Here is a 72,089-nt window from a genome sequence, read left to right as displayed (position 1 = left end):
CTGAGTGAAGCCTTATGCGCTCAAAAATGCGGCATCGCGTGCGTTCATTACCTTGTCGGTGTCTAAGCAGCGTCAGGGCGGCAGCGGCCGGCGCAGCAGCCATCCAGCCCGCCGTCTCGGAACTAACTCTTCTCTAACTTCTCCTTACTACAATTTACCGAAGTTAGTTTAAAAAACTATCTGGCTATGTTTTCATCTGACCAATCAGGGTCTCAATGTTAACCTTAAGCTCCGCCTACAAAAATTCTGTCTATCCAATAAGAAACGTTATACTTTTCGTGGTGGGGCAATGTTTTTAAAGTTTGCAACGTAACAGAGACTCTAAAAAGTCTCCCGCTAAAACCTGCAGCTAGTGTGATCCTTTTAGCGTTATCGTAAGATCTATACTGCTCTTCTGGAGGGCTCTATCTTTTAACATGGGTTGGGGAGTGATCCTAATGTAACAGACACGCGAAAAAGTCTCACGCTAAAACTTGCGGGTGGTAGTGGCCCTTTTTATGTTATCGTAAGATCTGTACTGCTTTTCTGGAGGGCTCTAGCTTTTAACATGGGCTGGGGGTTGTCCTTGACATACCTGAGACACGAAAAAGCCTGACGCTAAAACGTGCGGGTTGTATAGTTGTACAGGTAGGCTCGCGGCATGGGTGCCCAGCCCCTCCCCTCGGTTCTGCTCTCGGCTTCTGTCCTCGTTTCTCCCCTCGGAACTGCGTCTGCCTCACGGTGGGAAGGTACGACATGCATTTAGGCATTCTTGTGTTAGTCTGTGGGATTCCATTTGCTCACTCGTTACTCGTATTACTTTGGTTAATTTAATGTCACGATTTATTCGGAGCTATGTGAGATACTAGTAGATTTGCTTATTATGTCAGGGTTTTCATGTAAGGTGTTGGATTTGCCTGACACCTTACAATGCGGCTTGTATATATTGCAAGGAATTACATTCCACTTCAGCAGAGGTTTTGATCGCATGTCAGAAGTGCACTCAGTAGGCTCCTAACACTTGTGCTGGGATCGACAGTGACGATGAAATCTAGCATATTTGCAAGATGTGCAATCGATAAAAGAAAGGTGTCCTAGTGGAACAGATCTATGGAGACTTACTCAATCTATTGTTATAACAGATGAAGTATTTTATGTTATTTTCAATTACAAATTGTATTAAAAAGATGTTTGAATAAATTGTGTCTCATTTTTCCAAGAATTTTTTTCATCACTGAGACCTCAAAATTTTGCTCAAACGTTAAGTGGGTCATTCCATCCAAGTGTCTCCTACAAGCAAAACAAATAACATCACCTTATTCTTCAGCATTTCTCATTTTCCTATCGGCAAATTTCGTATTCGATAGGTAAAATTATATTTCATTTAATACCTCCTGCTGTTGTTAAAGCGTAGTATTGTATCCTATTAGTGCACAGTGACCAGCAAAGAAACAACGACACAAAAGAAACGCAGAGACCGCAAATCTATAACGATTTATACAGCAAAAGTCTGCCAACAAGAAGTCTATTGTCAGAAGTACTGAAAGAAAAGTAAATACACGGCACAACAAATGGACGACTATAATGGTTGACTTCCTAAAATAAATTGATCGGGCAATTTCGACGAGCTCGGACAATACTAGGAATTCCCTTTTTTGCGGTATTATCGACTTCCGACACTGTATGGTGTGGCCAGCGCTCCCTTTTAGAAATGAAGTAAAACTGTAACCATTCTTTGTCAATTTGGACACAACCCTCTTTCCTTTGGAAGGTACACGGAGACAATTATTCAACTATATCAAATAAAACCGTCGTAACTTCTGAACGGTTTCCGTTAGGACGCCCAAACTGCACGGTCGATTGTGGGGCGTGATGGGATCAGTGCGCTCATACACACGCGCCTTGTTTCCCCATCCTATTGAAAGCTCTCTGTTGGATTCCTTTCATGTTAATTTCTTAAATGTGTTGTCATTTACGGCATACATTCCTCTTCTAAATTTACTGTGGCGTTTCTGACTATCTGCGAGGAGACTGAGTAGTGGAACGTGTTACTTTTACTCATAAACAAGAAAGATCTGTCAGACTACTACACTTTAAAACACAGTTTATATGCAATTCATGTCACACAGTCTCATACGGAACCTACATCCACTTTCTTTTTTGTACTGTATATGATACGATACTGTCATCCCCTTCCCTTCTGTGTGATAGGATGATTGAGCAAATGTATTTCTAGTTGCATGCTTGAGGGTAGCAGCAAGCCTGTCTGCTAGAGAACAGTAGGACCAACGTCGGAACAGGTAGCTACGCTTTCTAAAAGCAAAGAGGTCTCTATCCTTAGTATGGTTCTGTCCGTCCCTTGTCATGTTGGTATAGGAAGCTGCCTCTCTGGTCACTTCCGTTTTGAATACGGAAGCACCCTTGGTAGGAGCGCAGGTCAGTCTGTCCGCGGCGAGCGTCTGAATTGGTAAGATCTCCGGCTAAGCGCGTGTTTGCTAAGTCCACAGGACAATGGATTTCTTAAGTTCAGCCTAACTGAAAATCTAATCAACTTTATTTCAGGTTCAGCTCTAAAATATCTAATGTTATCTTAAATTGCAACGCAGTGTATTTCGAGTCTGAACTTCAGAATATTTTACAGTAGTTGCTTTGTCACTACTTTGTGAGTAAAGTGGAACCACGTGTTGATCAGTAATTCTAACTAAGATCATCAATCTTAAATTCGAATGTGCGTGAGATTATAACATCTCGCCTTAACAATATTTTTCAATATAGCAACTTTTCTTTATGTTCAACCCACGTGGTGTGTACTTCGTGAGACCAGTACCACGTGCTTATACAATTGTTTGACCCATCAGGTTAATAGTAAGACGATAGTAACCAATTCGAGGTTTTTCTTTTGTAAGTTGCTTTTCGATCTAATTTATTTTAATTATCAAAATTATTGTGGAGTTACACTCTTTGTGTAAACCAAGTTAACCACGCGAAGAATGTGGTGTAATCATCAAAGTAGCTCTCAGCTATTCTTTTCGGGAAGATTTCACAGAGAGTTAGTATGAATTTAGTATACCAGTGTGTGGTAATTACACGACGGACAGGATTGCGCTACGAACGTTACTTCTTTGGGTGAAAATTGAATCGGTTGGTTGTGGTTAATTTCCTCTTACATATGTTTCAATGTTTTTCGTGTGTTATTTTATGAATGTAGTGTTGTATGCAGTCTCCCAATCTTGGCTCCCTATTTGATGTGTTCTGTAAGATTACAAACTCACATTTTCACAATCCAAAATAAGGCACGAGCTTAGTTATGACTCAAGTATAATATGCTGAAATTTCAATGATCAATGTTAAAATAAATTTCCAAACATAAACTGATTTATTTATTTTTATTTAAATTCTCTTTTTTATATATGTATCACCGGTTTTCGTATGACTATTAAAAGATTATAATTAATGTTAGTCTGGTTGGAAATTTGGTAAGCTAGACTGGATACCTGGTGAAACAGTTGCTCAGTAATGCAACGTTAATTTCCTCAGATAGCTCACAGCTTTTAACCCTCTTTTACTGTCTATCAGCACCGCTTTCACATAACAAATTAAAGCAACAACATTACACATGGCGACCCTGTTCTGTGTTTCCGGTAGACTCTGGAATATCTGAAACGTTAGATTGCGAGCGTTGTATAATCTTTTTTTTTTTTTTTTTTTTTTTCGGCAGCGCTCAAACAACTTTTGCGTTGCTTTTGAGCATACTTTCAATAGATTCACGGCGTTGTTGAGCGGCGTTGTGTTGTTTGTCTTGTTTTGTTTTCTATATTTGTGTGTTTTACATATGTGTGTGTGTTTTTTTTCTGTCTTGTAAATTGTTCTGTTTCGATCAAAGATATAAATTTGTTTCGCGTGTGAAAAAGTACGTACTAGGTTGGGTACCTTTCGTGCGACTGTCGTGATTTTTGGGGGATACATTTATTCTGATTAGTGTGTTACCTACCGGGTATAATAAGTTGAACTAATGCTGACACCTAGCCAAGCTAAAAGTAGGCAGTCCAACAACTTAAGCAACATGGACCAAGGGGATAATCTGATTTCGAATATTAACGCATCGGACGCTTCCGAAAATGCAATCGGAAATATTTCAGAGGAAATGCAAAACAGAACGAACGGGCTCACATCAGAGCCAGAAATTAATTTGCCTCCAACTAACCAAATTAATTTGGCAGAACTCATGAAAGCCTTATTGCAACAAAATAAAGAAAGCGCAGAGAAATCTGAAAAATCGTTTCGAGAACAGAAAGAATCATCTGAAAAATCGATTCGTGAGATAGGCGAACAAATGACAGAGAAATCTGAAAAATCGATCCGTGAGCTAGCCGAACAATTGACGCAGAAATCTGAAAAATCGATCCGCGAGCTAGGCGAACAAATAGACGAAAAACTAATCCAGCAGACAAATAAAGTCGACAAGTCGATGCAGAGAGTGTCCGATGATATCTCACAAAGAATAAACAATCTGGGAAGTGAAATAAAAAGTGATATTATGAAAGAATTAGGCCGTACATTTGAACAAATCGATGACCGTCTGCAAGCCTTAGAACAGGGCAAGCGGAGTCGCGATGCGGAATCGAAAGAGAGCGAAGAACAGCTACTTAGGAATTTCCAAGCGCTGAGAGAACAATGCCAAAGAGAACACCAGCAGGTACTCTCGAGGGTCGAGGAGGCGGAAACGCATTGTCCCGCGTCGATTAGCAACACAGTAGCGGACAACAGTCAATCGATTCACGCAATCGAACAGCAAGTAGAACAATTGAAGCAGACAGGGGCGGAGGAGAACAGACAAATACATGATAAGATAGCGGCATTAGCGGACATCATAGGCATGATGAAGGTGACGGAGAGCGAAAACAATACTACACCGGTAGCGGTCGCAGAGACTGAAGAAGTGCGTTCGCTTCTTAGATTTCAGAAGGGACAGTTCGAAGTGAACAGGCGGCACAAAGCTGTAACAGGTGAATTACAAGAACGCGTGGTGCATCTGGAAACCCACATTGGGTGTGATTCCGAACACTCCAATAGCACCAAAAATAGCCGCACGAACAGTGCAGAGAGGGACTCCGGCCACGAGGGAGATTTTGACGACAGGGAAGAATGTACTTTGAGGGACAGACATGAGAAAAATAGAAACATTCAATGGTCTCCCCGGGAGGAAATGCGGGGATTTGATTTCAAACATTTCCTTACGGTGAGAAAGTTTGAGATATTTCGAAATTCTCAAAAAGGAATACATCCACGAGCTTGGCTCGAGCAATTTGAATTCTGTCTTCCCCCCAACTGGGCAAGTTCACATAAGATAGAATATATGTGTCTCTATTTGGAAGGCGAACCGGCGATTAGCATGAGGTCGGCAGCGCGTCACTGCAACTCCACTCGGGAGTTTCGACAAGCCTTTCTGTCCGCCTATTGGTCGGAAGCGGCACAAGATAATGTCAAGCATGGCATAATTATGCTGCCAAATTTGAACCAGTCTGGTTTCGGCAGCCCAACACGCCTATTCGCACTTGCTGAAATTTGGTGTTAATCATTTTCAACTGTGTGCGTCAGCTATCCGCATCATCACAACTTGAATCTCTAAAAGAACATTACTTATCTCTAAACAGCAAGGTAACTTCATCAACATCTATTGCAGGCAAATCAATTTCTATACGACCCATACGGGCCTGCGGAACTAATTAGGATATGCATCACTAAATTGCCGATGCACTTGCGCCACGTCATTCTTGCGGGACGATGCAAAGAGGACGTGGAAACGTTTAAGACCCTTCTCCAAGATTTGGAATATAATACAGGAGAATTTCCGCCTAATCAGACACAAAGTTATTACGGGGCACAGCAGCGCGACCGCAGTCTTGGCCGTAGTAATAATCAACGGCGTGACTGGTCGTCGCAACGCGAACGGAACAGTAATCGGGACAGGCCGTATAGAAACTGGGGTGACAGTCGCGAACACAGGTGGAACAACGGAAATGATCGAGGACGCGGACAAGATCGTGAACGCTAGAGGTACGGCAACCAGAATCGGTACTACGATGAACACGGTGGGAGTAGGATTGTAGGAGGAGCACCGCATGATGTTGAAATTCGGCCGGCTAACCCTAGACATAATCCAGCAAATGGAAATGAACAAAACCGGCAATGACAAATGATAAGCGAAGAAGGCGCCCAATCGAACAAATGAGCGACAATGCAAATGAGAACATAGGATATATAGAGAGGGAAGATATTAGAGAGGACGGTGAAGAGAAACAATTGATTAGTTTACATTTGTGATAAATGCATTTTTAATAATATGTTGGTAAAAATAATGCTAAAGATGTTTCTATGTTATTGATTGAAGTGATGTTTTTAGTTTTTTATTCTTGTGCAATTAGGATTTAGGTTGGTCCAAATGTGAAGATAAAAGGTTTCTTTGTGAACGAGTGAAATGCTGTTTGTGTTTTTTTTGGTGTAAATTGAAAAGAGTCGCTCCTGAGAGAAGCAAGATCTGTGTTGAATTAATGCAAAACTCAGGGGAATATCCGATCTGTGCGTATTATGGGTTTGGCAAACCCAGGTCCCTAGCTGTTAGTAGCCTTGTTTCCGATTTTCTGCTTTCAGTGCTACTATCTATCTATTACTATTCTATATCTGTCAGTATAAATGAGGATCTCTTACTATAGTATGAGTGCTGTATGAATATTTTAAGATTGGAGAACTCTGAGAAAGGAATGAGTAAGTTTGGAATCTTGAAAACTGGATGCGATAATACGATTGTTTAACCATTGGCTTCCCAATATGCAATGATATGTTAATATTGATGATATATGTCTTTTTTGTTCTTTATAGCTGAGTACATAAAGTGCTGACTGTGGATTTCGTAAGTAGATTCATTCCTTTCAAGGTGAAAGAAGAATTTAGGTTTGTGTAATTTAGGAAGCCGTGAAATATTATTGTGGTAGTCAAATACGAGCAGTATTTCAGCAAATGTAGAATGGAAGAAAAATATGGATCCTTTTTGTAGTGTTGATTGATGTAGAGCCAGAGCCTGAAAAATTATTCTGCGTTAATACTAGTCCTAGAAAAGCGACGTTTATGTGTTTTGCTGATGCTGTGAGCATTACAGCTTACTGTTTTCGCTGGTGCGGGATACACTGCAGCCTATATGATTTGTACTGAGGAAATTTCCCTCTTGACGGTAGAGAAAGATTAAATAATTTTGACTAAGGGGCTGAAGGAAAGCTTGGTTTAATGTAAAAAGGATGAAGCAAAACATTTGTCATTTAAACTACAGGAGGATCCGGATTTTTTGTGTCAGTTGTAAGTTCAATGTGTTAAGATGAAACTCTTTTACAGAGTAGAGGAGACCACAATTTTGCCATTCATGAGAAACGAATCCAGAATAACCACCACAGTCGAAATAACTGATTTGTAAGCGAAAGGTAACTTAAAGAAGGAACGAAATTGGAGCAAAATGGGTAAGAAAATGTAATATAACCTGTAGGATAAAAAAATTACCCTTCTGTCATCTGTGTGATTAATTCTTGTGATAACGTAATTTTAGATGAAATTGTCTTACTGTTTTATGTATGAACATATGAGTGTGATAAATGTATATCTGCGAGTCTCTTATCAGGTGTGTCAACTGGTATAAATGTTTTGGCGTGTAAATAACCATTTTTTTTACTGTGTATGTTTAAAGAAAGTTTCTCCATATTTATCATGTGACAAGACATATGCCGCGAGCGTCAGGAAGAGGACGAATTAGAACAATGTTGTAGTGGTATAAACACTGTGTTGAAGTATCATTGAAGTAGCTTGTTGGATTAACTAGTAGTGGATTGAAGTAAAATTTTGAGTAATGCATGTTTATGGGTAGTTAGTTTGTAGAATAGACAACAGGTGTGCATGTGTGTGTGTGTGTAAATAACATGTGAACCCTATGCTGCCCTGACCTATACTTGCACAAGGCATAATCCTATTCATTTTAGTGAATTAATAAGTAGCATTTGATTTATTAAAATGTAAGTGAACCACATTAGTGATGTGGATTTAGATTTTATATTGTCAGTTCATTTAATTTTTATTTTTATACTGTAAGTCATTTCACTTTTATTTTTTTATATTGTCAAGTCACTTAACTTTTATTTTTATATTGTCGATTCATCACATTTTTTTATTTAAAAAAATTAAGTCTCACTTTTGTTTAAAAAAAATTGTGAAAGACAATACTAAGTGGTATTATGTATGACATTTTGTAGTCACATAACTATGATGAACAATTTCTATGAATGCAGTTGAGAACCTGAAAGCGAAGCTGCTAAACTCTTATGAGACAGCGGGAGCAGCGAGAAGGAGGACTAGTTGTAAACCGGTGGGTTTCCCAGCAGGACACACTGTCAACCGGGCCACTTCGGGAGCGAGGTCGACAACAAAAGAAGGGTGCGCGGCAAACACTTTCCCTTGCACCTGGAGCTAATGGGCGGCCGCACCAGTGCGACCCTTCGTGGAGGCGATGACCTGAGACGGGCGAGCGGTCCACCGCCTGGAAATCCATCCGTTGGCAACGCACCACACGCACGCGACCGTGGCGACACGGGCGCGGAGAAACGACAGAAGACAGGGGATAAAGGGACGTGGAGCCTTTTGACATGTACTGTCCAGAGAAACTTGCAGACGTCAGCGACGCCTATCGACATTTCCTGACGGATGTCCACTGTCGAGCGACAGTAAATCATAGTTCGATGTTCTCTGGTAGCTAAGGGTGGCACAAAGAAGAACCATTAAGTGTCATCCTTGCCCAGGAATATCAACCTGGCGTGTCAAACGAGGATACCGCACGAATTTGACAACACAAACATGGAACCAAATCGAGATGTAGGTGACGCGGGCCACCAAGAGAAACTTCATGAGAGAGCAGAGAAGGCGGGATTGCACGAAACAGATGGACAAAAAATCCCTACTGACATCTGCGGCGACGAACCCTCCCTCCCCTTATATTGTGCCTCGGAAAAGTGGAACTACTGAGTGTGTCAGTGAACAGTGATTATACGGTTCTTAGTCCAATGCATATACGTGTGTTCTGTCAGAGAAACTTTGACTCGTGTGTTTTGCAGGGGTTCGATTTATTGGTGTTTATTAGACTGACTCTTGTATTTTGCAGGTGTTCTATTTTTTTTTTTTAGACTTTGACTCTTGTATTTTGCAGGTGTTTTATTTATTGGTGTTTTTTTAGACGTTGATTACTGTACTTTCAGAGCTGATTTATTGATCAATGTTTGTTCTTGTGTGATGTATTATATTTGTGATATCTTGTTTCGTAAATTCATTCCTGTGGCATTGCTTCGTTTATCAGTCAGATAGCTATTCATTCTCATTGGACTGTGATCGATTTGTCTTTGCATTGGGCATATTTATAGTGAGGAATCCCATAAGGGTAACAATCACATAATTAATTGTAGTTTCAGTATAATGACACAGTGATCATTGCTTGCTAACTAACTGAAATATAGTAGATTGATTAAATTAGTGCCACAAAGTTATTTTAATTGTACAAATTATTAGTTTTGTAAGATAGAGAATTTTTTTGCTATAACCACTTTGTAAAACATTTTTTTTCTCTTATCTTTTTTTTGCCTTTGCGGATTGTGCATTGCAATGTTATGCTTTATAATACTGATATTATTTTCATATTTTTTTAATTGCTGTGGCACCTTTGCTATTTTCATAAATTTTACATGTTAATAAACAGTCATAAATTTTCCTGTGATCAGTTGGCTCTTGCAATGAGCAAATACTGGTGAACTCCATAAGGGTAACAACCAGAAATTGTTTTCATATTAATGACACAGGCACCATTCATTTTACTTGCTGACCGAATTAGGTCTACACTATCTTTTAAATAGGTGTCACAGATTGTTTATTTTTCTCTTTGAAATTAGTAGATTCTAATGATGTGTTGAAATTGTTGTGTTTTAGCAAGTAGATGGTGAACTTTTGCCTTTTCTTTACATTTTTGGTTTAAATTGGGTGTGAGAAGCCTGCTTGGGAATGTCCTAGCATGGCCAGAAAATTCCCTGCACAGTCTTTTCCTGGAGCGTTGGGGTTATGAAAGGTCTCTGTTGGATTCCTTTCATGTTAATTTCTTAAATCTGTTGTCATTTACGGCATAAATTCCTCTTCTAAATTTACTGTGTTGTTTCTGACTATCTGGGAGGAGACTGAACAGTGAAACGTGTTACTTTTACACATAAACAAGAACGATCTGTCAGACTACTACACTTTAAAACACTTTTTATATGTAATTCATTTCACACAGTCTCATACGGAACCTACATCCACTTTCTTTTATATACTGTATATGATAAGATACTGTCATCCCTCTTCCCTTCTGTGTGAGAGGATGAATGATCAAATGTATTTCTAGTTGCATGCTTGAGGGTAGCAGCAAGCCTGTCTGCTAGAGAACAGTAGGACCAACATCGGAACAGGTAGCTACGCTTTCTAAAAGCAAAGAGGTCTCTATCCTTAGTATGGTTCTGTCCGTCCCTTATCATGTTGGTATAGGAAGCTGCCTCTCTGGTCACTTCCGTTTTGTATACGGAACCACCCTTGGCAGGAGCGCAGGTCAGTCTGTCCGCGGCGAGCGTCTGAAGTGGTAAGATCTCCGGCTAAGCGCGTGTTTGCTAAGTCCACAGGACAATGGATTTCTTAAGATCAGCCTAACTGAAAATTTAATCAACTTTATTTCAGGTTCAGCTCGAAAATATGTAATGTTATCTTAAATTGCAACGCAGTGTATTTCGAGTCTGAACTTCAGAATATTTTACAGTAGTTGCTTTGTCACTACTTTGTGAGTAAAGTGGAACCACGTGTTGATCAGTAACTCTGACTAAGATCATCAATCTTAAATGCGAATGTGCGTGAGATTATAACGTCTCGCCTTAACAATATTTTTCTATATAGAAACTTTTCTTTATGTTCAACCCACGTGGTGTGTACTTCGTGAGACCAGTACCACGTGCTTATACAATTGTTTGACCCATCAGGTTAATAGTAAGACGATAGTAACCAATTCGAGGTTTTTCTTTTGTAAGTTGCTTTTCGATCTAATTTATTTTAATTATCAAAATTATTGTGGAGTTACACTCTTTGTGTAAACCAAGTTAACCACGCGAAGAATGTGGTGTAATCATCAAAGTAGCTCTCAGCTATTCTTTTCGGGAAGATTTCACAGAGAGTTAGTATGAATTTAGTATACCAGTGTGTGGTAATTACATGACGGACAGGATTGCGCTACGAACGTTACTTCTTTGGGTGAAAATTGAATCGGTTGGTTGTGGTTAATTTCCTCTTACATATGTTTCAATGTTCTTCGTGTGTTATTTTATGAATGTAGTGTTGTATGCAGTTTCCCAATCTTGGCTCCCTATTTGATGTGTTCCGTAAGATTACAAACTCACATTTTCACAATCCAAAATAAGGCACGAGCTTAGTTATGACTCAAGTTTAATATGCTGAAATTTCAATGATCAATGTTAAAATAAATTTCCAAACATAAACTGATTTATTTATTTTTATTTAAATTCTCTTTTTTACATATGTATCACTGGTTTTCGTATGACTATTAAAAGATTATAATTAATGTTAGTCTGGTTGGAAATTTGGTAAGCTAGACTGGATACCTGGTGAAACAGTTGCTCAGTAATGTAACGTTAATTTCCTCAGATAGCTCATAGCTTTTAACCCTCTTTTTATTGTCTATCAGCACCGCTTTCACATAACAAATTAAAGCATCAATATTACAAGGTGGATTCGTCAACAAGCAAAACTGGCGCATCTGGGGAACTGAGAGTCCGCATTTCGCGATCGAGACCTCTCTTTACCCTCAACGGCGCCCGCAGCTACTGGTTAGCGGCTAGCGTTGCTGTCTCTGTATCACTGGGTCCAGGGTTCGATTCCCGGCCAGGTTGTGGTTTTCTCTGCCCGGGGGCTGGATGTTTGTGTTGGCCTCATCATTTCATCATCATCATCATCATTCGTAACAGTGGCTAGATTGGTCTATGTAAAACAAATTGGACTGTGTAAAAATTGGGACTTTGTACAGGCGCTAATGACCACGCAGTTGAGCGCCCCACATACCAAACATCATCATCATCACTCTCAACGGCTGACTGTGTGGTGTGTCATGTGAAGTCATGGAATAATCGCCGAGCGGAGTGCCCGCGCGTGTCTTGGGAGCCATGCTACGGATTGCGCGGCCCCTCCCGTCGGAGGTTTGAATCCTCCCTCAGGCATGGGTGTGTGAGTTTTCCTTAGCGTAAGTTAGTTTAACTAGTGTGTAAGCCTAGGGTCCGATGACCTCAGCAGTTTGGTCCCTTAGGGATTCACACATATTTGAACATATTTCGGAATAATCGGCGAGATATTCTTTGATGTGACAGTGATTACCGATCGGTACGTGAAAGTTTTGGAAGATGATTTCATCCTTGTTATCCAAAGTGACCCTGATTTCGACAAGATGTTGTTCATGCAAGACGGAGTTCGACCCCATCGCAGCAGGAGAGTGTTTGATGTTCTGGAGGAGCACTTCGAGGAACGCATTCTGGCTCCAGGGTACCCAGAGGCCGCTGGCATGGGCCTCGATTCGCCACCATATTCTCCGGATCTGAACACATGCGACTCCACTTTGTGGAGCTGTCTTAAAGACAACATGAACAGCAATAATCCCAAAGCCGTTTCTAGGAGGAAATCAGCCAATCAGGAGGTCTTCGACAGCATCGCATCGATGTTCCGAAACCTCAGCGGGTCATGCAAAATTTCTTTATTCGTGTGCGCTACATCATTGCCGTTGATGGCAGGCATACCGAACATGTCATGAGCTAAATCGGAATACTTATAATCCCATTTTCACGTTGAATATAGTGTGTGCACGCCGTAGTTTGAAATTAAGTTAAGTTATTTTTTTCATATAGTCCAATAGTTGCCGCCATGTAGGTAGAATACTATTGTTATCTAACTTTACGTACATTTATTTACGTCCACGCACAGGGCCCGTAGCATGTGTTAACTTTCGGTACATGGCTAATCTGACAATGAGAGAGAGATGCTGAGATAGTGAGACACTCCCCCACCCCCACCCCACCGCAATAACTGACCGGAACCAAAAAGAAGAAAGACTTTTTATTAAGAATTAATCGCCAGAGGTACACTAGCTCTCGTATCCGTCGTGTTAGCATCTTCTGCCTACGAGAAGAAGCCTTTCCGACGGCACGCTACAGTTAACACACGCTGTCGTCAGAGACATTTCTGCAGTGCCATTCCTTCCATGTAGCGTCGTAGAGAAATGACTGCTACAGAACCGAAGTTTGCAGTAATTTGAACATAATTTAAGTGGCAACAGTGTGCTTGATTCATACAGCTACCGTGTACAGAGTTAACTCAGCCTCTTGCTGCTACATACTCCGCTGCGTTATTGTGTGATCTCAAGAGTCCTCTTTGTGGGTGCCGAAGCAATTATCATATTTCACCGAATACTTCCGATCTTTGCCGACTTCTGCCGAATGAGGACAAGGTACACGAGATGGCAGCACCTTCCATTCTGCTATTAAGCTATGATCTGTAACTGAAACGAACCCCTGAATAAGTCTCCTGTACTTGATTAATATTACGGAAGTTGTCAGTCACCTGTACTACACAGTGTTGATTAAGTTGAACCTTCGTGTAAACAAACATATACTCTGCCACTGATCAAGGGCATTTAGTGTCGTAATACCATTCGAAGTGGTCATTACTTAATCATTCGGTGTTACGTTGTTATTCGAGTGTGAATTACAGTAGTGGGGCAACAGGGCCATCACCCTGTTCTGCACTATTGCCAGATTTATTCGAATGACTGATACAAGGTGGCGGCCATAGATGTGGTAATGTCGCAATGGCGTCATGGTGGGAGACTAATCTGACTCCACCCCCCTTCCCCTTCTCGTTCACCCTCACCTCCCCTATACAGAAACTGGCGGCAAATGACTCAGTCTGTGCTGAGCTGCTGGATAGGATGGACGTAAGTCTTTATTTTGTATGCAGTGTGGTATATTGTTTCTTTAAATAATTTGAGTTGCCATTGGTAGAGCACTTGACAGTAGCTCCATCCAGTGTGTTCACCTTGCAATCTGGGGGCCAACTGACCTAATTCACAATACCACCACTAGAAGGTGCTGTTGACCCTCCGCCCTCTCCCTCCTGTGACGTAATCCAAGATGGCGCCCTGAGGGGAAATTGGTCAAGCTGCTAGACTGGGAGGACCTCATGACAGGGGCAAATATAGTGCACTTTAGGCATTGCTTAAACTATTTGTTTGAGAATGTTGGTTATTTACTTCTGGAATCGCATTACACTTCGAAATTTGTACTTGTGTTTAAACAAGTTAGACGATGTTTAACAACTGCGGTACTTTTTTATTCTGGTAGTGAAGGAACCACATAATTACATTGTGACAGATCACATTGAGCCTATATGAAAAACTTTCTCATTTGCGCTCCGAGCACCAGAGTCACGGCTGCTGGAAGAATCCATACTCCAGACTGTTACACACTGGCCACCAGAAACAATAGGGCGACCGAACTGGAAATACCTCAGCCTTCTTTGTGGCACATGAATACCCCCTGTTGTTGAACACAAACTGCTTCAGGATTTAGCAAATCTGGTGTTTAAGTACTGTGCAGTATATTGTCACATACATACCTTGAAGATGTTACAGAAACTAAATGTACCACTGCACAAAGAAAGAGAGAGTGAGAGAAGTTTGCAGATGACGCAAGAATATTTAAACAATTTGCTACATAATTACACGTTTTATTCCAAGGAACACAATTACTACACTTGAAACTTGACTCTAAAATGATCGCGGCGGTTTCAGGTACAGTTGTGAAATCTCTCAGTCTTCATCCTTGTTCCTGACGTATAATTCGTCCATAATACTCTGCTGGATTGGTTATACTGAGTGAGGACGCCATTGTGAGGTGTCAAGCCAACCGACTTAAGAAACTCGTAGTTCACACGTGTTATCACTTTGCGGTTCTGCAGCTATGTGACGTTCCGTGAATTGCGTGCACTGGTATTATGTTGAACGCTAACCCTTCCTTAGACGAAATCGTACAATGATCCCCTCACCTCGAAAGTCAACAGATTGATTAGTCTGGTACACAATATGCAATTCCAAATAGTCCAATGTTTGAATAGTCACTGGAAGGTATATTGCATTGCTGGGAGTCTCAGCAATATTGTAACCCGTTGCAACTGAGGGGAAGAATCCTTAAATGGTATGAATCAGTATGAGACAGAATTATTAGATAGGAGTTCGTTGCAATGTTACACTCCACTCTGATTGTGTTGACAGGCAATGTGTCGACAGTCTAATCCGGCTTGTAAAAGTTACTAGCATCCTTCTTCAAAACATGTCTTTTTGTGAAAGCCATTAGGTACCCTACTGAACTTTTCTGGTTAAAGTCGATCGTTGCTTTCACAGTCCTTATTTCAGATTTAAGTGTATTGATGTTTGCACGTAGCTCAATATCTTTTCCAAACTGTTTGAAGACTTCGTTTGAATCGTCGATATCGGATGCACCAGGTTCTATTTCTATAATGTCTTTTTCACAATTAATACTCAAATAGCCCCGTTGATATCTGGGATGCCGTGGTACGTCTGCAGCCCAATCAATGCAATACTCGACTCAACAATGTTCATATCAATTGGTGGGAAGTAATTTCCACGTAGTACAGATGATCTTTCCTTTAAAGTTAAAATGTACGACATTGCATCTGCATCTCAACAGATCTAGGAATGTTTAAAGCTCTTCTATATATATTCTTCTTCTTCTTTGTAAATTTCGAGAGAAAGATGATGCATAGATATCCGCAGAAGTGTGAATTAAAGTCCTGATAGCGCAGAAAATTATTGAACACAGGTTTTCTGCGAATAAAGTATCTTTGTAATTCTTCTGGCAGCTGCAGGTAACTAATTGAGTCGAAATAGTAGACGGAATCTGCATTTTTCATAACGTATGACACACAGTGGGTGTCGGGACCTCAAGCAACATCTAAATTCACAGTACCACATTCACCAGCTTTCCACATAGTATTCGGTGATGTATCCCGTATAAACACACTACGGAATCTTGGAATGTTTCAACTACAGTCCTTTTCCGACGGCTCCGTCTTCCATAATGCGGTTATGTCTTCTTCCTCTGTATAACTGTGCTTGGGAGTTTTGCGCGTACTTGACTGTTCGGACAATAGTTGCAGCAGGGACCCTACCGCCGAGAGAATGTAGAGGGCTGGGGTGAGGAACTGAAGAAAACCACCAGACATCTGGGGAACTGGCGGAACTCGAGGTGCTTTAACCGATCCACCTCTTGTTCCCGCTCCCTGCTGCTTCACAAAGTTTTTTGCTGCATACATCGCTGTCAGGATACAGTTCTTCAAACACCTTTGCTTCCTACTCTTCTTCTTTAGTGCACAACGAGGAGCATTCATAACTCTCTTGAAATACATCACTCCTAAATCCTAAGCACGGTTTTATCAACTGCAAATGCTATGTTTCGTTGACCTATACCAGTAACCTTTCTTCTGTGTATCCCCTTAGCCATATCAGCTAAAATTTTATCTGCAATGTGACGAATTGGGATATCTTTATTTGCAGCGTATGCAATATCATGTTCCATACACGCTTCATCAAGCAGATTAATCCCCTTATCTCCTCGTGCCAAGAGTTACTGAAGCTGTGTTACGGGTCCGCAGTTGTTATTTTCCGGCATGTGTAATTCAACAGCTACTTTGTCTAGAATACCACCACCTCCTCGAATGTGTCTCCTAGCACCCATGTTATGCTACTGATGTGGTTGTGGACTGCGCACCCCATTATATAGCACATCGTTAGCAGCAACCCAATTGTTTTGTACTGCAGGAAAACCAAGCCCTTTAATTATTGCTCTGTTTTGCCGACATCTTATGACTCTCTCCACGAGAAACACATCCGGTTCTGAGCTTTTCTGCAACTCTTCGACATAGAAGCAACCTGCAATTTCTTAACCTTTACTATCTATCGAGATATAAGTTCTAGGATTCGTTCTTCGCACCTTTCAAACGGTAAATATCCCTTTTGACCAGTTTGGCAGGTATGATTTCTCAAATGCCGTCTTGTGTTATGAGATACGTACCTACATTAAATTTCTGTTTGCGTGAATCCAGCATTTTAAAGCGACAGTACACCATATCCATGAATCCATTATCATGATCATCGATTGGTCTTGATTTTATTGTGCTATGTTTGGCTCCATAACACTGAGCATTTATGTCTGGGAGGATATCTCTCCATTCGTATGAGCCGCGAAGAGCAAAACGCAATCACATTATTCATTTTATTGTTCTGTTCAGACGCCCCACGACACTTACCTTCAGGTGAGTGAATGGTGAGTAGTGATGGATTCCATACCGCTGCATCACGGTCTGGAAATACCTATTTTAAAATTCGCCACAGTGATCGGTTTGGAGGTTGTCTGGAAATTGATTCGTCCGTATTTGCAACGAACGCTGAAACACATCCGCAGCACTTCTCTCCGCTTCTGTTCTAACAGGTAATGCCCAGGAAAATTTGGAGTATTGTACGTTAGCATTAAATATATTTGAATCCATTATTCTCATGCGACTATTCCCTCATACCTGCAAGATCGACCTGCCATAAGTCCTCTAAACCTTTAGTCATAACGTGGCTACGAGGGTATGTTCTGCGTGCTGTTTTGTGCAGCTGTGTCTCCCTATTTATCGGATGATACCTCCCTTTCTAAGTTCGGAGATTACTAAAACAACCTCATTCGAATGAGCTGTATTACCTGCAGCGGCTGATGCAATGAGCAGCCGTAGTCGATCTATTAGCTCTTTGGGGTCGTCAGAATATATATGTTATGGGATTCGATTGTTCACTGCTTTACACTCAGTGTCAATACCATCAAGTATTGGTTTTTTAATGGTTTTATATAGCTTGTTGCTCTTGTTTTTTTGCGATCTTATGAAGTCAAATGCAATATTTCACGGTACATTTCTCTATAATTGACTCAATAATTAATGTTTTTTTTCATGGGTCTTAGGAAAATAAGATTCATTGAGCCAGGTGTTCTCTAAAACTGCCTATCACCGATCTGTATTGCGTCATCAGTTACATTTATAGGCTGCGTACCCAGCTGACGCCGAATGTTCTACCTATCTGCCCAGCGGCGTGATAGATAATAAATTCGTCAATGGCAACACCATCGTTATCGTGTGGATTTGTTTTTGCTGAGAGCTGCCTGAGAGATTTAATAATCGGATTGAAGGTCACTCTTAGGATTTGCTGTCGATCCACATGCCCTAACCGTAGCTACCTGAATTTCTCTCGATCGGTTTTCCGCGCGAGAATGACTTTCTGCTTCGTTGACATCTCGGTGTACACTAATCAAACTTCTCTGCGCCCTGGGACTTTATATATACGCTCTTCTTCCTCTTATTATGTGGCTGGTCCCCATTCCCAGTAACAGGGCGTCTATATTTATTTTTCCCTAAATAGCCTCAACCTTTTCAGTTAAGTCGGTAACTTTCTTACCGATTTAATTAACTAAGTCATTTATTTAATGCGTTGATCATTCTTAGAAGAGTCTGGTAATACGTCTCTAGCTCCCTGCCCATACTTTAACTTCATGCACGATAGTCTGAATTTTCGCATCCATGTACAAACAAATGTTTTGTCTACGGACCTATACTGTTGTAGTTACCTCTCCTACTGCGCGATATCTACAGAAACTCTTGGAAGTTTCGGCTGTGCCTACCATCATTCAGTTTTCATTTTTTATCAATAACGAGAAACTCATACTGTGAATAATTCCAGCAATCAGCACAAATCTTTAGAAAATTATTGAACAACATGTCAGTTCCTACATGTGCTTAGTAAATGTGTTTTAAATTCAGATTGTATTGATTGAAAGCTATAATGAGGTTTGCATTATCCATAGCCAACTGTTTTGGTTTCTTGGAATTAGCTTAGACAAAATACATCGAAACCCATACGACTAACGTAACAGGAATATTTTCGAGTTTGGTCCTGGTTTCCCACAGCAACATCGTCAAATATGAACACAGCGTTTTGCTTAGGTTTTTCAGGTGAGGGGATATCACCACTTTCACTGAATGTCGTGTATGTTATGCCTTTTACACCGGCAACACATCCTGTAATAGCTGATATTTGAGTTCAAACAGTGTTTTTTAAAATACCAAACATGTTCATCGGACTCCTTCTAAGCGTGTTAGCAGTGTCCAGAGGACATTAGTCTTACGACAACTGGATGGACCTACAATAATTGCTCGTACACTATCAGGAGGGTTCAAATGGTTCTGAGCACTATGGGACTTAACATCTATGGTCATCAGTCCCCTAGAACTTAGAACTACTCAAAAACCTAACTAACCTAAGGACATCACACAACACTCAGCCATCACGAGGCAGAGAAAATCCCTCACCCCGCCGGGAATCGAACCCGGGAACCCGGGCGTGGGAAGCGAAAACGCTACCGCACGACCACGAGATGCGGGCTATCAGGAGGGAGTATTCCATTCTTTTTCTTCTGTAGCCACTATAGCTATGTCTATTAACCAACTGAGTTATATTGGCTACACAGAAAGTTCAGCTATATATACGTATTTACGTATGAAAAACAGCTCCATCTTTCAGTTTGACAATGACTGGTGAGGGTTGTTTGAGGCAACTGTCTGCTGCTGCATGATTATAGGGACAGCGTTGAAAGTAATGATATTAATAAGTGTAATACTTTGACTATAACAAGAGAGGTTTGATATAAAACACAAACATAGTTTGAGATTGTATATACGCATTATCTGTTTAAATATCGTTCATCCGATGTAGTATTTCAGAAAAGTGGTCAGACTCCTTCTTTACCTTCTTTGCACCTCTACAATATTTACCAAATAAAGCTTTTTGATAAGCAATAAATTCTACGCATATCTCCTTCAAACTGATGGGAACCTAACAGTATTCTGTTTTTTTTTTCTTTCACAAAGACATTTTAACCCGTTTCTGTTTGGGCTCTGCGTCCATATGCAAACAAATGTACGGCTCCAAATCATCAACATGTACACTATGCACACGTATAAACTGTACAACATCGTTGTTTGCGGAGCCTATGTTTGGCAACCACCTACTCAGTCTCTCCACGGCAAGGCACAGTACAGTATTCATGATGTATAAGTTCATAACTGAGGAGTGGCATAGATGAAAAAGCTTGTCACCCGATTTCACACATAGTGCAGAGTCATCATACACTATGGTAATACTTAGTATCACATCAGTAAGGCGAATGTCCAGGGAGGGGGGTGTATTAGTTGGATAATACTCTTTGGTGATGTGCTGATTGATTTAGTGCCCTGCACGACATATTTTGTTCCAGTCGAACATAGAAATAGGTACTTTAATACCCTTTGATGCATTTTCGATTTCTATCCTGAGATGCAAGCTCCAGTCATGATGTGCTTCAATACCCACATTTACACATTTCTTTCCACTAGGAGTTTAATTATATGTAGAATTGAAAAGTGTGGGCACACTTGTTACCTTCTTATCCACAGCATCTGCACTCTGTGCCTGCACCAGCACAGTGATGTTCTGCTGGAACGGGTAGAATATGACAGTGACCAATGCTCACCTCCGTCTTGCTCTTGCTTAGGACCACCAGCAGCATTGGAGACGTTGGGAAAAGCCTCAACGTGCTCATCACCCAAATAGATGAGTGGGAGAGACAATGATAGCTTCTTGTCCTGCTCCAGCATGTGGGCACCGTGCACTGCAGGAGCCTATGTGGTCCCTGCAGGGCGGACATGCTGGAGGTTATTGCTGTTGCAGGTCCAAAGATCGGTGCAGGCCTTCACAAGGTGGCAGCTAAGTTTGCTGCGTGTCTGGATGCGGCAGAGGTCGAGATGTTGGTCCTCGTCCCTGCAGGTTTCAACATTTCGAAAGCTGCTGCTGAAGAAGGAGGAGGAAGCATTACATACAGACCAAGACAAGAATCAACCAATAGTAATGGTAAGTACACAGATGTGATATGTAATGCTTACTTCTCTGCTTCTTCATTTTCTGCAGGGCTGTGCAGGAACTCGACTGCTGCTGATGACGCTTCATGGTTCTTCTTCTGCCACTGCTAGCTGACTGATTGAGACTGAGGTTGTGTAGCTGCTATCCCTCCCTACATCTCGTCTGACTATGTCACCAATACTACCATCCTATTGGGCAAAGCCTATCATGTGACCAGATTCAGCGTTTCTTTTTTCCTCGATTGCAATCTTGGATTACATCATGGGAGGAGAGCGTGGCACAGCCAACAGCGCTTTCTGGTGGTGGTATTGTGAGCTAGGCCAGTTGGTCTCAGAACCTCAAGGTAAACACCATGGTTCCTTTATGGGGTGTAAGACAATTTCAAAAAAGGTAGGCAGTTCCGGCACAAGCATCTAACTGTGTGAGTTCTTAAATGTGTCTTCACCCCACCCTACTGCATTGCCATTATTTATTAAAAAGTAATCACCCAATGGTCATCCATTATATTTTCTTTCCACTCATTGTGTAGGTGGCTATGGATACAGTCCTCAGCTGCTTGTTAGCATGTAGTACACTTATTTAACTCATCCCTGCTCATCAACAGCACTTCCTCAACTGTACACATGGATGATTGTGCCGGAGTTGGCGAATGTCTTACCTCTTGTGCATTACAAGACTGACTGGACTTTTATCAACAGATCTGCGGTTCCAGCACACACATTTGTCAGGATGAGCTGCGAAGTGTAAATTAGCCCCTCCTGCCGCATCTTCATTGTTTGGTGAGGTGTATTTGTCTTCTTCATTTATTCACCAAATATCATCGCTTTCCAAGCATCTTGCAAGTGGCTATGCACATCAACCTCGCTGAATGATTACAGCTAATTTACCCATTAAACTCCTCCTACTCCAGCACAGACATCCATCCATTGAACACACAGTAGATAACTGTGCCCATCCTCTCAGAAAGCTCAGCCCAGATTGAGCGAATTTCCTGCCATTTTCCCCTCGGACGCCATCTTGGATTATGTCCTAGGAGGGGGAGGCAGAAGGGTGAACATTGTTCTTTGGTTAAAATGGTTCAAATGGCTCTGACAACTATGGGACTTAACATCTATGGTCATCAGTCTCCTAGAACTTAGAACTACTTAAACATAACTAACCTAAGGACATCACACAATACCCAGTCATCTGTTCTTTGGTGGGGATGGTGTTGTGAACTAGATCTGTTGGCCTCTTGATCTCAAGGTGACCACACTGGACTAAGCTTCTGTCTAATGCCCCATAAGTGACAGCTCAAATTGCTGAAATAAACAATATACCACACTGCATATAAAATAAAGATTCACATTTGTCTTGTATGGCAGCCCAGCACAGACTGAGTCCTTTTCCCGCCAATATCCAGACAGGGGAGAGGAGGGGAAGGGGAGACAGGGAGAATAGGGTGGGTAGAGTCGCGTTACTGGAGGTAGCCCAATTGAGCTGTCTTGCCGCAAAATTTGAATTTTACGCCATGATGTCAGTGCGAAGTTGCCACATCTGTAGCCGCTGTCCTGGATCCGCTATCCTGAATACATTCAGCAACCATGCAGAGTGGGGTTATGCCCCTGTTGCACCACTGCTAGTGCAACTCTTGACACGTGTTAAAGCATCGAAACTAATTTTCTTTGTTGGTCACTGAGCACATCAATGAACAGTGTGTACTGGCGCTGCATAACGGGCTGCTCCTCGTCATACTCTCTCGAACCATAATTACGGAATGTTAATGGTCTGAAGATGATCACACCAGCAGCGAAACCTGATAAATACTTTACATGCGAATTTAGACTGCATTTATTTAAAAAACTTTTATTTTAACTTTGATCGCTCTTTTCCTGGGAACAATGTTCCAAAGTATACTAAATAAAAGGCTGTTTCTTTGGTTCCCAGACGTGTTTCACTTCTTGTTCTTTCGAAGCTACTTCTGTTATCTTCAAAAGTTACTGTAAATATTGTAACGCTGTTTAGTTCCACTTACGATTTCGTATGATCCTTCTTGCATAGATGACGCGAAGGAGCTACTTTTGGTTTTTCTGTACTGTTCAGCTTTTGAATTTGTAGCATACTCTAAAAGAAAAGTAATAATCAATTTCACAGCTAAGGAGAGACAAAACATTATAAAAATGAGTATAGATACACACAGCATATCTGAGTGCTAAATTCAAGAAGGTAGCATCTATCAACAAGTTCCTTTCTACTGGTAGTCAGATACACTTACTGGCAACAGTTAATTTATCACGTAATCTGTTTCGTAACGTTTCAGTTACGTCCTGAGACACCATCTACTTTGCCAGCGCACGTGTACGTCGACTGCAATAAAGAACTATTGCCTCTGCGAAATAAGAAAGAAGTGCCGTATGCATTTCAACCGTCACATTTTTTTCTCCTGTTTCCTGAGTACTCGGCATCTGGTTTCGTTGATTCGAACGAGGCTTTTCTTCGGAGCACGTTGAGCGTAACATGTGACTGCAGTATTGCGAAATCAATCACACCGTATAAAGTGTTCGGTGTGATTTAAATGACAAATTTTATTTAAAAATAATATTTCGTGCAAATCTGTTAGAATCATATGATAGTGGCAGCACATTTGTAATTTCCAGTCACACACTTTTTTGTCGCATTTCATACACTCCATATTGATGAATGTTTTCGTACTTCCAAATCCTTTTTGTGCACAATGTAGGCCATAGAATAAAGAAAACAAGTCACCGTACGCTAACAACTGGAACTTTACAGTGATTAGTAGTTACATCAGAGATACCTGGCGGTTGTAATGTTGTCTGTGGCGTGTTTCAGAACGTCAGATTCGTGGCAGAGCGCGCAGGGTGACCTCAATGTCTGCCGTCACTGCGCCGTCAGCAATGAATGGGCTCCAGTCCTTCACAACACCTTTCGCCGCCTACGAGACGGGAGGATGTAATCAAACGAGACTGGCGGTCCCCGTCAGCAAGGTCTCTTACAGTGTTGTGAGCAGCTGGTCCAAACACAGATGGCGGAAGGATTGCTGATCACCAGGATATGCGTCAAGGTCCTGAGTTATTATACAAATCACAACTAGGGCCTCACAAGAGAGGTCATATAACAATTATGATATGCCCTATTAACTGCAAACATACACTGATAAGCCAAAACATTATGACCACTGCCCACCACGACTTTGGATGCCACCTGGTGCCGTTATAGGCATGTGAGGCGGTAACGAAATTATGTAAGCGGAGCAGACATGGACGGGGGTAACTCTAGCGAAGATCTGGGCCGCTAATGGGGAAATCGACTGAGATAAGCGACTCTGACAAAGGGCAGATTATTATTACACAAAGCCTGTGAACGAGTATCTAGAAAACGGCGAAGTTGGTCGAATGTTCACGCTTTACTGTCGTATCTACGGAAAGAGGTAGGACTGTGAAACTACCGCAAGTAGCTAAATGGTTGGACGTCCACGACTCTTCACAGAACGTGGGTCCGGATGTTTGTCTCCTCTGTAAAGCAGAATACATGATCCAAAAAGAGATTTTCACTCTGTAGCGAAGTGTGCGCTGATATGAAACTTCCAGGCAGATTAAAACTGTGTGTCAGACCGCGACTCGAAATCGGGACCTTCGCCTTCCGAGGGCAAGTGCTCTACCAGCTGAGCTACCCAAGGTGCTGTACGTGCCGTGGGGTTTCCGACGAAGCAGTTTTGTTTGCACCGTGGGTTTTTGGACCATGGTTGACTCACGCTAGCCGTTCACCAGAGGCGGATGTGTTATCACCGTCAGCCAGGCAGTGTCCTCGCTGACAGCCTTCCTTTCCATATCGTTTCGTAAGCTTAGCTATTTGAGTTCTGTACACTGTAGTGAATCGAAATAATTGCAGCTACGAAAGGGAAAACGTGTCTTCTCAAGAACGATCACCGTACTGGGTGTACAGAATGTACGATGCGTATACGAACTGGTTGTGCCTGAATTCCGAAAGGATAAAGTGCCGAGGCCGTTTAAAAATTACATATAGCAGAATCATAGATGAAAAGCAATGTTCTTGCCCACCTGACGAAGCAGACGTTCAGATTAAGAAACGAATGAATAACTGCATTGAAAGATTCCACGAAGAAAAAGTGCATGTTTTCCAAATTTTTAGAGAAGAATTTCATGATCTGAAAGTTAAAGCTTTAGATTTCGTAGTAATTGTACGAAATTATGAGACCCGACTGTGAGTATGTTCCTAAAAATAGTATCCTGCCATTCGGCAGTGAAGAAGTGGAGAAAATCCTGCGTGAAAACTGATCTGTTTTCAAGGACGGTGCTTTTGACAGCTGTTATAAATAATTCAAACTCTGCACCATACACGTTGATTTAGGAAACACAGAAGAAGGAGGAAGATACTTCCTGTTTTATTTGTTTGACGAAAGTCAAAACACATATGTAACGATTTTTCGGATGTAAAAATGCCTGTGTGAGCATAGAAACCTGCAGTGCTAGAATTTGGAATGCCTAGAGTTAAATCTATGAAAACAGTGTTCCGTGTAACATCCCTTCTGGTAGCAATTTTCACTTCAATCAATGGAAGTGGAAGAAAATACGAGAACTGAGAGTAATGGAGGAATACAGTGACGAAGAAGAAGTCCGACTGTTTTGCCGCATTTGTGTGGCACATCCTCCAACAAACAGTGTTGAAACGTGGAAGGTAATCATGGAGGAAATGTCCACTGGAGTAAAGGTCAGAAGTTCGCAGACTATATGATCAGTCACTGGATGTAAAATCTTCATATACCAATTGAAGTGTGGAATATTTGTAATTAGCGGCAAAGGACTACAAATGTTGTCGAAGGTCGACTTACGAAATTAAATTCTGATTGCATGCTTTCTTATAAATAATTGGAAGGTGGAAACAAAAACGCTACATTTTAAATTAAAAAAGGTTACGATGTCATCCTTGTCCAAAAATGAAGGAAAAGATACACAAATCTCGACAAATGTTACAGGACGTTATGAGAATGTATAGCGACTCGACAGATTTAAGTAGATGTTCAAAGTCTTTGACTTTTTATAAAAAAGAAATGGGTGAGAAAATGAAATTAATAGAGTGAGACAGGAAGTCACGACGGTGCCCAGCGGTTCTCTGCTGAGTAGTTGCTCTTCGAAACAGCATCCCATATGAACAAACCAGTTGTGCCTTTACCTGTGGTTACTCTTACATTAGGTACTTGGGCTATGCACAGCTCTTTTTAAAAAGAGTAGCTCCATGTAGTGATAGGGTCGAGGCACGCCCATCCCCTTTCATGCCCCACAGCTAATTCACCGCCAATAATAACCTGTAGCTCTGAACCTGCAGACAAATAGTCTACCCGCTAGCTAAAACTGTGAGTTAATAAAATACACAGAAATAAAAAATTAAAGTGTAGCGATTAATTTGATGACAAAGATTCTATTTTAACATCTGTAGATGACGTAGACAACAGAGAATTTTGTTGAACAATGTTTATTCAAGAAAGGACATCTCAAATAGATGGAAATGGTGCTATGATTTTTCAGTTAAAGCACAAACAAAAAATACCCTCATGAAATTCAGTAAAGTTTTGTTGTGAGCGTTACTATAATAGCAGCAAAAACTCCCAAACTAAATAGTCATCAAAGAAACGCAAAGGCTACATCAATTTAGTAATCACAATACACGAAATATTCCCCGGCTCAAAACAATATGGAGTTTAAGATAATGTTTTACAAATGAAGACGCTGGAGATGATGACTAGAACTCATAATGTGTCTGTTCTCAGTTCTGTAGTGCAAGTTCTGCTCTGGAGCGCCTTCCCTCGAAATATGGACTCCCTTCAAAAGTTAAGAGTATTGTAGCGGCCGTTCACCGCGCAGAATCTGTCACCCACTCGATCAAACATCACCCGATACCACAGGTATCCTTCTTCTAGTACAAACATCCAAGTATCTAGAACCGCTCCCTCGAACTGTTCATTTGAGAAGTCCCCATTTCCTTTGCCTTCCTTAGTGTTCCGCTACTGTCTGCTTTTCCATTGGCTGAAGGCCACCCCCCCCCCCCCCCCCCCCCCACACACACACACAAATACATCGTCCTTCGTTTCTACAGACATGATTTTACTGAGCTTGACCTCTTCCCAGATCAAACTAATATCTTACAACAATATTTAAATAAAGAAATGTTATAAATATTTCACCACACTCAGGTCATTCACAGAAACTACAAATAAAGGTTTTTTCATAAGTAACTAAGCTAGTACTCTCGTGCAGGTGCGCTCACATTAAATGACAAGTTGTCGTTAAACATTGTTCAAAGAATTATTTATGCCTTCTTAATAGGATTGTTGTGTCCGCTAACACACTCGATTGATCACTTTTCGAGCGGTCTAAGGCGCTGCAGTCATGGACTGGGCGGCTGGTCCCGGCGGAGGTTTGAGTCCTCCCTCGGGCATGGGTGTATGTGTTTGTCCTTAGGATAATATAGGTTAAGTAGTGTGTGACCTTAGCAGTTAAGTCCCATAAGTTTTCACACACATTTGAACTTTTTTTTGATCATTTTTAAATTAACACAGTTTCTTAACAGCACTATCAATCAACATTCAATTAAAATTACTCGCAAAATAGTAAACTATACATTAAATAACAACACAAGTGTGTCGAAATAAGAGGTATTCATGCTGCTATTATAAGCTTTGTAACTGTAGCGAATACGATATTCTGACTAATATAAAAACACAACCTACGACCAGTTTAGAGACAGAAGTGATGACACTTTCTGCAGGACCTGACCATCATTCTGCAGGATTACGATCAAGCACGTACAGTGCATGCTCTTACTGATTTGTTTGACTGATGGAGCTGATAAATGCTATACCACCTACTGCACTCCCCTCACTTAAGTCATCGTAAGTTCAACTCCATTTCTAAACTGAAGGAAACATTTCACGACATTCGCTTCAGAACTGCTTCAAATTCGTCGGGAAACAGACCGCGCTGCTCGAACTGTCAACACTACTGGCACTGCTAAGGGCAGCTCTTCCCAACCTTTTCAGCTGGCGGACCCCTTCTTCAGTCGAAAATCCATGGCGGACCCCTAGTCAGTCAAGAGCAAAGTAACTTTAAATTTCAGAGCGAAACCCATGGGAACTGAAAGCTTCTTAATGCAAGTACCATGTTTCCAAACCACCCCCCCCCCCCCCCCCCGAAATGTCAATAGTCTTTGGTTTAGAGATGAATGAAAACAACTTGAAATTAACGATCCAATTTGAATTCTCACTGTATCCTGACATTTACTAGTGGATTTACTCCCTTTGTTCAACACACTATAGCCTGATTAAAATTACTTGGTAATTGACACTTCACACGTTGGAGCTGCCTTCCTCCAAGAGCAATCAACGTCACGTCCAAACTGTTCGCAGTTGACAAGCTGCCACTTGTGGTCTGTTCACTTCCACTGTTTGGCTACTGTTGTGTAAGGAGCATGCATATTTCGTAACAGTCGTGTGTGTGTGTGTGTGTGTGTGTGTGTGTGTGTGTGTGTGTGTGTGTGTGTGTGTGGTTTTTCGTGAAATCCGAAGAAAAATGTTCAAATGTATTTAAAGTTGATGGGATTTAACTGCTGAGGTCATCAGTCCCCAGTCTTACACACTATTAACCTAAGTTTTACTTCCGCTATGGACAACACACACACACACACTACACACACACACACACACACAGACACACACACACACACACACGAGGGAGGACTTGAACCTCCGACGGGAGCGGCCGCACAATCCACGACGACGTGGCGCCTTAGACTGCGCGGCCATTCCACGCGGCTGTGAAGAAAAGAGGCAGACCCATGATTCGGGATACAAACACATCACGAAAGAGAAGAGGTCAATGAATTGCCTTTAAAGCACTATTGTGACGTCTGTTGTGCAATGTGTGGGAATACATTCAGCCAGTTTACATGCGTTTCCAAAACCGGATTTCGTAAGCCGATGTCCCAGTTCCGCTTTTGGTTGGTCAGGTAAACACTTCAAAATCGATTCTGGAAGTCTGCTTTTATAAAGCCGTTTTCCAGTTCCACAATCGATTTTCGTGCCCATGTAAACAGCTCGCAAAGTCTAGTTATTTTTACGTCTTTGCGTATCTACTGAACGGCAGCTGTCAGTCCATAGCTGGCAGCTAGCACGCAGCGTTGCAACAGTTTACTGTCAGTTGGTAGCTGGCAACTGGCAGGTGGCGTGGCAACAGTTTAGCCACAGCTGAAAACTTCAGCTACTACTGCTTGGACACTATGTCGTGGCAATCAGCCTCGACTGCAAACAAATTGGGAAAACAAACAGACTCTCTTATTTCTATATAAGAAGACAAAAAGCATTTCACAGAATGTAAGACTTTTTTTTCTCAAAGGAAACAATTCTGGCAGAGGAGGTTTACCTTTTATGAAGTGGCACATGAAAAGTCCTCATTTGTTTACGCTCGCAGCTAGTTGCCACAATATAGGGTCAGAGTATAGCAAGTAATTGTAATTGAAGTATAGGTAGGCCATATTTTTAACTGAGAGGACGGAATATATTATAAAGAAAATAAATTAGCTTTAGAGATCATTTTAATTTTTGTAACAAAAATATCAATGCCAACAGAATTCAATTAATAATTATTTTGTAAATGATAGAAGACAGAAGCCAAATTCCTACACAGTTATAGTTCAGGTTCGTCCACTGAGCATCTATGAAGAAAAATGCATTCTTCTTTACTATAGATGAATGTTGGAATACTATTGGAATCCTAATATGATGGTTGAGGGTGCTTCTCCTGACACAATTTTGAAAAGTTGGGTTCAGTTCTTGACAACTGGAGACGGATGTCTGGTTCCGCATCTAGACAGCTTCGGTACTTGGTTTCGTGGGCAGCATAGATCGAAAATACAGATTCACACACGTATGTTGTGGCAACGGAAGAAGTACACGTTTTGCCTTTTCAACAAGGGGGTAGTATTTCTTGTTATCCAAACGATCCAAAAGTGTGTTTAACCGTCAATGTAGGGTCTGTGGCAATTTCTATCAACAACTCATATTCATTTGATGATAGAATGTTTGGCTTTTTGGATACAGTGAATGGGTTAACCGCCCATTCGTATTTCTGCAGCTTCTCATCCTCAGCTGTTGGGAAATAATGCTCCAACAATGACGTCAAGCTTCGGAGCTGTTCCAGGATTTGATGAAACAAATTCTTCCCAAGCGCCAATGTTTTGTTTTTCAAAAACTCTTTGAGAAGAGGAAAACACTCGACCTCCCTCTCCTCGACAAAACTGATTTTCGTCTTGAATTCTGGAACTCTGTCGATAGCAGTGACCTATGTTTCACTTTGCCCTTGGGGTGAAATATTCATTTCGTTCATTTTGGAGAAAATATCTGACGAAAAGGCAAGTATACACTGCCAATTTTCGTCATTAATGAGGTCTGCTAATTTGGTGTTATGCTCCAGAAGGAAAGCTAAGACTTCCAATCTTAATTCATACAACCGAGAGAGTGCATTCCCACGTGAGAGCCACCTCACTTCTGTGTGGAGAAGCAGAGAACGATGAAGGCTTCCCATATCTTCACACAGTATTGTGAAAAGTCTTGACTCCAACGGCCTTGATTTTATGTAGCTAATGATTTCAATGGATTCGTCTAAAACTTTCTTGAACGAAACAGGCATTTGTTCCGTAGCTAAAGCGTATCTGTGGAGCGCACAATGACTACAGCTGCAATTCTTGGAGTTTTCTTTTATTTTCGTTATTGCTCCGACTGTAGGACCCGCCATAGCTTTTGCACCATCTGTGCACACATCTGTGCAATTAGACTATGAAACTTCGTTAGTCCTTAAAGAATCATCCAATAGACGGAATATTTCAGCACCTGTTGTGTTGGCAGGTAGTGGTCTGCACAATAAGAGGTCCTCCTCAAAACATCCAGAACATTCATAACGGATAAAAGGCAATAAAATCGCTAATCCTGCAACATCAGTGGATTTATCTATCTGCAGAGAAAATGAATTGTGTTGGATATGAGAAACAAGAGCGTCTTTCACATCATTTGACATGTCGACAATACGTCTCTTGACAGTATTATTTGATAATGGCACCGAGGATACAAGCTTTACTGCTATTCCGCCTAGCATACAAGAAACAATATCATTAACACACGGCTTTATAAGATTTTCTGCAATGGTATGAGCTTTGCCTGTTTTTTTCCACTCAATAACTAATCAAGAAAGAAGCTTTTAATGAATTTTCATTAATTGTTTTTGCATGAGTTTTCGTGCAATGGTGAGACGCAGCTTGTTCAGCACTCTTCCTTTTGAAAAAATCTAGTCTTTATCCTGGAAATCAGGGTGAGTACCTTCATTATGACGGCACAATTTAGCTGGAACCACTGAACTGTTCGGAAGGACTCGCGCACAAATTAACACACTGAGCTTTACCCTCCTTTGTCTCCATAAAGCCCATTTCTAAATAGCTTTCGTTGAACTTACGCTTCTTGGTTATTCCACTTCCACAGGATATTGCAACCAGTGGAGTACCTGCAGCGTTTTCACATAATAAATCCGGCTGTGGAGCTCCTTGTGATTGATCTTTCTTTGGTCGTCCTCCCTTCTCAGTCATTTCAACTGGAAACTTCCCCTGCTGTGAAGGCGATGGAGAAACTGCACATTTTTTCAATGATCCTGACTTCAGCCACCGATCCGTGTTAGAAGTAATAAACTGGTGAAAAATCCAATTACGAAATAGGTAGTGCACTGACAAAGCAAGTTTAACATTTAATGATGCCTGGGGCCGCATACATGCCAGCGAGCGCTGTGATTGATCGACAAAGATGGCTCCGCTCGTTTCAGCGCATCTAGCGCCGTGAGCCGGTGCACGAACGATCCCCGTATTGTTGCGAAACAATCGATCAGAGAAGCTGCATTCTCCGGCACTAAACTGTGTATGCTTTCTCACTTAGGAACCGCAAAGGCTGCTTGGGAATACGAGCTGAAGTAAAAGTAAACATGTTTTTCACACACAAAAAAGTGATGAATTTGATTTTCAAATTTTTATTCAATAATTTTGCTCATTATTTTACACTATTTGGTGAAAGGTGGCCGCGGACCCCCGAGAAAGAGCCGGCGGACCCCTAAGCGGTCCTCGGACCACACGTTGGGAAGCCCTGGCTAAGAGTATCCTACGACTTCCAAGTCGACAGCTAAGGGTTATACACAATGCTGGTGACTACTTTCAAGGTCCGTAAAACTTTGAAACACGTATCTATTCTGTAAGAGCTGTAAATAAATAGGTGCCACTATTACATTTCCCAATCTGTTATATAAGAGACGTCGTAAGTCAATAAATACAGATGAGTGGCTTTCTTGGATGACAGTCATTACGTAATGATATAATCTCAGAAAAATGTCTGCTGAAATTGCATAAAGCATTTAAAAGTTGTTAATTCAGAGATTCAGTGTGAAATTGTGCTGGCCGAAGTGGCCGAGCGGTTCTAGGTGCTAGAGTCTGCAACCGCGCGACCGCTACGGTTGCAGGTTCGAATCCTGCCTCGGGCATGGATGTGTGTGATGTCCTTAGGTTAGTTAGGTTTAAGTAGTTCTAAGTTCTAGGGGACTGATGACGTCAGAAGTTAAGTCCCATAATGCTCAGAGCCATTAGAACGATTTTTTTTTTTTTTTGGGTGAAATTGCTTATTCACTGTGGAATTCTAAGCTCTGTAGTTTTAAATATATTGAAAGCATTATTGTGCCACTCGATGCGACTAATTTCTCTGGGATCGCAAATGTACTCAGATTTGCCTTAATACTTGACTGTAGATCATTTAAATTCTCAAAGATCTGTAAAAAGCCATCTTCCAGTTTGTCTGTCATTCCACCATTTTTGGTGCATCTCCTGCATGAAGGCGATGCGAGCAGCAGCCGTCAAAATTTCCAGCTTAGGGATTTCCCATTTCCAGTGTCACTCCTCCTCTCTGTACCTGGAATGACCCGTATTGGTCACACAGCCGGACCTACAGCGGCGCTCCCAAATCCCAGGGCCCGCTAGTGTTCAGCCATACAAAAATTTTGTCTCCCCTCATACAGCATCCAGGTGGCCAAATCACTCACCAACATACGTGTAACGTTAAAAAGTTACGTCATTTGCTATAGTGATGATGTAGAAAGAAACAAAATATAAAAATTTAAAAAAAGGAAGAAAATGGAAAAAATAATAAAAGAAAACATAAAAAACATTTAACATACCTCAGAACTACATGTTTAGCCAGTCCAAACGCTTATACCCGATGTTATTCAATCTGTATGTCGAGCAAGCAGTAAAGGAAACAAAAGAAAAATTTGAAGTAGGAATTAAGGTCCAGGGAGAAGAAATAAAAATTTCGAGATTTGCTGATGAAATTGTAATTCGGTCAGAGACAGCAAAAGAATTGGAAGAGAAGCTGAACGAAATGAACAGCGTCTTGAAAGAAGGATATAAAATGAATATCAACAAAGGCAAAGCGAGTGTAATGGAATGTAGTCGAATGAATTCGGATTATACTGAAGCAATTAGATTAGCAAATGAGACACTGAAGGTGGTAAAACAGTTTTGCTGTTTTGGAAGCAAAATAACAGATGACGGTAGATGTACGGAGGATATAAAATATAGACTGGCAATGGCAAGGAAAGCGTTTCTGAAGATGAGTAATTAGTTAACATCGAGTATAGATTTAAGTGTCAGGAAGTCCTTCTGAAAGGATTTGGATCGATTGTAGCCACGTATGGAGGTGAGACATGGACGATAAACAGCTTAGACAACAAAAGAATAGAAGCTTTTGTAATGTGGTGCTACAGAAGTATGCTGAAGATTAGATAGGTCGATCACATAACTAATCAGGAGATACTGGTGAGAAGAGAAATTTGTGGTACAACCTGACTGAAAGAAGGTATGGACAGAGCCACCCCTATTGTTGAGGCTTCCTTTTGAGGTCGCAGAAACTACGTCTATAATTTCTGTGGTCGAGGGCATCACGCTGACGTCACTGGTCGTTAACGCCACCGTCGGAAATCGCACGACACCGGACTCGTTCTGTAAACGGTGCGCATCCCCGAATCCTGGAAGCGACGTGCTACCACGTGTGATTATCCGTGCAGGTCGATCAACTTAAAGGGTTAGAGCCAATTTACTAATGCGGAAACGCTGTGTCAAACGGATCATATACAGAGGCCACTTTATGGAGAAAGGAAAACGGAATGGTAAAAGCTTGCCGAACCATCGCAAACGAAGACGAGCATAGCCTAATTACTAAAGCACTCAACTCGAAAATGACGAAGCGACGACAGTGAACTCCAGTAATACAAAGAAAAGTAACACCAAAATAATAGCACAACCGGGAGTGTGGTAATTAATAGCACGGTCTGAAATATGGTCTATTTAGAATTTCTCTGATACCAGAAGGGACAATGAGCGTTTTGTCTAACATACCAACGTAACTTGCAATTCAGTAGCTGTGGATACAACAGAAAAATTTTCCTACAAAGGTATTAATTCTGGTTTCGAAGTATGAATCTGGGTATCTAATACACCTTCCGCAGTTTCACTAGATGCCGATCTGACTGCTGATAGTATTACTCCAAAAAGATTGTATACTAAAACTATAACAAATCAAGAGAAAGATTCCTCAGTGATGTAGGCAAAACAAATATAAGAAAAAATTATGTTCAACTTTTAGGCCGGTTAAAAATTCAAAAGTGTTTCTCGCTTTGCATTCGCTCTACCATACTGCTATCGAACAGGAGAGAGAGCATATCCATTTTATTTTTATTTTCATTCTTTGTCGCTGATAAGTAAATGCACCTTCGTCAGCGTCTGGTCGATTACAAAAGATACGGAAAGAAAACGGGTTGAGTTTTGTGGCAACCGCTGATGGTGCGTGATAAGACAGTCACACGCGATGCAACACAAGTTGCGTTCCTGTGGAAGTATTTTCTTTCTTAGCATACCCTTGGTACCCCTACATTCAAAAAGCCGCTCGCGAAAATGAGATTTTTAAGAGCGGTCATGTCTCGGGTTCTACTGATCAGAGAGATAGTAAGTCAACTGTTTTGGATACATATGTACATCTACCGCAAGAACGTTTACACTGTACTTCTCCTTCAGTACAAAGTCAAACATTACACTCTTCCTCCAGCCCAGGCAAATTGAGACAATCAGTTGGTTCTTTCGCATTAATGTGGTATAGGGTGGACATTAGGCTACTTGTAAAAGCACCATTTTTCATGTGTCATTCTCTAGAAAAAAACGAAAAATCATGCTTTTCGGGAACCAAAATTACCAGTTGTGGGGATGACCACTTCTATAATTTCTCTTCATGGCAGGTTGCCGAAGTTTTTACTGTAAGTTCCTATGATGATATTATCGGAAAACTGCGAAATTTGTTTCTATATTATTATCTGTTACGGAGACACAGAGGTTAAAAGTTACTTTGAAGAAAATCGCAAAAATCAGTTGTTATCCGTTTTCGCAAAGTGGGCCGCAATTATTAAGTTTTAACTATACATTCATTACATATTCATATAGAAACGTTGTTTGCCTGATTTCAAAAATCTGTATCCATTATCAAGATACACCCGAAAAACCATGATTTTTGATACCCCAAGTAGTAATTGTGGCAATGCCCTCTTCTATACTTTACATTCATGGCAAATCGTCGAAAATATTGACATGTGTTCTCTCGGGGAAACTGGAATCTTTTTTCGATATCATCATCCGTTATCACGATTCAGAGCTGCAAATGTACAGCACTTTTTGACTTAAAATAAGCACATAATTTCCCGTCTGAAGTGTAAACGTGGTCTTAACTGAGGGTACTTAACACATGGCAAGTGTTATGAAGTCACCAAACTATATTTTAGTCAGGATTCTTTTACCAAAAAAAATTACGATTAGCTCTCTCTGTACAGCGGGCACATCGCGCCTATACGAATAGGCGCAAAGTGGTACTGCAGTGACAAAAAATGGACTAAAAAAGACCTCAACAGGTCTGGAAATAACTTAAAATAAATGCAAAAATTATGTGAAACTTGCAGAGACTGCGAACTCAGTACAATATTTCTAATAACAAATTTACTCTTTAAAGGTAACATGATAATCCAGGCGAAGCCTGGTTACCCACTCTTCTGTTAGAGTCTTCGCCTTATCCCACTGGTATCTTGTAGTCCTTTTTGCAATGTCACAATGCAGGTGATTTTATCGGGAGAACACATTATGAGTGTGACTAGTAATTGCACTGATGAACTACACAAATAATTTCTGATATTTGTCGAAAATTGACATGGTGAGGACGTGGTTGTGCAAAAATGTAATAACGGTGACCAACCACTGTTCATAGTGATATTTTATAAAACAAGTAGCACCGTTTGCAGTGTAATTTTGCGCAGCATCGGTCTACTGAGAAATAAAAAGTAAAATGAACGCAACTAACTATGATTTTAAATATAATAAGCAATGTGTGGCTGCACAATTAACACCAAACTAAATTAAAGCTATGATTAACACAAGTAGCAACACTGATGTAATAGTTACAACAAAATATACAATGAAGACAGCTATGTATGGAAATGCAACATGGACGGTATAGAGTGTAGTTCAAATGGCTCAAATAGCTCTAAGCAGTATGGGACTTTAAACATCTGAGTTCATCATTCCCCTAGACTTAGAACTACTTTAACCTAACTAACTTAAGGACATCACGCACATCCATGCCCGGGGCAGGATTTGAACCTGTGACCTTAGTAGCAGCGCGGTTGCGGACTGAAGCGCCTAGAACCGCTCGGGCACAGCGGCCGGCATAGATTTTAGACAAGAAGAGAATAGAATCTTTTGAAAAGTGGTACTATAGAAGAACGCTGAAGATTATATGGCTAAACCACGTAACTATTGAGGAGATTGAATTGAATTGGGGAGGAAAGAAATTTGGGGCACAACTTGAATAAACAAAGGGTCTGGTTGATTGGATACTATCTGACACCAGTTTAGTAATGGAGGGAAGGGTGGGGGGGGGGGGGTAAAAATCGTGGATCGAGACCAAGAGATGAGTACAGTAAGCTTATTCAAAAGGATGTAGATTGCGGTAGTTATCGGGAGATGAGGAGTCTTGCACGGGATGGAGTAGCATAGAGAGCTGCATCAAATCAGTCTTTGGAGTGAAGACCACAACAACAAACAACATAATACTCGTATATTAAAGGTATTTGGACTATATTCCTAATTCTTCAGCTACAGAATGTTATGGCTAGCAAAAGTCTACATATTTTTAGAACTAGTTATATAACGTGTCGGATGGGGGAGCGCTGCGCTGTGCTGACCACGTGCCCCTCCATATCGGCATCCAGTGACGCCTGTGGGCTGACGATGACACAGCAGTCGGCCGGTACCGTTGGACTTTCATGGCCTGTTCGGGCGGAGTTTTAGTTTTATACAACGTTTGGACGGCAAAGTCATTGGTCGTGCAGCGCCCTGCACCTTTAAATAGAAGAAGGTCTTTTACCATATCATCCTTTTTTGTCCTCCGATAGGACCATTTTCCTACTGGTTCCTTTCTTTCCTCTGCTACAGCACGGTGTGTCAATCATATGATAAGAAATGGACTGGTCAGTAAAATTTTGATAGTTTATTTACGCGAAACTGACATAACACAAAACTAATTTTACACTTCAGCCCGGATTTTACGTGCACAAAAAGCTGGTTGTGCTTCAATACTACAACATGTGATTTCCAGAATCCTACTGGTGATAACGAAGACACTTTAAAGCGTATTTATCCTTGCTACAGGACCTTACAAAATATGTTTTTGCCTCAATCAGATTTTACATATGTAGCTTAGTTGAACAAGTGGGGTGATTTTGTACCTCTGTAACTCGGTAACGAATATAGACAAAAAAGAAAATTTTGAACGGTTTTGACAGCGGCATCTTAGGAATGTATCGTAAAAATTACAGCGTTGTGCTGTGCCCAGCCGTCTACGAATCAGCAGCTCGGTTCTGAAACCCATAAAAAAATGTTTTTCGACTTTTCTGAGGAACCGTCCGTTAACTATACGGTGCCTCCATAAGCCCCTTAAAGCGCACCATATACCACATATAATGCAAAAAAAAACGCCCCATTTGCTCCATGTGCCTAAGTTGAAGGAAGTGTGTAGTATTGAAAGTTTGATCTTGTACTGTGGGAGTTTTACAGTAAGACGTTCCATCTGTAGGGTATAAAAATCGTCCTTAGTCCAAGGTCTATCAAAACCACTTGACCCTGCGTTCCTATCACCAACACAATTCTCCGTATAAGTCTTGGGAAAGTCCTGTTTTTATGCACGGAGTTTGGAGCGTATTAGGTGGCGCATGCTGTTGATGCCTAGTGACATAGCACTGCTATAACAAACCTGGCTACAGGCAAAAGTCTTAAAAGTGTCTCGAGATACAGCACTCCCCCTTTCAAGACTCTACAGTCTGCATTGGCTATTGCAATTTGTCTTTCCTACTGCCTTTCCGTCTGTAGCATAAAGTAACGTAATTATGGACATAAACTACTGTCTACAGAATAAATTGACAGTTAGAATCTGGTAACGCATTCGTTTCCTTAAATATCGTCGTTTTCATTGGTTGGCTGCTTTTATTAATTTTTTGTAGATTTTAACATGCATAGATGTTTGTATTTCCTTGCATCGTTCTAGAAAAGGAAAGGGCATAACGCACAGCGCGCAGGCATACGAGAACGAGAGAAATGAGCCACACTCCGAAGAAATTCGCATTCCAAATTAGTGCCCGTATGTCTAGTACACCGGCCAGAACGAACGCGATTTTTGGGCTGTTTCTCACCCGCATTAGGCAAATTCTACATTCGTTCCATGTCTCTGACTGACAAAATACGAAACTCAAACAGTTAAAACACGATTACACATGGTTGACACACAATTTTTTTCAGCCTACTTTTATGTCTGAGATTAACGACTGTAGACGTAAGAAGAAACATCTGTTTAAAAAAGAAGATAAAAATTCTCCTTCCTAATACACAGTCTCAAATCCTTCCAATCTCTGTAAGTGTATATCAGATGTCGTTTCAGATCAAAGAAATAGTGTCGACGGAGACTGACGCTTCATATATGAAATATATTAAGTGATGATTCTGAGCCCCCCTTGTTACACAAATACGTTCAGAGCAAAAGTAACGGGAAAAGCGTGCCAGATTTAAGACAGCACGAAATCCGCAAGATTGGCGAAGTTTTACAGAAGCTCTAAATTTAGTGACATCCTAATTGCGAGATGCTTTTAATGGTTTCCCCTACCTCGAAATCTATCAGAAGTCCCCAAGGAGATACTGGTCGTATTTAAAGTAAAGCGGCGGAAAGACGCAGTCATTAGTTCCTCTGCTGATAGCAATGATAATATTACTGATGACAGTGCCACTAGAGCAGAATTACTAAACACGGTTTTCCCATCTTTCACCAAATAAGGCGAAGTAAATATTCGAGAATTCGAATCAAGAACAACTGCCAACAAGAGTAACTTAGAAGCAGAAGTCCTCACTGTAGCGAAGCGGCTTAAATCACTTAATAAGGGCAAGGTCTCAGGTCCAGTTTGTGTACACTTAGGTTCCTTTCGAAGTGTGCTGTTGCAATAGCCCCATACTTAGCACTCATTTACCACCGCTCGCTCGTCGATGGATCTAAGAGTGGAAAGTTGCGCAGACGAGGTACTGACGGAATTAAAGCAGTCAGAAAGAGTTCTGAGTCGTGTTTGGGTAGCTCGGCTCGTAGAGCACTTGCTCGCTAAAGACAAAGGTCCCGAGTTCGAGTCTCTGCCTAACACACAGTTTTAATCTGCCAGGAAGTTTCATATCAGCGCGCAGTCCGCTGCAGAGTGAAAATTTCATTCTGGGGACATATACTGTGTTCATACAATACGAATTACCTCGAAGATAATGATCTGTTCACAAATAGCCTATACCGATTCAAAAAATATACGTCTCGTGAAACGCAAAAAGCTCTATTCTCACGAAGTAATGAGAGTTAGCGACAGGGCTGTCGAACTGATTCCATAGTTTTAGATTTCCAAAAGGCTCTAGACTCCATTCCTCACAGGCGATTTCTAATCAAATTGCGTGCCCGGAGTATCGCCTCAGTTGTGCGAATGGATTGGTGATTTCTTGTCAGAACGGTCACAGTTCGTAGTAATTGACGGAGAGTCATCGACCAAAACAAAACTAAAATCTGGCGTCCCCCAAAGAAGCGTTACAGTCCTTCTGCTGTTGCTGATCTACTAAACCCATGGAGCAGACAGCCTTAGCAGCCCTCTTAGGTTGCTTGCGGATAATGCTGTCATTTACCGTCTTGTAAAGCCATCATATGATCAAAACCTATTGCAAAATGATTTAGACAAGGTATCTGTATGGTGTGAAAAGCAGCAGTTGGCTCTAAACAAGCCGACCGGTGTGGCCGAGCGGTTCTAGGCACTTCAGTCTGGCACCGTGCGACCGCTTCGGCCGCAGATTCGAATCCTGCCTCGGGCATGGATGCGTGTGATGTCCTTATGCTAGTCAGATTTAAGTAGTTCTAAGTATAGGGGACTGATGACCTCAGATGTTAAGTCCCATAGTGCTCAGAGCCATTTGAACCATTCTTTCACTCTAAACTACGAAAAGAGTGAACTTATCCACAAGAATACTAAAAAGAATATGCTAAATTTCGGTTGCCCGATAAATCACACAAATTATTCATTGAATTCAATTCAAATACTTACAGGTTGCAACGACGAATATCTTAGACTGGAATCATTACATCGATAATGTTAAGTGGGAGGCAAACCTAAGACAGCGTTTTACTGTCACATCTAGAAGACGCATCATGTTCACTTAAGCGACTGGCTACATTACGCTTGCCCACCTCTTCTGGAGTATTGCTGCTCAGTATAGAACACGCATCTGGCACGATTGGCGGACGACATCGAAAAACTTCAAAGAAGGACAGCTCGTTTTGTATTAGCGTGAAGTGAGTGACACAGGGGAGGGAGTGACACAGAAAAGATACATGAATTGGGATGCCAGTCACTGAAACAGAAGCGTTTCTCATTGTGACGGGATCTTCTCATGGAATTTCAGCCACTCCCAAATGCGATAATATGTTTTGGTGCCCACCTCCATAGCGAGCAATGATTGTCATAATAAAATAAGAGAAATCAGAGCTCACACGGAACTGTTCAAGAGTTGACAATATTAATTGAAACATCGAATATTTTTCAGATGACGCAGTTATATATTACGATGAACTCTCTGAAAGAGTGCACAAATATTCAGTCAGAGCTTGATGTGATTTCAAGGGAATTAAGAATTTAATAAATTGCTTTAAAAACGAAGTGTGAAATGGCGCAATTGAAGAAACGAAAAGAGTAATATCCTATTGTAACACCATTAATTACAACTTGATATTTGATTGCAATGGCTTGTACGCTTATCGAATCCTGTAATATCAATATTTACCGAAACTGGGTACCAGAATTCTGTTCACTGATACGATACTGGGAAAATTCATTTTGCACAACAGATAGCATACAAAACGCTAGTGCGACCCACTCTCTAATATTGCTAAGTGAATGGGACCTGCAATAAATAACTTATGGGGAATACTGAACACGTATTTCTACAAAGAAGAACAGCGCGGATGGTTACAGGTTAGTTTGATTTACTGCAGGCATCTGAAGGTAGACGACAACTACTCCTCGAAATTCGGCTTACACAGTTCCAAGAATGAGTCTGAAGTGTGGATCGAAGCGTATGTGGTGTGGTGCTACAGAAGAATGTTGAAAATCAAGTATACTGATAAGAAGAAGGGACAAAATGACATTATGTTTGAAAACGTCGGGAAATAATTTTCATGGTGTTACAGGGAGATGTAGAGGGTAAAAACTGCAAGAGAAAACACAGATCGCAATGGGTGCAACAAGTAACTGAGGACGTATCTCGCAAGCAAGTGCTACTCTGAGATGTAGAAATTATCGAAAGAGAGGATTTCGTGGCGGGACTGATGCGTCAAAAAAAAAAAACTGCAAGTCTCAAAGTCTCAATGTAACGCTGCCGTACCGACCACGAAGACAACATTGCAGCAATTATTCTGTGCACTGAGGCATTTCAGCAATAATTCTTCAAACGCCTCTGTTAGATTCGTTTCATATTATTTACCTCGTATTTCGTGTTGTCACCCTGTCATGTGTACCAGGGGCTTTTCAAAAGTGCGTGCAAAAATAAAAACTACTTACATACTTGGAGTAAACTTTTTTCTTTTTTTCGACATAGTCTTCTTCTAGAGTTAAACACCTCGTCCAACGCTGTTATAACTTGATGATCCCTTCCGAACAATAGGAATTGTCCAAGTATGCAAAATAGCAAAATAGCTATTAGTTGCTGCTTTCACCTACTCATTTGAATAAAATCTTTGTCCCGCCAGCCATTTCATCAAATTGGGGAACAAATAGTAGTCCGAGGGAGCCAAGTCTGGAAAATAGGGCGGATGTGAAACGAGTTGGAAACCTATTTCCATTAACTTTGCGACCGCAACATCTGAGGTGTGTGTTGATGGGTTGTCGTGATGGAAAAGGACTTTTTTGCGGACCAATCGCGGACGTTTTTCTTGCAGCTCGGTTTTCAGACGGTCAAATAACGATGAATAATATGCACCTGTAATAGTTTTACCCTTTTCCAGATAGTCCATGAGGCTTATCCCTTGCAAATCCCAAAAGACAGTCGCCATAAACTTTCCGGCCGAATGAATGTTCTTCGCCTATTTTGGTGCAGATTCTCCCTTGGTCACCCATTGTTTAGATCGTTCTTTGGTCTCAGGAATATAGTAATATATCCATGTTTCATCCACAGTGACGAAACGATGCTTAAAGTCCTGCAGATTCTTCCTGAACAGCTGCAAACCATCCTAGCAACACTTCACACTATTCCGTTTTTGGTCAAGTGTGAGCAATCGCGGAACCCATCGTGCCGATAGTTTTCTCATGTCCAAATGTGTATGCAAAATACTATGTACCGCTTCATTCGAGATGCCCACGCCGTAGAAATGTCATGCACATTAACTCTTCTGTCATCCATTAACAGATCATGGATTTTATCAATGATTTCTGGAGTCGTAACCTCCACAGGGAGTCCAGAACGTTAAGCATCATTCGTGCCCATATGGCCACTCCGAAAAATTTTAAACCACTTATAAAATGTTCTAATCGAAGGTGCAGAGTCACTGTAATGTTTATCAAGCTTCTCTTTAGTCTCCTGAGGCTTTTTGCCTTTCGTAAAGTAATGTTTAATCACCACACGAAATTCTTTTTCGTCCATTTTTTGCCAATCACTCGATTTTCTTGATTCACACAAATGCCAAACACAAACAAATAGACCAATATGGCTGAAACTTGGTGTGCATTCTTTCAAAAGATGCTACTAAGTAAACATGACCTCGATGATCGCCGGTAGTGCCATCTCTCGGACTTTGCACAGACTTTTCAAACGCCCCTCGTAGTTTGATTTCGTACTTCGTACGTGTCCCCATTCGGTGGTACTGAATTACATTAAAGTTTAAATTTTCCAGTAAGCACGTAATCCTATTTATATTACCTACATTTTGTGCTTTCAGATTTCCTTTCTCTCTTTATCCTATGCATGAATGAGTGAGCGAATCAGTGTGTATGTTGAATTTGTCTTTTATGTGGTAGCAGCACAGCATCTGGCTTTCTGCTGTTGTAGCAACAGTGTAACCAACTAAGCTCTCTCGGTCAGGGCAAAGAGATCTGTGGCCTTTCCGTAATCATTCGGCAGTAGTTAAGTTGGTGTCAGAAAGGCCCCCTCTGGGCTCTTTCGGCTACCTGGGGGAAGAGCGTGTTCTCGTCACTATCTACTGAACCTATGATGAGTGAAGACGGTACTCTCAACAACGACTTAGCGCTGGTGAGTGCGTCTGTGTGTGATGGTGTGGAGCTATTCTAACTGATGTACACGTTTCCTTTGCTAATTCATATTCAGGTTCGACAGACGAATTCTTATATTTTTCAGAGTGTGGTCATGAGTATCTTTTCCAGAATGTAGTAAGTTTTCTCGGTCCTTGTTTCGTGTAAGTAGAACACGTGGTGTAGCGAGTTCCTTACTCCAGCATTTTTTTTTTTAAATTCAGTTGTCTGTGTTTTCTTTTAAATGTAATGCATGTGTAAACTTTTCTCATGTCTGTGTGTTTTATTTGGTCTAATTTTCATTTTGTTTCAAATTTAATATTGTGGAACTTTGATCATGTCATGTGGTAGTAATTTCACCTTGTGTAGTTTCAATACCATCTTGAATAAGTTTTATTCTTAATTCTGCGTGATCTTATATTACTATATGTGTCTATACAGTTGACATTTGTGTTTCAGAATTTTCCACGGGTCATACTAATTTTGCTTTGTTCATGAATACTCGCGGCATTTGCGGATGTTTCACACCAGCGTACCTTAGTTTCATATGCAAAGTGATGCAGATAAATTCCATGGTATTCGTAATCGCAACAGTTCAATCATAGTGATGGGGCTGAAGCTCTGAACCTTTGACTTATTGTGATGGGCCAACTTCTTTTTATCTCAATTCCTGTGTGTGTGAATCGTGTATTTTTGTATAAACTTTTCCCATGCGGACCTAAGATTTCCTTTTAATTTATCACAGAAATGTACCACAGCATTCAACATGATTATAATGTGAGTTAACTATTAAATAACAGGCAAATAGAGGTCAAGGTTTAGAATTAATTAGTGAATCTTTAATATGATTTGTTGTAACAAACTTTTTTAAACTGTGACGATAGTTTCTCAGACAAACCCCTCCCCTTTCGTAAGATTTTTAATACACTCTACCGGTCGTTTCTAAAGCACAAAAGGCAGGCCTTATATTTGTAGTCTTTTGTCTGATTGTCTTGTTCTTTTTGTTGAGGCTTAAGCTCCTGTTTGCTCTGAATTATTTGACTTAACGTTTTGCTTATATTCTTCCCATATGCTCATTCTATTTATTCAGTTGGAACTTTTTATGAATATTAACACGTTAGTACTGCTTACCAATTCAGTGATTAATTCAGTACCTCAGTTAAATTTTCCCAATTTTAATTAAATTGGGTGTCGGCCCAGCAAAATTTTGTAGACACCTAATTTACAAGAGACTCCAGAGTTCCACATTGGCTGACTTCCACCAGTTTCTGTTTGCAAATCCCTTTCTGGATAACCATTCACCCATTTATAACCATTTATTCTTGTCACATTCCGCACGCGAATGGGAAGGAACGAATAATAAAACGGTAGAGTCAGAAGTTCTCTCTGCCATGTACTTTACACTGATTTGCAGCGCATACATGTAAATCGCGATGAGGGGTTTTCAAACTTTTCCCATGACGGGACACTGAGAAGCCTATTACCCTGATAGAGTATCTCTTTTATTCTGAACGTTAGTTAAATTTTTTAAAACATGAACTTTATCTATTCAGTAAAAAAACTAATAACACAGGGATCATAGTAAAATTTTAAATTGCTGGTATCGTCAAAATGTTGAAAAAAGCACCACGTTATTAATAGTGTTTCGCGGAGCACTTATTCACTTACCACGGGAGGGCAGTGTTCTGTGGAACACATTTTGGAAAATGTTTATCTAAATGAACCACTCTGTTGGGTCTCCAGCTGACATCGCCACGTGCCCTCACTCTGTGTGCTACTGTGGAAGGCTTTGGAACTGGCGTCACGACAGTGACGTATTGCCCAATGACACGACCTGTCCGCCAATACTTCTCCATGGGGTTTAATAACCGCGCATCCGGAGCCAGATGCCAATATTTAAATTATCTACCGGCCCAAGTCCAAACACACTTGTGCACGTGCGGACAGCTGAGATGCTGCAGTGGTCCCACGTGTTCCTGCATACGTTATATTCTGCAAACATTCCACTTGTGGTCTTCCAACTGTGTCTCTGCAAACTGAGCTAAGATAGCCCTCTGAAAAAGCCAACGTTAAGACTGGCGTCTAGTAGAAGTTTCTGAGTCCAGATATGCATACATCGTAATTACAGTTCCGTGTTTTGTAAATTAAAGTTGTTAGTGAAAAAGCATCAGCTCAGTATTCCTACTACGTCATCTTGAAATCTCACATACGATACGTGATTTTCGTGTTGAACAACTCTCATAGCGCAGAAGATGAGACAAAGGAAGCAAGTGTGTTAACTGCCGGGACTACTAACAAAGAATAGCATCGGTCACGTTTCCTTTTGAATAAATCGAGATCGAGTTTTATCTTGCAGAAATTCTGACAACATTTACAAAAAAAAACTGTAGGGACAACAAAGATTTAATGTACTGAGAGTAAGTCATGGTCAAAATCAAGAAGATGTGCAATAAATCATCGTTAATATATTGAGATACTTTCCACACAAATATTTTAAAGCGGTTATTAACAAGTCTGCCCAACAGGCACTAGAATTATCTGGCATTAATGCATTTAACGTTATAACTGCGTTATAAAATACAGGATGTTTCAGAGAGAATGACCTGATTTCAAAACTCCATATTTATTGATAAAAACGCACTACAAACATGGGAAGATTTGCAAAATACTCACAAAATCTTAAAATTTTGGCTACGCTACTTCAAATGTTCTATGTGTCTACCAGCAGCAGCATCATCTACACGATAGCTAAATTCGCCATAAGCTTTACAGAACGTGTCTGCTATTACAGAAGTTATGGCGACCAAGAATGCAGGGCAGTATCCTGGGGTTTCGTGCGCCCTATCCAGCGTAGAGGCAAAGTCTCACTGAGAGACCGACGTACATTGTTCTGCCAGTACGGTGGCGCTCCACCCTGTTTGAAAATGAAGTAACCCAAGTCCTCCTGAAGCTGTGAAAAAGCCAGTTATGCAGCATTTGAAGATGGCTCATGCCAGTCACTGTGTTTTCTTCAAAAAGAAGAGACTGTACACTTTTTCAAGAGAAATGGCCCAAAAAGCGTTCACTTTAGGTAAGTCTCTCTCGTCCTCAATTATGTCTTGAGAATTATCGAGTCCACATGTGAATGTCGGTTTACTTTGCCGCTAATATAAAATGTTGCTTAATCGCTGAAAATTAACTTTGGCAAAAATGTAAATGTCAATTAGGAACACCTTCCTCCGTCTAAATATCCAGTTCCATTTTAGTTGTACAAACAGTTTCAGTTTTACGCAGTAAAAATGTTTCATCTCATATGTCTTCTAGCAGAGCATTGCTGAAGTCTATCCATTTCCTTTTATCACTAACCCTATAAGCTTCAACTAATTGTAGTACGCGCAGTTTATAGACTACACGACGCCTTAACATCGAGAGACAGTCGTATGAAGCTTTGACAGTTTTCTAAATTTTCTCAATAGTTTTCGTTGAGAGAATGTCGCCTTCCCTTCAGGGATTCCCCTTAGAGTTCCCTAAGTATCTCCGTAACACTTGAGTGTTGCTCGAACGTACCGGTGACAAATCTAGCAGTCCGCCCTTGAACTGCCTCGATGTTTTCCTTTAATCCGACCTGGTACGGATGCCAAACACTCGACAGGATCAAGAATAAGTCGCACTACCGTCCTACACTTGGTTTCTTTTACAGATGAACCGCACTTCCCTAAAAATTCTCCCTTTCGCCTTTCACATCTCTGTCCTCACATGCTCGATCCATTTCGTATCGCTTTACAGTATTCCGCCCTGATATTTAAACGACATGAATGCACCAAGCAGGACACTACAGAGGTTGTACCCGAACATTACAGGTTTGTTCTTTCTACTCGTCTGCATTATGTTACATTTTTCTACATTTAGAGCCAGCTGCCGTTTATCATACCAACTAGAAATTTTGACTAACTCTTCTTGTGTCGTCATAAAGTCAACTTACCGTACACTACAGCATTATCGGAAACAACCGCAGATTGCTGTCCACCCTTTTTGGCAGATCATTTAAGTCTCTGATGAATACTTGCCATCGAGGACAGCATGCTGGATTCTACTTCTTAAGAAGTCGTCGACCCACTCGCATACCTGGGAACTTATTCCATATGCTCGTTACCTTCGTTAACAGTCTGTAGTGGGCTAGCATGTCAGGACTCAGAATATGTTTTACAATTCTGCAGCGAACTGATGTTAAGGATATTTTGCCGGTCCGTTCTTCTAGCCTTCTTATACACAGGAGTCATCTGCGCTTTTTTCCATCTGCTTCGGTCTACGCACTGTGCGAGAGATCCGCGATAGACGAAAGCTTCCCTGATGCCATGCAACAGCTTGGCACGTATACACCATTTCAGTGACATGACTTATATCAGTGTCATGACTTATGTCAGTACTGAAGGGTCATATGACCTTCTAGTACCACTTCTGTGCTATGTACAGCGGTCCAAAGCGACCAGTGTGCTATTCTTAACTCACTAATGTGGTAGTTAGTGACAGTAAACTGGGTAAAAATGTCATTCGATCGGACGCGGCTACAGAAAGTGGAGCAACCTGTATGTGAGGAGGAGGAGGTCGTGGCGTGCCTTTCGCCTCGAATAGTCGGCCGTAGTCGGCAGACATAGCTCCACTTTCGTTCGGTCCCTCTGCCGCGGTGAGAAGACACCTATTGGAAACGGGCCGGTCGGCTTTGAAAGGCGCCATCGTGGCGAATGTCCTGTCCGCCTTGTTGGTAGACATCCTTTGGAGCCGCTGCCACAATGGTCCTGAATTCTATGGACCACCACTGAACCGAAATTTCACTCAGCTTCACAAAGCAGGGCACTTCTTTAACCCTTTAAGTGACAAAACATTCTATCCAGCACAACAGTGGAACACGTGTCAGGATTTACTCTTTGGGAACACCAATCAATAAAACTGTTGAATTTATTATACAGTGTGATTTGCGAAGATATGCAAATATTTTAATATGTTATTCTACAAGTAAAACTAAAGAAAAAAGTTCATACAAAACATAGGGCACCAAATGTTTAGTTACGGAGTTACGGCTAATAAAAGATCTTGCCTGAAATTTAGCAACTTCGCTAATATGAAGCCTTCTCAAAAATGTACGAGTTTACTGTAAAGCACGATTTCCATTTTTTGTCATTATTGATCTGCTGAATCTAATAAAACGTGTCCCAGACATGTATCTGCTGTAGTTGTATTGTATTTCAATATACGCCATACTATAGATTGTGAAATGTCTAATCGTTGAGAGATACGTCGTGTACTGGTAACCTGGCTACATCATCGTCTTCACCCATCGAGCGCTCGTACTGATCATGAACGCCAGGTAGAGAACCAGTCTCCCGTAACATTCGAAATACTCCGCTAATACTTCGTGCGCTTCGAATCTTCCGAGTTGGATAACGTACGCGATATTCGCTAACTGCAGCCGTGGCATTACCATCACATTTGCCATAAATAAATACCATATCGGCGTATTCCTCTGTCGTAAATTTGAAACGCACCCCTATTTCATAAATAATCTACAAACTGCAACAGTTACTATGTGGTTTCACTTAAATACACTGTTCTCACTAGGTTCTTTCACTGAACAGTACAGAAAACTAACTCGTTTCAAGGTTAAGAAACGACTCAAACAACTCACTAGCAGTTGCCAACAATGACGTAAACGTTTCTACGTTCTTAATGGAAAGTAAACAAATTAACGTGTATAACAACCTTTGCTTCTCTGGATGTCTTGGAAAACTACTGCAGATACGCGTCTTGGGCATGTTTTATTAGACTCACCAGACCAATAACAACCAAATAAATGGAGATAGTGCTTTACTTTAACCTCGTACAGTTTTTTGCGATGGCGTCATATTAGCGAAGTTGCTAAATTTTAAGTAAAACTTTTTATTATTTGTAACTCCGTAACTAAACATTTTAGGACCTATATTTACATGAACTTTTTTCTTTAGTTTTACTTCTAGAATAACATATTAAAATATTTGCGTATCTTCGTGAGTCACTCTATATATTTATAAGTCTGAAACGAGTAACGGGGTGGTTAATATTCACGCCAGCGAATCAGGAGCACAAAATCTGTGTGAAAGTATTTGAAAACATCAGCAGGAAATCAGTAATGTCAACGTCCCTTACCAAACATACACCTTAAGGAGGAAGACTTTGCCAAAGGAGTGGTGTTCACAACCAACTGTAGACCATAATGTAAATCGACATTTGCAGCCACGTCATTATCAAAAAGTTAGTTTCAAGACTTTCATGAAACGATTCAGTATAAAGTACACTGTTACCACGACTGTCATCAGTTGCTAAGTAATGTTCGAAATGGTAGACATATTAGCTACATTATCTTCTTCAGAGTCTCCTCCAAATTCTGGATCGTGTACGTGCTCTTTGCAACCTCTTTACAGCAGTTCATTACACTATTAGCCAGAACTTCATCTGCCATACAACTGCGCTGCCTCCAAGAAGTTACTCTTGAAGTTCTAAAAGAAACATTCACGAATCCTGGTACGATCCCTCTAACTACAAAAACCAATCAAAACTGAGTAAATAGTATGCCCGTTATCATCCGACATGTGCACTGTCAGTGGAAATAATTTATATCATCTCAACAGGTAAAATTTCCGAAATAATTTGCAAAACAATATTATCTCAAATGTTCACTCACCAATAGAATAACCATTTCACAGCGAATGCAACTAGCAAACGAATTAACGAAAATCTGTTTGCTCACATGTAGGGTGCGGAAGAAAACTAGCTGTTAGTAAGTGTACAAATGCAGCGCGTATTGATTTTATACTTCATAACGTAGGAAACATTACTACAAATTGAACATGCCGTCCTTTATATCAGAAGAGTAAGTAGAAGAGTGACAAATGTTAGCAGAACACAGTACCAGCCTGAGGACGAGTGTTTCAAAGGCCATCGATAAGCATACCGTTACCTACCTCTTCGCCGATATCTCAAACCTGTCGAATTATAAACACAAAAACAGTGTTTATACTTATCAAAGAAGGTTCTGTAAGTACATTAACACCAGTACATCCGATTGTTTGTAGTAAATAAAGTAAGAAACAGTATTTAAGGGCCGGCCGGAGTGGCCGAGCGGTTGTAGGCGCTACAGTCTGGAACCGCGCGACCACTACGGTCGCAGGTTCGAATCCTCCCTCGGGCATGGATGTGTGTGATGTCCTTAGGTTAGTTAGGTATAAGTAGTTCTAAGTTGTAGGGGACTGATGACCTAAGAAGTTAAGTACTGTTTTTTTTTTTTTTTTTTTTTTTTTTTTTTTTTTTTTTTTTTTTTTTTTTGCAAGAATGGTCTAGTGGTGAAGCGCGCAGTTCGTGGTAGGACTTCCACGTTAAACTGTAGGTTTCCATTTTATGATTAGGAAACTGGAGAAGGTGGCCCCGGTTGAAAGACCTGCAAGGCACCAGACTGAATTCTCTTTTGCTCGTGCTTGTCAGCTGGTTTGCTCTGGTGAAAACCTAGCTTAAACTATACAATAATTTTTTGGATAACTTCATATCGACAATTCAATTCATGGACATGTAATTTTGTAAAACAGGCTAGCAGAGAAAATAAAATCATGGCAGTGTTTGATGTCACAGGCGACTACCATCAACGAGGAGTTGTAATGTGCTGAAGTGTAATTTGTCGTTCAGTACTAAATTTTATAACAGTTTCTGTAGGCTGTCCCTTACAATAATGTTTGAATGTTGTACATTCGACTGTCAGAGAAGCAGTTCTTCGTTTATTCCGTGTAGTCGTCACAAAAATACGAAGTGACTATTAGATGACCAAAACAAACATTTTTTCTTGCAGCAGGTGCACCGGACGAAGAAAAATTAATTGATTCAGTCGTGCAATTTGCAGTAATTACAAGTTTTATTTAGACAGAACTGGGATGGAGTCAGAAAGGCCCCGGCCGCTGTTCTGCATATTGCGCTGCATACCAGGCATACTTCATCAAATTCGTAAGGCGTGGCAAGATAAATGTGAAATGAGAGAGAGATATTGCAAATTATGCTGTGCGGTAATTTCCTGGAAAATGCTTTCCACTGTCGAAAAAATTCTTTATCTAGTGGTTGACTCGCAATAGAAGCTCCAGACAGAATCTACATTACGTCTACATATTTTTTGTCGTCCTCCACAAAGACAGAGGCATGGTTATATCGAGACCAGGACACCCACAAAAGCAATGAATTAGTATCTGCAGCTGGTATGAATACGTTTGGAACGAAATGTTGAAAATTATTCTTTCCCTTTTTTCCAGTTTTTGATACGTCGATTACAAGATTTTTGCAAGTAAACGGTCTATTTTTTGTCCTCCTTTGCCTTGCGGTCCTTGAAGACAGGTGTAGAGATGCGGAAACAGTAAACCTCCCATATTTATCACTGACGTTATCGTATGTGAACATGTCATTGCAATCATTGATTGGGCAATCGACTCCGTTCTTTTTTTTCCGTCCCGGAATGATAAAGTGCGGTCTGCACGCAGTTCCTTCACGAAACCTGACTGATCAGGTTATAAACAGCAGTTGGGAGGATAACATCAACTTCCGTCTTTACGTCACTATTATGAATTTCTCTATAGCGTTGTCTGACAATGGCAGTAGCTTTACACGTTTACGTGACGCAAACTTTGTGATTTAGCGACGTCTTGTTGTGTACGATTTCTTCACCCTGCTTAGCCAGGTCTATGAAGCCTAGAAACTATCGACGTTTATGTCCGATGCAATTCGGAGGGCGCAGTCTCGTAGTTCTCCGTCGTTAGCGTAGCACAGCCTCTCACGAGCAGTTATAAATATTTCGAATAGTTATTCACTAAGATGGTTTCGGCGTTCTGTTTGGCGCATACTTCTTATTTCATGTAATTCATTGTTCCGTTTGTACAGTTCACGTTCCGATTTCACGAAACGAAAACGCCCTTGTACACTGCATAACTTCAAGCGTTATTTCCCTCCTTGGTTTAACCAATAATTCAGTGCTGTCGCTGAAATCTGTTGCAGTACGTGTTTTTTTAAAGGCTTGGAAGGTATTCTTCTTCAGGACTTTTACTGGCACAATTGACGTCGTCCGAACCACAATTCATGGAATCGTCACAGTTATTTCCTATTTTTTTCTGACGTATCCAATTTCAAACGAAATTTCTATATCATTCGAATAAATGTCAAGGAGTTCAACTAACAAATGACACACATGTACGTCCTCAAGAGAAGTGGGTGATTTCAGCTGGAAATCATGTTCTTCATATTTCATCCTGCTAAACTTTGAACCCTAACTAGATTGCACATAGTGAAACTGGAAAAAATTAGCTGTTGCAAGTAGACATGCATTACGAAAGAACAATAAATATGAATTCAGTATCTGTATTGTCAATACCTACCAATACTACAAATAGCAACTGAAAATTTGTAACAGATGTTGCTTGAGTGGCTAATTCAAGAGAATAGTAATTGTGTACTGTAGCGTCAGGTGCTACGGTCGCAGGTTCGAATCCTGCCTCGGGCATGGATGTGTGTGATGTCCTTAGGTTAGTTAGGTTTAAGTAGTTCTAAGTTCTAGGGGACTGATGACCACAGCAGTTGAGTCCCATAGTGCTCAGAGCCATTTGAACCATTTGTAGCGTCAGGGAAACGGTCAAGGAACGGTAACCTAAAATGTCTTTTACAAATTACGATCGGGTTGTGTTGTGTTTCCTGTTTACAAATGCACCGCCGACCTTGGTTGTGTGTGTGTGTGTGTGTGTGTGTGTGTGTGTGTGTGTGTGCCTAGATGCGCATGCGGAGTTGCTACGGCGCTAGCAGGGGTGTACATTTCTGCCGCCGCCTGGCGCTACGGATTTGGAAATTTCCTGCTATTTTTTCAATACTTGCAGTGGTTCTTATAGCTAAAATTTTGGCAGTGCATTTCTTTCGCTGTGTTCTTCGTGTGTAAAAAATTTCAGGGTTGGTGTCGTCATGTCTTATGGGACCATTCCCTTGTTAGCTTATGTCGGAAATATCGAGGTGAGCTACTGAGGTATCAGTCATGATACAAAAACTCGGAAAAGCGTGTGAGAGCCGGCCGGTGTGGCCGTGTGGTTCTAGGCGCTTCAGTCTGGAACCGCTGGACCGCTCCGGCCGCAGGTTCGAGTCCTGCCTACGGCTTGGATGTGTGTGATGTCCTTAGGTTAGTTAGGTTTAAGTAGTTTTAAGTTCTAGGGGACTGATGTCCTCAGATGTTAAGTCCCATAGCGCTCAGAGCCATTTTTGAGTCACAAACAGCCCCACAGTTTCGTTAGTGCAAGAGCCATTCAAGAACGGCTCCCAACTCATCTGTAGCGCTACATAAAGACAACAGACTTTTTTCTGGACAGGCGGTCCGTTTGTGACTTGACACTGGAGCTTCAGTGACTTTGGTCAGCCGTAAAACTTGCTAGACAAAAAGAAGTTATGCACATCACGCCGTACGCTGACGGTATATAAAGGCCAAGACATTTCTGTCTTAGCCACCTGTAGACTGCATCTTTCTGAAATTTGACGAAGACAGTAACATCTACAGTACTTTCCTTCAGAGACAGTGGTAATATTTTTGGTATAGACTTTTTTGATTTGTTTCGCTTAAGCATTAAGGACAATGTATATTCTATTTCTTCCTTTGATCCTCTGGATAGTCACGGTCAACTATGTGCAGAATTTCAGGATTTGTTTTCTGAGGGTTTAGGCAAAGCCAATAATTTTATAGGTCATGTCACAATAAAGGACAATGGACAGCGAAGTTTTGTTAGAGCTCCTTCTGTCTCCCGAGCTCATCCCCAAAAGTGGCTCAGACACTCATTACTTTGCGAGGCAGCGGGGTCGTGGCAACCATTACTGCCAGCCAGTGGGCGTCCCCTCTCGTTATTTTAAAGAAGCCGTCCGGCAGACTCCAGCTGTGCACAAATTTTAAGAAAACCGTGAATCCTCGAAAAGTCATTGACAGTCATCCCTTGCCGCGCCGGCACAATTGATGAGTAAATTGGGTGCCAGTCGTTACTTTTCCAAAACTGGTTTGTACGACACTAGTTGCACATACTCTGAATGTGCAATCGGAAGAGGTCTTCCTAATAAACACTCATCTGAGTCGCTTTAAGGTTTTGAGATTGCCCTTTGGCACTGCTGTCGTACCCGCCAGATTTCAGCGTTTTCTGGACAGCTGACTGCACAAGTCCCTTTGTGCTCGAGCTATTTAGGCGGCATTGTTGTCTCAGGTGGAGCTCCTGAAGAATACATCACCAATATTCGCTCTCTGTTTCGAGTGTTCTCAGTAAAAATGGTTCAAATGGTTCAAATGGCTCTGAGCACTATGGGACTCAACTGCTGTGGTCATCAGTCCCCTAGAACTTAGAACTTAGAACTACTTAAACCTAACTAACCTAAGGACATCACACACATCCATTCCCGAGGCAGGCTACCGTAGCGGTCGCACGGTTCCGGACTGCACGCCTAGAACCGCGAGACCACCGCGGCCGGCTGTTCTCAGTAGCTGGTTTCAAGTGTAGCCGAGTCAACCGCGTGTTATTTCAAAGTGAACTTGTGTACTTAGAACATGTCATTAATAGCCACGATGTTTACCCATTGCAGTCACATTTGTTTGCTAACCGTGACCGTACACACCAAGTAGTGTCCGACATTGGCAGTCTACGTTAGGTAAGCTCAAGTATTACAACCAATTTATTCCTAACACCCCTCAAATCGCGGTATTTGCGATGCTTTCTACAAAGGAATGAATGTCAATAGGGAGGATAATGGCTCTTTTTTTTTAAATATATATATATATATATATACCTGTGTCTCTGAAAGCCACACACTAATGGCTTTCTTTTTGTCAGGTGGTTGTCGCGCAGCTGGGTGCCCACGACGCATTACGTACAGGTGGTCACTTAACAGTCTTATCGAAATATTTACGACACCAGTTTCCGCTACAGTGGCAGTCTCATATAAAAAAATTCACAGGTCAAGAATTTGCGTTACAAATCTGTAGAAATAAAATCATTTAAAAATAATAGTGTTCAAAAATTTTCGACAGCATAGTGATACATTCACGCATATACATACATTTTATAACTCTTAAAGTACGATTCTCGGTTTCCAACATCCTTTTTCACAAACCAGAGTCCCTAACCACTACTCATTATTCCTTACCTTATTAGACATATGTATATTCGTCGATACTTCTTCAATATTTCATCATAACAGATACGTAGCATAATCAAATAACTCTTATACCATCAGCTTATTGATCGTAAACATACCGCAACAGCATAATACACATTGTCATCGTCATAATAACATCATAAAAACTCAGCTAAATCTCAAAATCATCGTAGCTTGCTGCAATAACTTCAAAACCTAAAAAATATTCTCTGCTCATTTCAATAGTGTCATCTACCTCAAACGTACTTTAAAAATCATGATCCCACACCAAGTACATAATTCAAAGCTCTCATAGTATCACAATGGGTATAAAAAAATTTGAACAGTTCACAAAGTGCAGACAAAATAGAATTTCATAAGTGTGAAATTATCCAACTGTGTGATTGCGTAAACATGTCACTGACGTAATAAAAAAATGTTTGCCTCTCAGTTAAATGGTCAAATAGCTGTGTAATTTATGTGTTAGAGAAATATGGTACCGATATGTAAAGTTGTATAAGCAAATACCATATTAGCTAGGGCTCCTTGTGCTTGCCAATCACATAATACACAAAGTAAGCATGTACCCCCCTGAGGATTAATGTAATTATATCCTCAGGTGTTACAGATTACAGCAATGGAATGAAATGTATCACGGAAAACCTTTGTATCATTGTACTTCAAATATCTTTAAAAATTAATGTTTTAAGTACAAAATTAATCACTCAAATACGTGTACTGTAGCGATAAACTGTGCGTCTTGTTGTAAGATAATTATGTGGAAGTGTCGTAATTATCGTCCTCTGTAAGCAAAGTTCTGCTGAAGTCAATGTACTTACCTCGTAATAAACGAAGTGAATTGCTTTGCGTATAAATATCTTAGTTATTACGCTTATTGCAGTGATGAAGAAAGTACTGTGCTGTAACGTATTGCTGTGCTATGGAAAAGGCTGTCTAATTGTAGCTATACCACAAAAGTTACCACTAAAACATGTTTTACTTTCCAGAATAATTCAGAAAAACTGTGCAGATATAAAACAGATACACCGCAAGAGCACAATGTAAATTGTGTCACACATTAGTAGCGTCGTGATATAATCGTGTAGCTATCAAAGAAACCAAACGCTAAGTCATCTTTAATCTCACAGAAAGTACTTCAAATAAAGAATGTCTTTTCAACTAAACCAAAATGTTATATTAAAATCTCATTAACAGTATATGTAAGCCTTATAGTCGTTACGTAATCGTGCAACTAACAAGCAAGAATGTACAAATAACAACACTGTGTCGTCTGTTCACTATAACAATGCATTCGTAATTTCTGTTTAAAAAATGTTCCCTAGGTTCTAGACTGTATAGTTAACTTCAAAACATTGTTGCATGTTAACAGTTTCTCAGTGTGACAAAGCATACTAGAAATGTGAAGTGAAATGTTTTATGGCAAAGACAAATTTAAAAAGCAGATTATCTTTCAATAAACGGTTTTACATGTGAAATGTGGTGTAAACCTTTATTCTGTCTAGTACGCAGAGTTGCAACTTCAACGCAATTATCATGTGGTATACGTCGGATTCTGTAAGGTCCCTTGTAAACTAGAAAGAATTTGTGTTTCTTCTTATGTGACAATAAATGAGCTTTAATGAGAACTTTCTGACCAATATATAATTTCTTTGCATTTGCTATACCGTGTAATTTTCTCCTTTTGTCTGCAGCAGAATTTATATTTTTAATAGCCAAGTCAATAATGTCTTTGTGTCGAAGTTTACGCGTATTCGGAAAAGGTACAAGCTCTCTGATTCTGTTCGGTGGTTCTTTATTCTTCAGTACAAGAACAGGTGGGAAAGCAGTGGAGTCATGAGGCATTTCATTCAGCACGTTTCGAAATAAGTGTAAATATCTGTCCCAATGCTGATGTTTTCTGTGACAATAAAGTCTGCAAAGCTTATTGATTTCTTTCATAATCCATTCAGACGGGTTACAATGTGGTGAGTACAATGAAATAAAAACAGATTTGATTTTATGGTTACGAAGCATTCGTGACCAAACAGCAGATCTGAATTGCGGTCCGTTATCTGAAATGACTTTACTAACGTGTCCAACTTCACGTAAGAAATTTCTAACAAAGGCGATGGATACAGACCGTCGAGTGGCTTTACGTAACGGAGTTAAAGAAACAAATTTTGAAGTAAGTTCAACAGCGACTAGAACGTACGAAAATCCATTAGATGTTCTAACAAGCGGTCCCAAGAGATCAACAGCAGCAAATTCTTTTAATTCAGTAGGAATGATAGGAAACAATGGAGCACGATGCGAGACAGTAGATGGTTTCGCCTTTTGACAAAGTTTACAAATCGACAAGACTCTTCGAATTCTCTTTTCCATATTGTTAAAATGACAAGTCGTTCGAAGAATATGATAACATTTTCGTGGACCAAAATGTGCATAGCTGAAATGAATGTACCAAATGAGCTTATTAACGAAATCGTCTGGAATGCAAAGTACCCATCGCTTGTAATCAACAGTGCAGCGTTTGAACGGTATGTTGTTCCTAACCAGATAATAGTGCCGAATCTGTGTGTGTGTCTTTTCATGCCATTTACTTTTGATGTCTTTCCAAATCGGATCTTTATCTTGTTCATGAGCAATGTCCTTTAAAGATGTGGTGATGAAATTTTCAAAGGCGACTTTCTGATTGTAAATAATACTGAAATTTTTATCGAGGTTGCTTTCTGTGTTACTTTTCTCGAGCCCAGCCGGTGCGCGTGACAGTGCGTCCGCAACAATGTACTACTTGCCGGGAATGTAGACTATTGTGAAGTGGAATTCTTGCAGAAACAATGCCCAACGTTTTAACCTGTCATGATTTAATTTTGAAGACATAAGAAATTGTAATGAACGATGGTAACTGTATACCATAAAGAAAGAAACGGAATTTGTTAAATGCCCAAACGATAGCTAAAGCTTCTAATTCGGTAACGGAATAATTTTTTTCAGATTTTGTTAGCACTCGGCTAGCAAAAGCAATGGTTTTCTGAACGGTAGTGTCATTTTCTATGGCTTTTTGAAATAAATGGGCACCAAGACCGACTTTAGAAGAATCTGTGCTAAGGCAGAAATCTTGTGACAGATCTGGATGAGCTAGTATTGGCGCGTTAGGTAGCGATTCTTTCAAAGAACTGATTTCCAAATGTGTTTGTTCGTCCCAGTTCCAAATAGTATTTTTTCCAGTGAGAGAACAAAGTTTTGGTGTAACTAGAATTTGCATATTCAGAAAACGACGGTAAAAATTTACGAGACCTAGAAAACTGCGGACTTGTTTTTTTATGGATGGAACTGGAATGGCTCTGATTGCTTCTAACTGTTCAGGATCCGGCTGAATGCCTTCAGAAGAAATAATATGTCCCAAAAACTTCACCTTTGTCCTACCGAATTCAGACTTTTCCAAGTTAACTGTAATTCCAGATTCTGCAAAAATATGTAACACGCTGTTGAGGATGCGATTATGTTGTTCCCATGAGGCTTCTGCTATCAGAATATCGTCCACATATAAGGTGATGTGACGTTTTAAGAGCTCAGGTAATATGGAATTTAGCCCGCGAATGAATGCTGCCGAGGAAATGTTCAAACCAAAAGGAAGTTTCCGAAACTGATAACAAACGCCGAAACAAAGGAAAGCTGTGTATTTTCTACATTCTGGATGAAGTTCGATCTGATAAAAGCTGGATCTGAGATCAATGGAAGACAACGCTTTTACACCATTAAAATTTTGAAGTAGTTCTTCCAACGTTTGCGGCCTGTCTGTTTCAGGAATAATGATAGTATTGATTTGTCTCGAATCTAATACAAGCCTGATCGATCCATTTTTCTTCTCAACAACATGTAATGGATTGTTGTATGAGCTTACTGCAGGCTCAATAATGCCCTCGTCAAGCATAGATTGTATTTCTGTTCTAACACGGTCCCTATAATGTGCTGGAATTACGTATGGTCTAACACAAAATTTAGTATGCTCACGAACACGAAATTGGTACTGAAATCCCTTCATTGTTCCTGTTTTGTGAGTAAAAACTGTGGAATGTGGTTGTAAAATCTCAAAAAGGTCCTGCCTATCAGTGTCATTACAATTCTCAATTGTTTGAATTTTATTCTGAATTAACTCATTAGTTTCCAATGTGCCGTCGATATCATCCCTGTCAGTACTTGCAGAGCGACTGTTAGTGTCTAGTTCCGTAGAAAATTCCGAACTGTTGTCTAACAGAAGGTAAAGCCGATTAATTTCCTCGTCATGGTTTGAGAGCCAATCTTCAAATTTCAAAGCTATTGACTTACCTTCTTTCTCTAAACTTATTTCAGCAACGTGAAAGTTTAAGATTGCTTTTTATTCATTCAAAAAGTCTACTCCCATTATAACTTCCGTCGACAATAATGGAACAATAAGAAAGTTCATAGAGAAGCTGTGGCTTTGACAAAAGAATTCTAAGTTGGTTTGTTGGCGTACATCTACACTTTTTCCAATGACTGCACCTTGTAATTTAATCTTGCGTAACGGAGTCGTGGGGCAATCGTTCGATTTGTTGCATTTGATAAATGCTGTTTCACTAATTACTGAAATGGGACTGCCTGAGTCAAGTACTGCCGTAAATTTTACGTCATTTACAGTAATGTGAATCACAGGATATGCAATGTTGTTATGTTTTACGTCGTGTTCCTGGAGTAAGATGTCCCTAATGTCTTCCATTTTTACGTAATTACTAGCTACGGCAGCTGTGTCGTCCGTTTCATGCGTACGTTTTGTGGCTGCCAGCGGTATGAGTCATTGCCTATTGTGTCTTTGTTGGCGCGCGTCGTTATTGGGATTTGGAGACCTAGCTTCTACAAATTCACCTTGTCGAGAGGGCCCTGCTCTGTTTGAATTCCGCCAGTTCTGCTGCAATTCAGGTCTGTCGTTACGATCATATCGTCTGTCGTCATGTCGGTAGTTTCCATAGTTTCTTTCTTGTCGGTCACGTGGTGGAGAATTTCTCTCTGAATCGTAACTGCGCTCTAGACCGTTGCGTCTTAAGTTATTCTGTCTCCCTTGATAATAATTATTTTGTTTCCCATATAGTCTGTTTCTCTGATTGTCTCTGTGATAGTCACTACTGCGGAGAGGTGACCTTTCCCTGTAATTATTACTACTCTGCCAACGGTTGTCATATGGGTGGTGTCTGTTTTGCTCACGATTTGTGTTGTGAGAATAGCCTTGTCGTGTCTAGTTATTATTTCTTTCATCGCGGAATTGCGACGGATGTGACCTGTAATTGTTGTGTACCTGTTTTCGCGTTCCGTGATTGTCAGTGTCAATTTCTAATTCTTGTAAGAGTCCCTGAAAGGCTTCAATGTCGTCTTTGCAACGCCCTGCCAAAATAATATTCCTTAAATGTTCAGGCAATTTCATTATGCAAATGCGGATGAGTTCTGAAGGGCTATATGGGTTTCAAAGATATTGGTTGTTATGCAACATCTCTTCAAACTATTTGACAAGACTGGAAAATTCAGATTGTTCGAAATTTTTCATCATTATGATGCCATGTTTTACTCGGTCTTGTGTGGCTTGAGACCAATATGCTGAGAGGAACGCATGGTAAAATTCTCCTTCACTGTGGCAATCGTGAATGACCGATCGCATTTTTACAGCTGGTTCATTCTCTAAATAGCCACACATAAATTCTAATCTGTGCTCTAATAACCAGTTGAGGTGGGGGGTGGGGGGAAACAATGAGAGAATTGATGAAGCCACGCTTGTGGATGAATGTCGTTGCCAGAATTCTTAAATGTTTTGAATTTACGTGTAGTAATGAACAGCTTATAGTCAAAATCATCGTGTCGGCGGGTCGCATGTCGGTCATTGTTACGTCGTTTCGGCGGTTCCATCTCAAAATTCGGTGTACTTTGCCAATTTCTTTCATAATCTCGAAAGTGCCCTGTGTTATTATTTCGTGGCAGTGCCGTATTTTTATGTCCCTCTTCCCGTATTGGTGTGCGAGAGTCCTGTGAAATACGTAATTCTTGTATTACCTGTGTCAGCTTATCTTGTACTTCCCGGATTTCTCTTTGGTGTTGCGTATTAATTTGATTTTGATTTTGTTTGAATTTCCTAATTTGTTCGAACTCTTCTGTGTCATTAAAGACTACCGGTTTTGTGTCATTCAGATTATCATCTACCTTCGTAGATAAATTATTTAGCTGATCCGAAAGTTCAACTACTTTCTCTGATAATGAACTAATGTCCTCTATGTGTCTTTCTGAACCAATTTTCAGAGTATCTACTGTGTCCTTTAAGTTTTCTTGAGTTTTTGCAAGTTGCGTAACCGAATCGGTAGATGCAACTGAGTCAATTTTAGCTTGCAAGGTCTCATGATTTTCATGAACAATTGTTTGCAGTTCTTTTATGGCTGCTTCGTGATTCTGTAATGCATTTTCATGCCGCGAAAAAATGGGTTGGAAATGCTCACAAATTTGTGTTTTTACGTAATTACAGACTTTTTGACATTTCGATTCGATTTTATGTAATTCAGTAGTTAAATCTTCACGTGTTTGTTCAAGCTATGTTCCACTGAGTCTAACTTTTGAAGCTTTTGCTCCATTGCGTCTAACTTTTGCTGTGTTTGTCACTGATTTTGTTCCATTGTGTCTAACTTTTGAAGATTTTGTTCCATTGTGTCTAACTTTAGAAGCTTTTGCTGTGTTTGTCTCTGATTTTGTTCCATTGTGTCTAACTTTTGAAGATTTTGTTCCATTGTGTCTAACTTTAGAAGCTTTTGCTGTGTTTGTCTCTGATTTTGTTCCATTGTGTCTAACTTTTGAAGCTTTTGCTGTGTTTGTCTCTGATTTTGTTCCATTGTGTCTAACTTTTGAAGCTTTTGTCCCATTTGTTTCTGATTTTGTTCCATTTGTTGCATTAATTGCAATAATAATGTATTAGTGTCTGGAATCTGTTTTTCTATGCTTTTTGGCAGCGCATTTTCACTGGCAACATTTACATTTTGACAGGCAGAAAATGTGTCTTGACTCATTTGAGAAAACGGTGAGGACCCATAATCTAAGTCTACAGTATTTGCAATATCGTGTTCTGTCATTTCGGATACCTGAGGCGAGCTGTTGCCGACTGATCGATCGATAATTGTTCCCTGTTCACTACTTGTTTCATTGTCTACACCATTGTTTGCCGCCCGCTCCATTTCCCTATGCACAGTTACCAAATTACTGCTTCGAATGTCTGTTAATTCACTACACATTGGTGCTGATAAGCGACGCTCGTCGTCACTTTTATTTCTCAGTTTATTTTGGAGCCTAGTGTTACGTTTTTCACACGCCATTATTGTCACAATGTTTCACACGATAACACATAAAAGCACAATTTGAAGAGCAAAAATAAGAGAACACATTAACATAGCACTGAAAATAATATCTAGTTAATTGCAAGCGAAGCTGCGAAATACTTGGTGCAAATCTACGTGCATGCCACAACTGTTTTACTATACAACAATGAAAAACTACAACTACAAAGGAGATTCTCTCTATGATTACACGCTAGCAATAAACAAAGGCTACACTAACTACACAAACTACAAGAAAAAATCAGAAGATTCCAGTGAGGTATCCGTGGCTAAGGGTCGACATATGAAACGTCCCCTTTGAACAATTGTACACGACTGTGCTTAAACTGACACACAATATTTTTAGCGCAACGCAATCTGCCTTTCAAAAATCTCTACAAAAAATGGCCCTGACTAACATTAACCTATACCCTTCACAAATCACTTACTTACCTCACCAAAAATCTTCGTTACTCAAACTACTGCAATACAGCGAGCACCACTACTGCCAGCTAAATAAAAGATTCAAACTACGGAAGTCACTAACTACTGATAGGTATAGTTAGCAAATGAAAGATTTAAATAGAGAACAAACAGTGTATTTACCTTAATAGTCAAAATATATATGATAGTTCATGACATCCAGTCTTACAAGTTACAAAACTCCGCCATCTCTCTGCCCACGTCCACCACTGGTGGCGGCTCACCTCCAACTGCGCAACGCTACGCGCTGTTAGCATCCAGCTGCCGCTGCCCAACACTACAATGGCAGACAACAATGCAAACCAGCCACAGACTGCACACGGCACAGCCAGTGATTTTTATACAGAGCGCTACGTGGCGGCGGCGTTACCAATAAAAAAAACCTAAACAGCCTACGTACAGTATCGAGAGTGAGGCAGCATTGCATGACATATTAGACGTTCTGTGTTTCTCCAGCACAGACCTAGAGAATTGCTGACACACAAGCAGAATCAAATTCGCCCATGTGACTTGCGTGATCCTGCCGCAGGCTTTGTGTTTTCGGATTCCGTGTCTGTCTGGATGCAGCAGTCCTCACTGCATCCGGCTGCCGTGGGCTCGACACCTACGGGCCGGTCCCAGAGCCGACGGAAATCGATACCCTTCCACGCTCATCGCGTCTTAACAGCTACAGTCGTTGGGGGATGGGACGCTCCTCCCGGCGGGGTCTCACGTGCCGGCTCGGGGTCCCTCTGCAGTCCCTCAGATGCCTCCGTCCTCGTCTATTACTTCGCCTCTGGACGGGGTTACGCACCATCTTCCCAGCTTTTTGGCTAGTGTTCCCGGGCGGGCTCAGGGCGTATGCCAGGGTGCGGGCGAAGCTCGGCACCAGTTTCAGTTTTGGCTCTCGTGTTCTCAATGCCACCTGCATCCAGCGCTCCCCATCTGTCGTTCGTTCGCTCATATAAATATGAGCTATGGCAAGAGGATTTGAGGGGGAGGGATGTGGTATCAGCCCATCAAGTGTGGTGACGGAATGGTGAGTTTCTGGCTGACGACAATAACAGTTGCTTGGGCCCGAAGGACCCAGTGGAGCATGCACGACGAGCCACACCTTCAGCGGCTCTGGACTACGCGCCCCTCTGCCGCCGCTATGTAGGACGGCCGGTGGCAGCCTCTCAACGCACGTAGCTTCATCGCACCGACACTATGGTTCGTGCTTTGTGCAGTGAGCTACATTATTATCGACACTGTGACAGCTTGACTCTGTTTCCTGCTGCATTATTTGTAACAAGTTTTCGTATGCTTCTACAAATACAAGTTAAGTAAATCTTCTGCTTTTTGTGTTAACTATTGACTAATCATTTGCGCACCTGTCCAGCTTTCCTACAACGACACTTGCTGCAACAGTCTGCAGATCACCTCTCCTTATTATTGTGCTGTAGCTAAGCCATCTCTCCGCTATATCCTTTCTTTTAGGAGTGCTAGTTCTTAAAGTTTCACAGAAGAGCCGCATACGCGATTGGAGCGCGGTCCAGCAGCAGTTGTCGGTTGTTATCTGGCTCGTAAATGACACTGTTTACAAAATGGATGGGAGTAAAATTCCTACGTTAGCTATATGAAAATACGTATTTCCTCCCTCGTCCATGAGCTAGTCGTGATTTTCTGTCTGTAGCAACCATAAATAAAAACTTCAGTGTCAATGAACATTTTATAAGGTAAAAAGGAAAGTACCCTGTCCATTTAGTAAGAACATCGAGTTATAAAGTGCCATTACGAATAGTGCGGTAAAAGGTAAAAATTATTTCATCATCCTCACGAATTAGCAAAACCCTAAGGTCATTCTTACATGTTTACAGTACCTATCGTGTAGCAGAATCTTTACGTCTGAAACACAAAACTTCAAATAAAAAAGTGTAAAATATCTTACTTCAAGTAATGCAAGGTGCTTTTGTAGATGAACCGAATCAAACAAACTCACTCCACAGAAAGAGGGAAATTTCATTTACATAATATAGTACTAGTAAGACAGTATGAGAAGCTATGAGACAACGTGAAATCTCTTTGGATCCAATGAGATGCGAATTAGCAACACATCACATCATACCTCATAATTCTGTGACTCTTCTCATTACGTTACACAAGCATAATTCATTCACCAGCACAAGTCGCATCTTACCATCTCTTGAAAAACTTTAGTCATAGATATGTTATTAAGTGCCGTTTAATTATTACAAAGTGAACCATGGAAAATGAGGTTCTGATGGATCCTCTACGTGCCGCTGCTTCAGAAGGACACACCTTCATAGCACATTAGTTACAATAATTTTTCAACCACTAATTTAACGTTTCCCGTCATTTCATTACAACAGATCATGCAATTGACGACTGTTTTTTTTTTAAATATCCTAAGTTTTATATTGCTTAGAAATACAATATATACAATAGGCATAGGTCTGCAATTAAGCCGGTTAGGATGTATAAAAAGTCGTGCAGGAGGTGAAGGATGACTTCATTGATCACGAAGTACGCATGACGCGTTTCGTAATTAGTTTCATCTTCGGAAATACAAGTAGAAAGGTAGCAAAAGGACAACGGTATTACCAGTTGTGTACCTAACAAGAGATGACATATCTATAAGATAGCCAATATGGTGCCTCGTGTCTCTGTACTGGAGAGATATGGCGTGCATGTGATGTTGGTGGCGCTCTTCAGTCTCACCGTTCTACATTCAAATGCGTATTTACAAGATTTGACATCCTAGATATTGCTCTGCACGTTCGAAAATACTCCCCAACGTGCTTATTCTATGCTATGACGCCAGAAACTTGGCACGCTCAACGCTCAGCGTGCAAATGCACGGCCCATGAGCCAACGGCTTAAGGGATGTGAAAGTACTAACTGAGCATATGTTATAGCGAACAGCGGATTCATTGCATTAAAACAGAGGTAGATAGGTTCATAAATTATCGTCTTCCTGTAGTTATAAAATCTTAGAGCAGAGTTGAAAAACGTATTCATCGTCGAGGCCTTCAAGGTGCAAGTGATCTCTACCGGCCACTGTATCTACCTTGTGACGTCACGCGGACGTGGTATGGAGGGGCATCTGGTCAACTAGTAAGGTGTCAAACAATTAACAGACATTATAATGAATTCCTGTTAACTCGATAGTTGTGTGAAATTGAACAAATGTTATTAAAATTCTGATGTAACAAATAAGCCAGTATTTGGTGAATATACATCACTAAGAGTCACACCAGTAATAGCATGACAGTAATTTCCCCGAACCGAGCTATGAGGCGCAGTTCTGAGGGAAAGAGAATTTTACGATGGCAATGCCGATCCCATGTGGGCTGCAGTTCGCCAGGGGCCATCTAGCACACACAATGAGACGCCCGCCGATGCTGCGTAGACCCTTGGTAGAAGCCGCCCTCGTCCTTGCTTTCAACGAATACCCTTCGGAAAGTCTGTCTACAGGAACATGGGGGGAGATGCCAGATACAACTTCCGGAGACAAAACACGTGGAGAAACCCAGCGCAAAACATAGGTGACCCTTGTAGCCACCTACGTTAACAACTCGCATGAAAGACAAAGCTGCTAATCTTGGTATTACGTAGAAAAACTTAAACTCTGCCCTACGAAGTAACGACGCCTGTGATAGGCTACAAAACCTCTAGTGCGTCGACTTATAACAAAGTACGAACGCTCTGACTGGCCAGAAAGGAAACGCGTGGCCACCAGCTTTGACATGGGCAGAGTAGTAGGCTACTCTCTCGCAGAAATCGCCGAGTGTTTGAGCAAGCCGACTCCGCCTCGCTGAGACGATTGATAGAGTCATTACGTGAAGACTTGTTCAAAGGCTTGTCTTAACTCGTAAGGAATTCAACTGCAAGGTCTCCTAGTACGGAGAACCGCACCGAGCGCTGACAGTTAAGGTTGCGAGCGATTTGAGGGCAACGACGTACGCGCTGTTCCAGCCAAATAGCGTGTACCATGCTAATTAACTTATCTGGGAAATAAGTAGGAGTTTCGGCTTCACCGAAGATGTACGAAGGTATCCCACTAGTGTTTAACAGTCGAGAGAGATTTAGAATAGATTCTCAAGTTCACAGCTCGCGCCTTCAGCCGCCATTGCCACCGTCGATGCAAGGTCCTCTCCCCTCACTCTCAATATTTTAATTTTCCGCATTCGTCCATTACCTGTAGCTAAACATATTCAAGATTGTCGGGCCCAACTGAAGCAGAAACGAGAATCATCCAATCTGACAAAAAGGACTAATCAGCCACTGTAGAGTTATGAACTGTTTTAATTGTGTACTTCTTTCTGATTGCACTTTACCGGCCCCCATTCACTTTTTAGTGTTTTCGTTCGGCATTTCAGCGTAAATAATATCTCTCGCCACAAGTGTATTTAATTAGTTTGCACTTTATCGACCCCCAGACATGGTCATCAACCATCTTACGATTAACGAATCTTGTAACAGTTAGCAATTTCACTTCACAGTTGTGAACACCGAATATCAATACTTTACAATCCTGTACGTAATTTTGTTAACATGGAAATGGCATGAAGTCATACTTAGACTAAAATTAAGGCTTAATAACGAAAATCTAATATTTTCATTTTTTTCTAACATACAGTCACGCTTGAACCTGTACACTAATTTCTGTTAGCGATAACGTTTCCTTTACAGGGAGTGTAGTGGAACTGACATTTAGATGATTGATTACATCACTGGCCGTACTGCTGCACTCTTCTGAACACTGCTTGTGTGAGAGGGTGTCTTCCTACCTTGCAGGCCGTAGGTTCAACACCAAATTCCTAGACCACTGACATAGCGTCCTTACGCATCTGTGGTAGGAAGACAGATCAGAACATGTGTTAGAAACACACCGCTCAGGCGGCTGTTTCGCCGACTTTCCAGACAATGGAGTTTCTTCTGTTTGGTCAAAAAGCTCCGAAGTTCGCATTACGAGACTGAGTGCACCCGGTTCCAGACCTCACATCAAGGAAATATTCTTGGCAACACCAGGAATCGAACCTGGTTCCTCCATGTGGTAGTTATCTAAGGTGACCACTTCCCTTAAGTGTCAGTAAAAAGGCTAAGTAATGGTACATTTCTTTTCGATACAGTGAAACTTACCCTTTGAAAATTAAGAATGACAGTGCTGGAAAACTCTTACATTATTTGATTTTCAAACAGCTGAGCAAAACTGAACGTACTCAGACAGTTCTCTCTTTACTTATTCTGATCATCACTAAAATGACACACAATATTTTTAGCGCAACGCAATCTGACTTTCAATAATCCCTACAAAAGAATGGCCCTGACTAACAACACTCTATACCTTTCATGAATCACTTACCTCACAAAAATCTTCGTTACTCTAACTATTGCAATACAGTGAGCACCAATACTGTCAGCTAAATAAAAGATTCTAACTACTGGAGACACTAATTACTGACAGGCATAGTTAGGAAATGAAAGATATTGATAGAGAACAAACAATGTATTTAACTTAATAGTGTTCAAAAGTCATAATATGTCAGTTCATGACATCCAGTCTTACAAATTTCCTTTTTTTTTGACGGACGCTCGTCCATACCGTCCGCTCATAGTAACCTCTCGAAAAGCTGCCATCTCTCTCCCCACATCCACCAATGCAGGCGGCTCAGCTCCAACTTGCCCAATGCTACGCGCTGTTCACGTCCAACCGCCCAACGCTACACTAGAGAATAATCCAGCAATGAGTCCAACCAGCCACAGACTGCGCACAGCGCAGTCAGCGATTTTAATACAAAGCGCTACGTACCGTCACCAACATAAAAACCTAAGCTGCCTTCTTACAACAGCAATAGCTACGCAACGAGAGAACATTAAAATTATAAATCAAGCTACAGACCTCTCTTTAAACGGTTGATCCATCGTAGAGACCTTGAGGAGAGAGGTGATGATCTCATCTTCATTAACAATGGATACCACATTTCGACTCTGCCTCTCATCAGCAGCTTCTAGGCGTACGTGCCTCATAAGATGACGATGTGCGCTCGATAACTGCCCCGCCTTGCCTTCCCGTAATGTCGATGTATCTTACCTCCTATATAGGGCGATTCAAAAGTTTGCGTTCTAAAGTCGTCCGGTCCATAATCGGTACACAAGTCAGGCAAAATCGTCGTCATCAGTGAGGTGACCATCTCAATGACACGCTGGATTGAAGATACACGTTTCGTAAAACTCCGTGTACTGCTTCGTGAGTAAGGCCATAACTGACTCCTGTAAATCCTCGTCCGATAGGGGCCGTTGACGTCATAATCGCATGAGGACACAGCAGGACTATAGTGTCTCCCACTTGAGTTGGCGTAAATTCTGCACTACGATATTTTCGATGTGGGGATGTACGTTATCATGAAGCAGCCGCACCTCTTGCCGCACTCGTGATTTTCGAAAGACAAGCTTCATTCTCCGACGGATGTCTGCCGGTGTTTGTTTTACGGGAACCGAAAAGCAATAAGAGCTCGTTGGTCCTGTCTCGACGCATTTTGTAATAACTTTACCATAGCTTACGTTCCCAATTTACTTCTCGCATCCAAGAAAGGCACGAATGCGACTCTATACCTTGGCGCACTTATCAATGGTTGTATCTGCATCGGAGTCATGCTACGTTGCATATACTCTGCAGCAAAGACCTCAAACGGAAACTATTGACAGCCTCTTATATAGCTACCCCACCTAGTCTTCCTAAGGAAGTTTTAGACAAATGTGTTCTAGCTGATCTTACCTAAGAAAGCTTGTCGTATATTGAAGTGATGAGTGGTACTCACCAATCGAGGACACTTATGACAAGATAATAACAACGCAACTTGAAAACTGCCTAAGAAGCCGTTGACGTACAATATCTGAAGCAACTAGAGCTCCCGTGCGGTTAAGCTACTCTATTTTGTCCACAGTCAGTTGTGTGGGAAACACCTCCAGTGTCGATTTCAGCTTTGTTTCAGGAGATACTGTACACTATCGCTATAGTGCCCTTCTCCTGCAAAGTGATGTCTCACCACTGATTCAGAGAGACTGTGTGAGGAGGCGTGACATGGCGAGAAACAATACACTTCACTCACTAAACGCAAAACTATCTGGATGTACTTCTGTACCTTGTATCAGCCCATTCTCATTACCCGCTTCCGAAAAGCGACTGGTCCTGTTGCAGATGACTTCACATTATATCACGAGGTGCTTTTAACACGCAAGTCACTATTAGTCACATTTCAAGAGAGTTACAGCAATACCGGCTACTACTTTATTAAGAATACACCGGTAATGTTACTCCTATGAAAATATAAGGAAATGTCTGTGACTGGCTTAATGGATAAGGTATCGACCTGAATTTCATTTATCTAAAGGACTGCTATCGACAGAGAGTGCGGTATCGGTCGTTATCCGGCCTTTCAAATATTCGCGCCGTCAGTTACGCCGCCGCGTTTCCTACAGTAACCACTGCGACAAGAGGGCACTCCTGCTACGAACGATTACGTCGCTGCCAATGAGGTGCAAGCATCTCCGGAGCTCCAGAGGCGGGTGTACTTAAGTTAGAACATTAATGCACAGACTCCATTCTTATGTGTTTACCAGTTGAATAACATTTACAGAATTTCATAATGGTCACGGCTCGTGATCTTCTGAACAGACATTGTACTGAAGACTGAGAGATTATAAATTTTTCTTAAAAGACATCATAGTCGCAGGTGACTGTTTAAAATATTTATTGTTACTATTGCAATTCCGGCCTTATGGCCATTTTCAAGTAACATTGCAAAGTTACATTATGTCAGAATATAAAACTATCTGACATGAGTACATACACTCCTGGAAATGGAAAAAAGAACACATTGACATCGGTGTGTCAGACCCACCATACTTGCTCCGGACACTGCGAGAGGGCTGTACAAGCAATGATCACACGCACGG

Source organism: Schistocerca gregaria, chromosome 2 (genome assembly GCF_023897955.1).
Source record: "Schistocerca gregaria isolate iqSchGreg1 chromosome 2, iqSchGreg1.2, whole genome shotgun sequence".
NCBI classification, from domain to species: Eukaryota; Metazoa; Arthropoda; class Insecta; order Orthoptera; family Acrididae; genus Schistocerca; species Schistocerca gregaria.
The sequence above is the reverse complement of the archived record's forward strand: the minus strand, read 5'-3'. Positions refer to the sequence as shown.